This window comes from Agelaius phoeniceus, chromosome 30 (assembly GCF_051311805.1).
Source record: "Agelaius phoeniceus isolate bAgePho1 chromosome 30, bAgePho1.hap1, whole genome shotgun sequence".
Lineage (NCBI taxonomy): Eukaryota > Metazoa > Chordata > Aves > Passeriformes > Icteridae > Agelaius > Agelaius phoeniceus.
In genome coordinates this window covers 3,582,136-3,652,664 of record NC_135294.1, presented here as the reverse complement: position 1 = coordinate 3,652,664, position 70,529 = coordinate 3,582,136, and the positions used below count along the sequence as shown (strand labels likewise).

The window sequence follows — 70,529 nt, the reverse complement described above, 5'->3', positions numbered from 1 at the left end:
AAAGGTCCAGGTGAGGTGAGGATGAGGAGGGAAACGGGAGCAAGCCGGAACACAACCTCGGGTGAAGGGTGTGAGGGTGCTCACAGGGGTCTGAGGATGAAGGAGGAGACAAGGATCTGACTCCATGTTTCAGGAGGTTGATTTATTATTTTATGATATATATTACATTAAAACTATACTAAAAGAATAGAAGAAGGGATTTCATCAGAAGGCTGGCTAAGAATAGAATAGGAAAGAATGATAACAAAGGCTGGTGGCTCGGACTCTCTGTCCGAGCCAGCTGGGCTGTGATTGGCCATTAATTAGAAACAACCACATGAGACCAATCCCAGATGCACCTGTTGCATTCCACAGCAGCAGATAACCATTGGGTACATTTTGTTCCTGAGGCCTCTCAGGAGGAAAAATCCTAAGGAAAGGATTTTCCATGAAAGATGTGTGCGACAGAAGGGAACGAGGGCGAAGAGCCAGGAGCGGGGCTGGGGCCAGGGCGTGTAACTGAGGGAAGGTGGGCGGGGTCAGGGTACAAATTATCCAATGGGGAAGGGAGTCAGGGGTGGAGTTAAGGTGGGGTGACGCAGGATCCACCAATGGGGGAGCAGAGTGGGAGGGGTCTCTCAGGGAAAGCCAATGGAGGAACGGGGAGCACAGAACTTTCTGGAAGTGGGGGACGAGCAGCAGTGGGTTGACAGCAGCGCGTTCACATTAACGAGCAAAGAGCCACGGGAATCGCGCCAGTCTCTCACCCTCACTTAAACACGGGTGTCCTCCCGTGGCGTTCCAGGTCCGTCTTCTCCATGGCCGAAGCCCGCAGTGAATTATTCCCAGCTGTGCCTCCCCGGCTCTGATTCCACAGCCTGGTGCTGATGGAGCTGCTGGTGTTCCAGAGGGGGGAATGTTCCCACCTGGAGACTCGGTGGGAAGGAGGATGAGGGAATATTCCATGGATGAACACGCCATGGAGGCATCCCAGTGGGGATTGATGGGATAAAACTTCCAAGGAATCCCAGAAAAGAGGAGCAGATCCCATGGAGGCATCCTGGTGGGCATTTATGGGATAAAACATCCAAGGGGGCCTGGGAAAGAGGAGCAGGAGGGAATGGTGATCCCATGGAGGCATCCAGTGGGATTGATGGGATAAAACACTTCCTAGGGGGTCTGGAATAGAGGAGCAGATCCCATGGAGGCATCCCAGTGGGCTTTTATGAGATAAAACACATCCAAGGAAATCTGGAAAAGCGGAGCAGGGAATGCTGATCCCATGGAGGCATCCAATGGGGTTTGATGGGATAAAACTTCCAAGGAAACCTGGAAAGATAAGCAGATCCCATGGAGACATCCTGGTGGGATTGATGGGATAAGACACATCCAAGGAAGTCTGGGAATAGAGGAGCAGAGAATTCCGATTCTATGGAGGCATCCGGTGGGGACTGATGGGATAAAACGCATCCAAGGAAATCTGGGAATGAGGAGCAGATCCCATGGAGGCATCCCGGTGGGACTGATGGGATAAAACACATCCAAGGAAATCTGGGAAAAGGGAGCAGGGAATTCTGATCCCATGCAGGCATCCTGGTGGGATTGATGGGATAAAAGGCATCCAAGGAGCTCTGGAAAAGAGGAGCAGATCCCATGGAGGCATCCAGTGGGGATTGATGGGATAAAGGGGGCCTGGGACAGGGATGTGTCACAGGGAATGCTGATCCCCATGGGAATGACCCACCCAGGTTTGGGACAGCGCCGGAATCTTCTCAGTGCCAGCCTGGATGGGCTCCATGAACCTCAGTGTCCCCAAAATCTCACCCCATTCCTGCCTCTTGGGCTGTGCCTCCATCCTCATTCCCAAACCCCAGCAGGGATGCGGGGAAGGGGCTGGAATTCCCTCCCAGGGGAACCTTCGGTGACCCCACCCAACCCCTCCATCCCAGCCCCAAATCCCAGGAAAAATGAGGTCAAGTTTCACCATTTCCCACAGGGAAAAACCCCCGAATCCCAGGAGATGAAACCCAAACCCCCTTCCCAGTGCCCACTTCCCATGGGGAATCCACCTGGAGCCTGTCCCAAAATTCAAAGGAAAAATAAAACCAGCAGCAGGGCTGGCCGGAGGGGAGAGAAGCAGAAAAAAAGAAGCGTGAATAAAAAAAAATCCTTGGATAACCCAAAATCTCCTCCCAGGAGGAGGATTCCAAAGCCATTTTTAATGAACTCCGCGTTCCGCTGGCGCTCGGCGCGGAATTATTGTCCATTAAATAAACACGGGTGATTATTGGGAACGCGTTCCCAGAGCTGCAGGTCACGGCTGCCAGCTGCTCCTGCCACTTGTTCCTGGGAATTTTCTGCTTTGCTCTGCATTTATAGGGAAAAAGAGCTGGGTTGGGGGTGAGGGGGGGGGAACCCATCCCAGAAAACTTTGGGATCGCTCCCTGGGACAGGGGTGGGTGGAAAAGGAGGAGTTTTAGGGGAAAAAATCAGCCCTGATCCCAAAAAACCTCAGGATCTCCCCCTGGAACAGGGGGTTGGGTGGGAAAGGAGCAGTTTTAGGGGAAAAACCATCCCTGATCCCAAAAAAACTCAGGATCTCCCCCTGGAGCAGAGGTTTGGGTGGAAAAGGAGGAGTTTTAGGAGAAAAAATCAGCTCTGATCCCAAAAAACCTCAGGATCTCCCCCTGGAACAGGGGGTTGGGTGGAAAAGGAGCAGTTTTAGGGGAAAAATCATCCCTGATCCCAAAAAACCTCAGGATTTTCCTCTGGAACAGGAGTTGTGTGGACAAGGAGCCAGTTTAGGGGAAAAAACCAGCCCTGATCCCAAAAAAACTCAGGATTTCCCCTGGAACAGAGGTTTGGGTGGGAAAGGAAGAGTTTTAGGGGAAAAAATCAGCCCTGATCCCAAAAAACCTCAGGATTTTCCTCTGGAACAGGAGTTGTGTGGACAAGGAGCCAGTTTAGGGGACAAAACCATCCCTGATCCCAAAAAACCTCAGGATCTCCCCCTGGAGCAGGGGTTTGGGTGGGAAAGGAGGAGTTTTGGGGGAAAAAACCAGCCCTGATCCCAAAAAACCTCAGGATCTCCCCCTAGCACAGGGGGTTGGGTGGGAAAGGAGCAGTTTTAGGAGAAAAAACATCCCTGATCCCAAAAAACCTCAGGATCTCCCCGTGGAACAGGGTCTGGGTGGAAAAAGAGCAGTTTTAGGAGAAAAACCATCCCTGATCCCAAAAAAACCTCAGGATTTTCCTCTGGCACAGGAGCTGGGTGGAAAAGGAGGAGTTTTAGGGAAAAAAAATCAGCCCTGATCCCAGAAAACCTTGGGTTCTCCCCCTAGCACAGGGGGTTGTGTGGACAAGGAGCCAGTTTAGGGGGAAAAACCATCCCTGATCCCAAAAACCTTCAGGATTTTCCCCTGGCACAGGGGGTTGAGCAGAAAAGGAGGAGTTTTAAGCAGAAAACCATCCCTGATCCTGGGAAAACTTCTGAGTTTTTCCCTGGAACAGGGTCTGGGTGGAAAAGGAGCAGTTTTAGGGGAAAAAAACCATCCCTGATCCCAAAAAAAACCTCAGGATCTTTGCTTCCGCAGCGTTTTTCCACGAGCCAGGGAAGGGAGGGATTTTTTTTAAATTTTTTTTTTCTTTCCATAAATTGTAATTGATTTCTTTTTTAATGGAATATTGTAATGGAATATTGTCCAACGTGCACAGACTCCTGGGATAAATTATTCAGCAGCGCATTTTTAAATAATGCAGCCGCTTCCTGCTCGGATTTCCTGCTCCTTAAAAACCTGGGATGGGAGGGAATCTCCACCTCTGGAGTCTCCATCGCTCCATGCTCCGAGTGAAGCTGTTGGGAATTAATTAGGAAGGTGAAAATTCATTAAAATAATTGTCCAAGGCTTGGATTTGCTCCTTGCTCCAAAAGCTGTGGGTGGGAGAGGAGCAATTCCCACTTTTCCAGGGGATGCTGGATCCAAGTGTGGAGGTGGCAAAGAGGGGATGGAAGTGGAGGAAAATCCAGGTGGGATCCAGGAGAGAGGGAAAAACCCCGTGTAGGAATTCCCAAGTCCTGGAATATCATGGTTATTCCCAGTTTCTGTTGGTTATTCCCAATTCCTGTTGGTTATTCACAATTCCTGTTGGTTATTCCATGAGGAGCAGTGGGAAAATTCCAGGCAGGGCCTCGGATGTTCTGGGAATGCTTTACCCGCTATTTCCCTTCCTCAGAACTTCCCAGAATTTCCAAATCCAGCACCAAAATCCCCTCCACAGCTGCCTGGGGGGTGGGGGCGGATTCCCGTCTCATTCCCACATTTTCCAGACCTGGATATTCCCATGATCCACGCCTGCCTCAGTTTCCCTTTCCATGATCAGGGCATTTCCAATGATCCCTGGATCCAGGTGCCACCATTCCTGCATGGAAAAGAGCTCCAGGCTGCTCCAAGTGTGGAGGTGGCAAAGAGGGGATGGAAGTGGAGGAAAATCCAGGCAGGGTCCAGGTGGGATCCATGAGAGAGGGAAAAACCCCGCGTAGTAATTCCCAAGTCCTGGAATATCATGGTTATTCCCAGTTTCTGTTGGTTATTCCCAATTCCTGTTGGTTATTCCATGAGGAGCAATGGGAAAAGGGGGGGACTCTAGGCAGGATCTTGGATGTTCTGGGAATGCTTCACCCGCTATTTCCCTTCCTCAGAACTTCCCAGAATTTCCAAATCCAGCACCAAAATCCCCTCACAGCTGCCTGGGGGGTGGGGGCGGATTCCCGTCTCATTCCCACATTTTCCAGACCTGGATATTCCCATGATCCACGCCTGCCTCAGTTTCCCCTTCCATGACCAGGGCATTTCCAATGATCCTGCATGGAAAAGAGCTCCAGGCTGCTCCAAAGCTTCTCCTGCATCCCAGGAGGATCCCTGTGGAAAAGGCAGCTGTGCATTCCTAGGGAATTTCCTCTGAGCTCCCCAAATCCATGGATTCCATCCCAAATTTTCCCGGTGGGACACTCCAAACTCCAGCACGTCCCAAGCGATGAGTTCTGCTCGTTCTGCCATCTTTCCCTTCCCAAATCCAATTAAATCCCTTTATTGGTTCCCTTTGGACACAGCTCCTGGCACAATTAGGGAATCATTTCCAAGCACAAAACGATTGCCTCGTTCCGTCCTCCCTCTCCAAATTCCACTTTCCCTCTGTTTTTATTGGGATGGATAAGGGAGGAGGAACTCGCCCAAATCCCTGAAAATAAGGGGGGAAAGTCAGCTGGGAGCTCTGGAATGGGGCTGGAGGCTGGGGAAGGGAAGAGTTCCAGCAGGATGTGGGAACGGGGCTGAGATCCCGGACATCCAGGAGCTTCCAGAGCTCCTCTCCTCATCCTGAGGTACAAATCCCTCATTTCCTCAGCTCCCAGGGACACGCCTTGGCTTTGATTCCCTGATTTTAAGCAAATCCCAGTTTTTGGCTCCTTGGATGTTTGTCCATCCCTGATTTTGGCTCCTTTTGGATCCTCTGGATCCGCCCGGGCTGCCCCGATGGATCAGGGATGGCCCAACCAGCTCCTGTTGGATCCCTGACCCTCATTCCCAGTTTGCTCCATCTGGGCACATTCCAGCTGCTTTTCCAGTGGGATTTTTCCTCATTACCACCCCACATCCACCTGGATTCCAGGCTGGACGTGGAATCGATGCCGCCTGTTCCCTCTGACGGATTCCTGAGGCTCCAGGGATTCAATCAAGAGAAGGGACATAAATCACATTAATTAAAGAATTCCCAAACCTTTCCCGCAACCCTCAGGATCCTGCCATGGAGTGGGAATGTGCCCTCAGCGCTCCAAGCACTGCCTGCTGCCTCCCAGAAGCTCCTTGGAATTATTGATTCCCTGGGCCTGGTTTTTATGGATCTCACAGCCCCGGGAGCATCGGAGCGGGGTCGGGGGGGGGTTTAATCAGCAGCTCTTTCCTGGAGCCTGTTTGGGAATTGTGGAATCATGGAATGGGAAGGGATCTTGGAGCCCATCCCTGGAATGGGACACCTTCCCCATCCCAGGATCTCCAACCCAGCCCTGGACACTTCCAGGGATCAGGGATCCCTGGAATCAGCAGCAGGAATCAGGATCCGCTGTGTTTTCCCAGGATCTCCCCCAGCTGTGTGTGTCCTTGGTTATCCAAGATTCCCTCCTCTTGCTCCTTAAATCCTGGAAATTCTGGAATCCTGGGAATCCTGGTATTCTGGAGCATTTTTAGGGATCAGAATCACAAATCAATGGCTGGGTGGGAATTCTTCTTTCTGAGGTGTTTGGAGATACTTTGGAATTTGGAATGTGGGATGTGGGGGTTGGGATGTGGAATATGGGGTTTGGGATGTGGGATGTGGCATGTGGGGTTTGAGATGAGGGGTTTGGGATGTGGGATGTGGGGTTTGGAATGTGAGATGTGGAGTTTAGAATGAGGGATGTGGGATGCAGGATTGGGATGTGAGATGTAGGGTTTGGGATGTGGGGTTTGGGGTTTGGGATGTGGGATGTGGGGTTTGGAGTGTGGGATGTAGGGTTTGGGGTTTGGAATGTGAGATGTAGGGTTTGGGACGTGGGATGTGGGGTTTGGAATGCGGGATGTGGGATGCAGGGCTTGGAATGTGGGATGTGGAGTTTGGAGTGTGGGATGTGGGGTTTGGAATGTGGGGTTTGGAATGAGGGATGTGGGGTTTGGAGTATGGGATGTGGGGTTTGGGATGTGGGATGTGGGGTTTGGGGTTTGGATGTGGGGTTTGGGGTTTGGGGTGTGGGAATGTGGGGTTTGGAATGTAGGATGTGAGGTTTGGGACATGGGATGCGGGCTTTGGAACGCGGGGTTTGGAGTATGGGATGCGGGGTTTGGAATGTGGAATGTGGGATGTGAGGTTTGGAATGAGGGATGTGGGGTTTGGAGTGTGGGGTGCGGGGTCTGGGATGTGGGATGTGGGATGTGAGGTTTGGAATGCGGGGTTTGGAATGTGGGGTTTGGGATGTGGGATGCAGGGTTTGAGATGTGGGATGCGGGATGTGGGGTTTGGAGTGTGGGATGTGGGGTTTTGGGTTTGGAGTGTGGGATGTGGGGTTTGGAACGTGGGGTTTGGAATGTGTGATGTGAGGTTTGGGATGCGGGGTTTGGAATGCAGGGTTTGGAGTATGGGATGTGGGGTGTGGAATGTGGAATGAGGGATGTGGGGTTTGAAGTGTGGGATTCGGGATATGAGGTTTGGAATGTGGGGTTTGGAATGTGGGGTTTGGGACGTGGGGTTTGGGACGTAGGATGTGGGAACATCCCCCTGCCTGGAGCTCCCCCCCAGACACGGCTCTGAATTCCTGCTGGGCTCCTGGAGCTCCGGGCTGGATTTTGGGGATCGTGCTGGGATTATCCCGCTCTGCTCCTCCCTGGAACGCCGTCAGGCCTGGCCGTGTAATGAGCTTGCAAATCCATGGGAAAAAAAAGCTCGGACAAATCCAAGGCTGCTCCAGGATTTCACCAGCAGCTCTGATGGGATGAATCCAAACTCAAAAGAACCTGAGGGAGACCTCTGGAGCCTTGGACACTTCCAGGGATGGGGCAGCCACAACTTGGGATCCTCCTCTCCAAATTTTTCCATTTTTTTAGTGTTTTTTTCCCAAAATTTCTCCCCGCTCACACGTGGGAAGCTCCTCGGGACTGGGAAATCAATGTTGCCTCTGGGATTCTGCACTTCCAACTGGCAGCAACCCCATCCAGGGATTAGCGAGGGATTAGGATGTGGAACAGGACTGATAATTAGTTAATGAGCAGGAGGGATAATGAGAACCAGCAAACTGGGATCATCAGATCCAGATTTTTAGGGGGGAAAACAAAAGATTGGAAAAGTCCTGCTGGCCCCTCATTCCCTATTGTCATCCCCCCCTCCAGAGGCAGATCCTGCCACCATTCCCTGCTCGTTAAACGGGGAAAAATCCCACAAGGACCACGGTGATTCCAATGGGATCCCGTGGGAGGTGGGGAGCAGAGACTGGAGCCTGTGGGATGCAGCTCCAAGGGCATCCCAGGGATTTGTAGGAATCCTGAGGCCAAAATCCAGCATCCTCCAAATTTTGGGACACATACAAGGGTGACAGAGACATCCCAGCTCCTGCTCTGAGGGTGGGAAGGGAAGAATCCTAATCCCAGTGGGAATCCCAATCCCAGTGGAAATCCCAATCCCACGAGGAATCCGGGACAGTGAGGAAAAGCAGGAGGGGAGCAACGCATGTGGGTTCCTGGGAATGGCTCCACAGGATCCAGGAATTCTCCTGGAGACGCTGGGCTGCCTGATTTGGATGGATCTGCCACCAAATCCCCATAAATTGGGATGGATCCACAATTGAATCCCAGCAAATTTGGATGGATCCACCATGGAATCCCAGAGAATTTGGATGGATCTGCCACCGAATCCCCGTAAATTTGGATGGATCCACCATGGAATCCCAGAAAATTTGGATGGATCTGTCACTGAATCCCTGTAAATTTGGATGGATCTGCCACCAAATCCCCGTAAATTTGGATGGATCTGCCATGAAATCCTGGTAAATTTGGATGGATCTGCCATGGAATCCCCGTAAATTTGGATGGATCTGCCACCAAATCCCGGTAAATTTGGATGGATCTGCCATTAAATCCCCATAAATTTGGATGGATCCACCACTGAATCCCAGTGAATTTGGATGGACCCACTACCAAATCCTGGTAAATTCAGATGGATCTGCCACCGAATCCCAGAGAATTTGGATGAATCCACCACTGAATCCCAGTAAATTTGGATGAATCTGTCATGGAATCCCAGAGAATTTGGATGGATCTTCCACGGAATTCCATCAAATGTGGATGGATCTTCCACCCAATCCTGGCACTGCTGGAAGAGGCAGGAGCTGGAAAATTTCCCACTGGAAAACTGCACCTTGCTCGGGGATTCCTGGGGCTCGGAGCCGCCCTGCTCCTCCTGCAGTTCCTCTCCGGAGCAGGAATTCCAGAGCCCAGCAGGAATTCCAGAGCCCAGCAGGAACTCATTACCCACCCAGCAGAGATCCATGGGGTGAGGAGGGTGGAGGGCTGATCCCGCCTGGAACGGAGCACAGCCGAGCATCCACCTTCTCCTGGTGGGAAAAACAATCCCCAGCGCATGGAAATAATCAGGGACAAACACAGAATTCCCACGTTCCAGCTGGATCTGGCTCCAGAAGCACAATTCCCATCCCCAACATCCAGCCCTGGCCATCTGGATCCGATTCTTTTCCTGGAATTTGTCCTCCAACACATCCCAGGATTTATTTTTTTGGCCCCACAAGCTGCTGTTGCTCCCGCTTTCCCTCTGCCCTAACCTTGTTTTTCCAGCTGATTTATGGAATCATCACACCATTGATTTCCTGACAGCTGCCCTGACCTTTAGGATTTTATAAAATCCAGCTTTTTTTCCACGGCTTTTTTTTTCCCCTTCCCTGGGCCTTGGCAGCCCGGCGAAGGTGACGCAGGGAATTATTGTGGATTTTTCCGGCTCCTGGGAAGCGACAGGATCCGTGTGGGAAGGGGCTGGCAGCAGGAACAGCATCCATCACCTTTTCCAAGCGAAGGGCGAGCGACAGGAGGTGGATGGAGCCCTGCTGGGATGCCGGTGATGCAAGAAATTCCCTGGAAAAGCAGCTTGCACATGGAATTAACCACAGCAGCAGAGAGGTTTGATCCCAAAAAAAGGCCTCATCCAGGCTCCGGGATTCTTGCTTTGCTCCCGGTTTTCCTCTCCAGGAGGAATCTCAGGGATTCACAGGGAATTTTGCCCCTGGAAAAGGGAAAGAGGTGGCAGATTGAAGGGAAAGCAGAGCCAAGAAATTCCCTAGAAAAACAGCTTGCACACGGAATTAACAGGGAGGCCAGCAGCCGAGTGGTTTGATCCCAAAAAAAGGCCTCATCCAGGCTCTGGGAATTTTGCTTTGCTCCCACTTTTCCTCTCCAGGAGGAATCTCAGGGATTCACAGGGAATTTTGCCCCTGGAAAAGGGAAAGCAAAGCCAAGAGAAAGGGAATTAAATCAGCTCCGTATGCAAAGGGTTTTTTTTTTTTTTTTTCCCAGAATTAGGATTCCAGTGAAAACACATGGAAACAGCCACAATTCCCAGCCGTGCGGAAAACCACAGCGTGGGAGGAGGAGGAGGAAAAATCCCCCAATGCCACTTTCCCCACTGGTGGCTCAGCAGGAAATCGGGAATGACGCCAATGCCGGGTGATGGGCAGGGAAGGACTGGGGCTTTCCAGCCTCTGGAATCCCGGAATTTCCTGGGAAGCACTGGGGCTTTCCAGCCTCTGGAATCCCGGAATTTCCTGGGATTTCTGGGAGCCTCCAGCACGGCTCTCTGGGGATCCCGGGAGTGGCTCCAGCAGGTTGGAAATCCCTGGAATAAATCATCAGGATGGCACCTCCGAGCAGCGTGAATTTCACGGAGAAAATTAAAATTGCTGCCGAGCTCCCGGCTCTGGGAGCTGCTCCTGACACAATTCCAGCTGGGAAAAAATCCCGGGAAAGGCTTGGGGGAGGCTGGGATTCCTGCCAGACTTCAGCTGTCCCCATGGGAGGGGCCCTGGAGATGTCCCAGTGCCACCAACCCCTCCAAGAAGAGGAGAGCAGTGCCACCAACCCCAGCTTTGGGAGGAGACCGAGGCCTGCAGGTGTCCCCAGTGCCACCAACCCCAGCTTTGGGAGGAGACCGAGGCCTGCAGGTGTCCCCAGAGCCACCAACCCCAACTTTGGGAGGAGACCAATGCCCAGAGGTGTCCCCAGTGCCACCAACTCCTACATGGGGAGGGGACCAATGCCTGGAGGTGTCCCCAGTGCCACCAACCCCTTTGTGGGAGGAGACCAATGCCCAGAGGTGTCCCCAGTGCCACCAACTCCTACATGGGGAGGGGACCAATGCCCAGAGATGTCCCCAGTGCCACCAACCTTTGGGGAAGGCCATGGGCCCAGAGGTGCCCCAGAGCCACCAACCCCTGTGTAGGGAAGGGACAAAGGCCTGGAGATGTCCCCAGTGCCACCAACCCCTCCACAGGGAGGGGACCAGTGCCCAGAGCTGTCCCCAGAGCCACCAACCCCAGCTTTGGGAGGGGACCAAGGCCTGGAGATGTCCCCAGAGCCACCAATCCCCCTAAGGGAGGGGAGACCAGTTCCCAGAGGTGTCCCCGGAGCCACCAACCCTTGGGGAAGGCCGTGGACCCAGAGGTGTCCTCAGTGCCACCAACCCCTCCAAGAAGAGGGGACCAATGCCCAGAGGTGTCCTCAGTGCCACCAACCCCTTTGGGGGAGGGGACCAATGCCCAGAGGTGTCCCCAGTGCCACCAACCCCCCCAGGGAGGAGGGGACCAATGGCCTGAGATGTCCCCAGTGCCACCAACCCTTGGGGAAGGCCACAGGCCCAGAGGCGTCCTCAGAGCCACCATCCCCAGCTTTGGGAGGGAACCAAGGCCTGGAGATGTCCCCAGAGCCACCAACCCCTCTAGGGGAGGGGAGACCAGTACCCAGAGGTGTCCCCAGAGCCACCAACACCCCAGGGAAGAGGGGACCAGCTCCTAGAGATGTCCCCAGTGCCACCAACCCCTCTATGGGGAGGGGACCAATGGCCTGAGATGTCCCCAGTGCCACCAACCCTTGGTGAAGGCTGCAGGCCCAGAGGTGTCCCCAGAGCCACCAGCCCCTGTGTAGGGAGGGGACCAATGCCCAGAGGTGTCCCCAGAGCCACCAACCCCTCTATGGGGAGGGCACCAATGGCTTGAGGTGTCCCCAGTGCCACCAACCCCTTGCATAGGCCACGGGCCCGGCTGCGCTCGCCCTTTGAGCCAACCCCCAAATTCCTTGGCTCACTTCCCCCTCTTCCCCGGCTTTACCCTTTGGATCTCTCCAGGATTTTTGTGGACGAGCCCCTCCCCCTCCCCTGATGAGCAGCGCTAATGACAGCGCTAATTACGGAGCTCCATTAACCCCAGGAGCAGCGCCAGGGCCGCCTCTGACCGCGCCGCTTTTTCCTCTCTCCAAAATCCCTTTCTTATTTTTTTTTTTTCATCCCTGCTCAACAAAACATCCACGAGCGATCCGCAACGCCCCGTGGAGAGCGCGAACCTTCCCGTAATTGCCCGTCCTTCTTCCCGGGGCTCTTAAAAGCTTTTCCGAGGAGGAGAACAGAGGCTCCTTGTCAGCCACGAGCCATTACCCGGCTGAGAGGAGCCGCCCGCCCTCGCCCGCCGCCCCTGGGCGTCGGAAATGTTGGAGAGCTTTGGAAACGTTGGAGAGCTTTGGAAATGTTGGATTTTCTGCTCGTTCCAGAGGCTTTCCTGCCTGGAGAGGCGGCTCTGAGGAGAGGGGATCAGTGCCGCCATCTCTGCGCAGGGAGAGGTGCCCAGAGGTGTCCCCAGTGCCACCATCAGGAGGGGATCAGTGCCCAGAGGTGTCCCCAGTGCCACCAACCCCACTGTGAGAAGGGGGACCAGTGCCCAGAGATGTCCTCACAGTGCCACCAACCCCCTTTGGAGAGGGGACCAATGCCCAGAGATGTCCCCAGTGCCACCAACCCCTCCACGGGGAGGGGACCAGTACCCAGAGGTGTCCCCAGTGTCACCAATCCCACTGTGAGAAGGGGTATCAGTGCCCAGAGATGTCCTCACAGTGCCACCAACCCCCTTTGGAGAGGGGACCAATGCCCAGAGATGTCCCCAGTGCCACCAACCCCTAGATGGGGAGGATCCCAGTGCCCAGAGATGTCCCCAGTGCCACCAACCCCTCCACGAGGAGGGGACCAATACCCAGAGGTGTCCCCAATGTCACCAATCCCACTGTGGGAAGAGGGATCCCAGTCCAGTGCCCAGAGGTGTCCCCAGTGCCACCAACCCCTTCATAAGGAGGGGATCAGTGCTCAGAGATGTCCCCAGTGCCACCAACCCTTTTGGGGAGGGAACCAATGCCCAGAGATGGGACCAATGCCTGGAGATGTCCCCAGTGCCACCAACCCCACTGTGGGAAGGGGAACCAGTGCCCAGAGATGTCCTCAGTGCCACCAACCCCACTGTGAGAAGGGGAACCAGTGCCCAGAGATGTCCTCAGTGCCACCATCGGGAGGGAATCAGTGCCCAGAGATGTCTCCAGTGCCACCAACCCCTTTTGGGGAAGGGACCAATGTGCAGTGATGTCCTCAGTGCCACCAACCCTGCTGTGGGAAGGGGGATCAGTGCCTGGAGGTGTCCACAGTGCCACCAACCCCTCCACGGGGAGGACACCAATTCCCAGAGGTGTCCCCAGTGCCACCAACCCTTTTGGGGAGGGAACCAATGCCCAGAGATGTCTCCAGTGCCACCAACCCCTCTGAGGGAAGGGGGACCAATGCCCAGAGATGTCTCCAGTGCCACCATCGGGAGGGGATCAGTGCCCAGAGATGTCCCCAGTGCCACCAACCCCTCTGAGGGAAGGGGGACCAATGCCCAGAGACGTCCCCAGTGCCACTAAGCCCTTTATGTGAATGGGACCAATGCCCAGAGATGTCCCCAGTGCCACCAACCCCTCCATGGGGTCACATTCCTGACCCCGTGGGAGGCTCGGGGCAGCTCTGGGAGGTCCATGGCGCTGCTGGGGGTGGATTTTAAGGGATCATTTTAGGAATATTCAGCACAGGATTCACACCCAGAAGCCCTCACAGCCACAGCAGGCCCAGGCTGGATTTTCCTGGTGTGGATTCCAAAGGAGCTGGAGCAGCTCCAGGTGGGAATGGTGGCATGGGCTGGCCTGGGGTCAGCGACAGCGCCATCCTGAGCATCCTACAGAGCTGGGAATACCAACCAAAAGGTTTGGGATGCTTCCTTTGGAAACCCTGAGGGGCTTTGGGATACTCCAGGAGCCTCATTTGCAATCACAGCCCGTCCCCACCCGTGGGGTGGAGGGGCTGGAACAGCTTCAATCCAAACCCTTTCCCAACAGCTCCAATCCAAACCCTTTCCCGACAACTTCAATCCAAACCCTTTCCCAATAGCATCAATCCAAACACTTTTCCAATATCAATCCAAACCCTTTCCCAACTCCAATCCAAACCCTTTCCCAACATCTCCAATCCAAACCCTTTCCCAATATCAATCCAAACCCTTTCCCAACAGCTTCAATCCAAACCCTTTCCCAACAGCTCCAATCCAAACCCTTTCCCAACAACTCCAATCCAAACCCTTTCCCAACATCTCCAATCCAAACCCTTTCCCAACAACTCCAATCCAAACCCTTTCCCAACATCTCCAATCCAAACCCTTTCCCAACAGCTTCAATCCAAACCCTTTCCCAACAGCTTCAATCCAAACCCTTTCCCAACAGCTCCAATCCAAACCCTCCTGCAGCAGCTCCTTCCTCGCGTGCCCGAGATCAAACCGCTGCTGACTCAGCGATGCCTCATTAACGATTCGCCGGCAATTAATTCATCTCTTGATGCTGCTGGGTCGCTCCCGGGTGATTCGCATCCCTGGATCAGCGCTGATCGCAGCCCCGCACCCCCAGCCCTGCACTGAGCAGCCAAAATTCTCTGGTTTTTTCCTTGTTTTTTGCTCCAAAAGCCGAGCCTGGAGACCCCCAGGGTCGGAGATGGGGCTGATCCAGCCTGGCACAGCTGGGGCTGCTCAGGTCGGGCACCATGAGGTGAAGGAATTTGGGATTTTCCCTCTGGAGCAGCTCCTGGGGGCAGGTGGAGGCGCTGAACAGGAAAAGCGTTGCGTTCTCCCTGGAAAATGGGAATTGGATGATGAAGGCTCCGGAGCTCCTCTGGCAGCCCCTTGGGGAGGCCTCTCCAGGCAGGAAAACCTCTGGAATGAGCTCTGGGGTGGGAAATCTGCACAGGGCAGCCCCAAAAAGCACGAGGGTGGGATTCGGAGAGACCCCAACCAAAGGCAGTGAAAGCCCCAAAGTTTCACTGTCTGGGCCCAAAAAATCAGAATTGTGGGAGCAGGGGAACAAGGAAACAAAAAGTCGGAGCAGTCAGCAGGGGGAAACTGAGGCATGGAATAATTCTGTGTAGAAATACACATTCTGAAAGCTCAAATGGGGTAAAAATTGATCCCACCAGAGCAGTTCCAGCCCCTGTTCCCTGCTGGGATATTCGGCCTGTGGCAGATCCAGTTGGGGTCTGGAAAACTCTGACAAAAAGAAAAAACTCTGACAAAATCTGGATTTGGGGCCGGAAAGGCCTGGACAAGGTCCCTTTGTCCCCACCGCTGTCCCCGGAGGAGCTGGCAGTGAATCCAGGTCCTTTCTGATTCCGGCAGAGGAATTTTCTCTCGGCCTGGAATTGTCTCCAGTTCCCGGCCTGATGCTTCCCAAAGGGGTTTGGAGGGAAGGGAATTCCAGGGTGGGATGGGACAGGCACGGGAACTCGGGAAGGGAAGGGAAGGGAAGGGAAGGGAAGGGAAGGGAAGGGAAGGGAAGGGAAGGGAAGGGAAGGGAAGGGAAGGGAAGGGAAGGGAAGGGAAAAACACAGGAAATGTGCCCCAAGGGATGCTCCAAACCCAACATTCCCTGTCCCCATGGATGGTCCAAACCCAACATTCCCAGTTCCAAAGATGTTCCAACCCCAACATTCCCAGATCCAAAGATGCTCCAACCCCAACATTCCCTGCTCCAAGAGGTTCTCCAACCCCAACATTCCCAGCTCCCAGGGATGCTCCAACCCCGACCTCCCCCTTTGGATGCTCCAGCCCCATTCCCCACCCCTCAATTCCCAGCAGGATCCTCTTTGCAGGGTCAAGCACCTTCCCTGCAGCCTTTTCCCTGTTTTTTGGGGGGTTTGGGATGGGAATTTCACTTCGCAAGAGCCTCAAGCTCTCCCCTCCTTCTTTCCCCGCCATCCACCCCCAATTTTCCATATTTTTGTGCCCTTCCTTTGTTCCACCTCCTCCTTTCACACTTCTCCCACTTTCTCCTCCAAATGTCACTGCAGGAGAAGAAAAAGTTGGGCCGAGAACCCAAAAGACTCAAAAGCAGCAGGAAAAAAAAAACCCATCCAGGATTATTTTTAACAGGAATGGGAACAATTCCCACCCTAATGATTAGGGTTGGATTTTTCTCCCTAGCAGGAACAGCTCCTGGGATAAGGGAGGGGAGCAAAACCAGCAAGGAAAGGGCAGATTTTCCCCAGATTTTAATTGGATTTTTCTGCAAGGATCCAGCAGCTCCTCGTGTTCTTCTGGAGTGGTGGCACTTCCCATTTTTCCTGGGAATTTTGCTTAGGGCTGGGAGAGCCCCCAGCAGAGGAAGATTTGGGGCTCCGCGGTGGAGGATGAGGGAGTTGGGATCATTCCCAGATTTCCCCAGGGTCAGGCGGCCCCAATCAGATCCCATCCATCCCAGATCCCTCTGGAAGGCCTCAGTCATCCCTGGATGAAAAGGAGCGGGATGAGGACAGTGGGATCTTCTCTGTGTGCTGGGAAAATGGGATGGGATGAGCACAACGGGATGGGGATTCAGGATGGGAGAGGCTGGAGGGGCCCCAGGTCCCCAAAAAAACCACACCGTGCCTTTCCATGGAAGTTACAGGCTGGAAATACATTCCCAATACCTGGAGATCCTCAGGAACGGTAAACAGGAGCTGATAAACCAGGATAGCACATTCCCAGTGCCTGGAGATCATCAGGAATGTTAAACAGGAGCTGCTAAACCGGGATAACACATTCCCAGTGCCTGGAGATCACCAGGAAAGTTAAACAGGAGCTGCTAAACCGGGATAACACATTCCCAATGCCTGGAAATCACCAGGAAAGTTAAACAGGAGCTGATAAACCAGGATAACACATTCCCAATGCCTGGAGATCACCAGGAACGTTAAACAGGAGCTGATAAACCAGGATAACACATTCCCAGTGCCTGGAGATCACCAGGAATGTTAAACAGGAGCTGATAAACCAGGAACACATTCCCAGTGCCTGGAGATCCTCAGGAACATTAAACAGGAGCTGCTAAACTGGGATAACACATTCCCAATGCCTGGAGATCACCAGGAATGTTAAACAGGAGCTGCTAAACCAGGATAGGACATTCGCAATGCCTGGAGATCCTCAGGAATGTTCCACTAAACCAGGATAACACATTCCCAATGCCTGGAGATCACCAGGAACGCTAAACAGGAGCTGCTAAACAGGGATAACACATTCCCAATGCCTGGAGATCACCAGGGATATTCCACTAAACTGGGATAACACATTCCCAATGCCTGGAGATCACCACTAAACTGGGATAACACATTCCCAGTGCCTGGAGATCACCAGGGATGTTCCACCAAACCGGGATAACACATTCCCAGTGCCTGGAGATCCTTGGGAATGTTCAACAGGAGCTGCTGAACCGGGATAACACATTCCCAGTGCCTGGAGATGATCAGGGACATTTCACTAAACTGGGATAACACATTCTTGGTGCCTGGAGATCACCAGGGATGTTCCATAAACTGGGATAACACATTCCAAATGCCTGGAGATGACCAGGGGTGTTCCACCTAACTGGGATAACACATTCCACTGCCTGGAGATCACCAGGGGTGTTCCACCAAACACATTTCCAATTCCCGGAGATCATCAGGAATGTTCCACTAAACCAGGATAACACATTCCCAATGCCTGGAGATCACCACTAAACTGGGATAACACATTCCCAGTGCCTGGAGATGATCAGGGATGTTCCATTAAGTGGGATAACGCATTCCCAGTGCCTGGAGATCACCAGGGATGTTCCACCAAACCGGGATAACACATTCTTGGTGCCAGGAGATCACCAAGGATGTTCCATAAACTGGGATAACACATTCCCAGTGCCTGGAGATGACCAGGAATGTTCCACTAAACTGGAATAACACATTCCCAGTGCCTGGAGATGACCAGGAATGTTCCACTTAACCAGGATAACACATTCCCAGTGCCTGGAGATGACCAGGGGTGTTCCACCAAACCAGGATAACACATTCCCAGTGCCTGGAGATAACCAGGAATGTTCCACTAAACTGGAATAACACATTCCCAGTGCCTGGAATGTTAAACCTGAGCCCCCAAACCGGGATAACCAAGGGTTCAACACCCAAGGATCCCAAATCCAGGCGCATCCCTCCCTTCCCATCCCCGCTCCCCCGTCCTGACCTCCCTGCTCCTGCTTCTCCCGCGGCTCAGCACTTTTTCCATGTGAAATAAATGTTATTTTCTCCCCGGCCGGAGCCCAATTCATCTTCCTGTCAGGGGGAATCACGGCGAGAGGGCGAGAGCAGCAGCCAGCGAGTGCTTACACACGGAAAAATGGGATAACACAGCTCCCAGAAATCCTCCCTCCCCTGTTTAATCAGCCTCAAACGCGGCTTGGCAGGGAATTTAACCGGAAAAAAAAATAGAAAATGAAATGGGAAGTGGAAAAAGTGATCCCGGTCCCCTCCCCGGCCCCTTTTGTTCCGGAGAGCCCTGGGAGATTTTTATCTTTCCATAAAGTTTTATTGGAGCTGATGGTGGGAGGGAGATCCAATTAAACTCCCCCTAATCCCGCGCTCAACCCCACGGCCCCGGTGGGAGATTGGGAACGGATCAAGGTGACAAATGAGGGCAGATAAATGGGAGCAGAGCAGGAGGAGGGAGGGAGGGCACGGAAAAAACAGGATTTATTGGGGAAAGTCAGAGCCCCTGGAACTGGGGATTCTGGCTTTCTGCAATGGGAGCTGGGAAAGCTGGAATTCAACACATCCAGGGGTTTTCCTGCTGCCAGGTGGGGCTGGGGATGATCCAGGCGAGATAAAATAATAGAATTAATAGATTCTTAATTATTACCTTTAATAGAATTAAAGTTTCTAAGAGGGTTCACCCCCTCCAAGGAACAGTGTCTCTGCCTGAGCAAACAAATCCAGGGATATGTTTATCCAGCCATGAGAATGGATGCATGGCATTTCCCAATCCAGGAGCCCAGCCCCTCCTCATCCTCCATGGATGATGAGGATCGGGGAATCATGGAATGCTTTGGATTGGGAAGGGACCTAAATCCCAGCCAGTTCTAATCCCAACACTTCCCATTATCCCAAGTTGCTCCAGCCTGACCTTGGACACTTCCAGGGATCTGGGGGAAGCCGCAGCTGCTCTGGGAATTCCAGCCCAGCCCCTCATCACCCTCCCAGCCAGGAATTCCTTCCAGAATCCCATCTCCCTGTGCCCTCTGGCAGTGGGAAGCCATTCCCCGTGTCCTGGCACTCCAGGCTCTCCTTCCCAGCAGATTCCCAGTGTCCAGGGCTGTTCCTGCAGCACCCACAGAGGGATGGGAAAACAACACCCTGGAATGGTTTGGGTCGGAAGGACCTTAAATCCCATCCACGACACCTCCCTCTACTGCAGGTGGCTCCAACCTGGCCCTGGACGCTTCCAGGGATGGAGCAGCCACAGCTTCTCCAGGAATTCCACCCCACTTTGCCTCAGCCCCCAACCCTGCACTCCAACTTTTCCATCAAACCCTGGGAAGAGGCAAAACGAGGTGAATGCCCCCCAAAGCAGCTCGGGGCCGGTTTCCTGGGAACAGCTTCCCTGCAATCCACGTGCTCCCCTCCCGTTCCTCAGAGCAGAACCGAGCCTGGCCTTGAGCAGGAGCTGCTGCTTTTAATTCCCTTCCCACTGAGTCACCCTCCCTTCCCTTCCCTTCCCTCCCCGATCCGAGCGCGGCACTCCAACGCACCGCAGCTATTTTGACACACTGAGCAAATATCAATTAATTCGCCTCACAGAGAGGAGAAAAAAAAAAAAAAAAAACAACAAACCCACAAAACACAGGAAAAAAAAGAAAAAAACCCCAACCCCGAAAAGAAAAGCTTAATTGAAAAAATCCCAGGCCAGATTCGCAGCCCGACGTTTGCCAACACAAGGCGAGGTTTGAAGCTCCGCTGTTCCTCAAGCGCCGCGGATTTTGCAGCTCCCCCGAGGAAAAGCTTTCTCTGGAGGAGCTGCGTGAGTCACCCGAGTCAGAACGGGGGGGAAAAGGGGGAAAAGAGGCACTTCCAGAAGGGTCTCGCCTCCCACTGGCTGGTCTGGGAGAAGGGAGGTCATGGAAGGACCCCAAAGCTGGGATCCATCCCGAGGCTGAGGAAAAAGGACAAGGGCGCGGATTTGGGGATCGGGGATGCTGCAGTTGTTGGGTTCCTCCCCAAACAGCCCCAAAACCCCAAATCTGCCCCAAACCAAGCAGCTTTTGTGGGCCTCCCATCACCTTCTCCTGCATCCCCTGGCAGGAGAATTAATGGGAATAAATTCCCTGGCAGGAATTTAATGGGAATAAACAACCCCCGAATCCTCAGCCCCCGCAGAAGGACGGGATCGAGTCAATCAATGGCTTTGACTCACGGAATTATTTTGCTGTTAAAACGCAATTAACTGACGACTCCTGGCTTTGTTTGGGGGCTTTTCCTCTGCAAGGACGTCACCGGCACCAGGAGGGGACACAAAGGCTCCTGGCCCTCCTGCCAGTTGATTGTTGGAGCAGGAAACGGCACCAGGAATGAAATTCCAGAGTGGTTGGGGTGGGAATGGAGTTAAATCCCATCCTGTTCCACCTTCCATTATCCCAGGTGATTCCAACCTGGCTTGGGACGCTTCCAGGGATGTGGCAGACAGATTTTTTTCTGGGAATCTCCCAAAATCCCCTCTATCCCTTCCCTGGGGCAGTGGGAAGCCATTCCCTTCTTTCTGAGTGCGATTTGCTGCTAACACCCCCCCCTCCCAAAAATAAAAAAAAAATCTGCAGTGGGAAAAGGGGAATAAAAAAATCCCCACACCCCAAAAAATCTGTTCACGCTCTGACACCCCTAATTAGGGCCACCCTTGGAGCAGCACAGGAGGGATTCTGAATTCCAAGGAAAAGGCAGAACGTGCCAGACTCGCCGTATTTTTAGCCACACTTCCCACCCCCTGCTCGCCGCCCTCTGCTCTTCACAGCTGCCCCGAACCGGGAGCGTCAGCGCTTCCCGAGTGAGAACGGGAGCAGGGAAAGGTTATCCAAGCTGTCAGGAAGGGTTTTTTCCCCCCTCCCGGAGACGGGAAAGCAGCGGGGTGTGTTCGGCGTTGGCGCTAACGAGGAGCGGGCCCTGACGCTGAGCGCGGGTGACACCGGGGACGGCCCTTGGTGGCAGCGGATTCCCGCGGTGCCTGAACGGATTATCCCGGGTGTCTGGCACTGGGAAGCCCTGTTGCGTTGGGATTTCAGGGTTTACCTCAGAACCTCGGGTGCCTCCCCTGATAATTCCCTGCCAGGTGTGTCAGTCACCTCTCCTTCCCCTCCCAGCACTGTCTGTCAGTCCTGGCATTCCAGAAGGGCCTCGAGTGATTGGGCAGATCCAAAGGATGCCCTCTACCCCTGGGGGGCCCTGGGCCATCCAGGTGTCCTTTGTCCCTTTGTCCCTCCCCTCCTGTCCCTGCTTGGTGCCTCCCTGCCCCTTCCCTGCCCCTCTCCCCGGGGTTAAAGGAGCAGCAGCCGCGGGCTCAGGGAGTTCTGTGGGAGCTGGTGCTGCATTCAGAGGCCTGAGGGCCAGAGTAAAGCTCTGGATCCAAACCCTCCCTCAGAACCGACTCCTTTCCTTCACCATGGCCTGAAAGCTTCTCCACAGAGGGAAACCTGAGGGGCAGCCCCTGGTATGGGGGGAAGCTCCATCCCAGCAGCACCAGAGCTCCTGCAGGCCTGGACTTGTCTGCAGGGCCCAGCTGCAGCACCCAGGCAGCCCAAAGTGTCTGTGGGGTGAAACACCACACACCCAGGCAGCCCAAAGTGTCTGTGGGGTGAAACACCACACACCCAGGCAGCCCAAAGTGTCTGTGGGGTCAAACACCACAGTTGCTGCTGTTTGGTTCAGCACCAAGGGCCAGACAAGATCAGGCAGGTCCTGTCCTGCTATATTGGTAATTATTCCAATAAAACCCCACTTGGAGAATATTCCAATGGTTTAAGTGTGGCTCCCAGCGTGTTTTGGGGAAGGGAATTCCAAAGGGAAAGGGGTGGGTTTGGGATGTTTCCTCACTGGGTGTTGATGGAACAACTGGGGAGATTTAAATTCCCATTAAATGTTCCTCAATTTCAGGAATTAGTTTTTCCTTTAACCAAAACCCTCCAGAGCTTGGTCTCGGAGCAGGAATTCTCAATTCCATGTCACAATGGCGTCTTGGAATGGTTTGGGTTGGAAAGGACCTTAAATCCCAGCCAGACCCATGGGCAGGGACACCTCCCACCATCCCAGGTGGCTCCAAGCCCAGGGACAGGCTGGACAAGGAATTTGGGGTGTTGGGGGATGAGAAGCTCAGTTTGACCCAGAAATCCAACAGAGTCTTGGGATGAGCAAAGACTTGGAGTTGTTGGAAAAGGGAAAGCTCCAGGGAGAGCTCAGAGTCACTTCCAGGGCCTGAAGGGGCTCCAGGAGAGCTGCAGAGGGACTGGGGACAAGGGATGGAGGGACAGGACACAGGGAATGGCTCCGAACTGGGAAAAGTGAGACTGGGGTGGGATTTTTGGAAGGAATGAGCGTGGGGAGGGGCTGGGATGGAATTCCCAGAGGAGCTGGGGCTGCCCCTGGATCCCTGGCAGTGCCCAAGGCCAGGCTGGGATAACCTGGGACAGTGGGAGCTGTCATGGTGGGACGTGGATGGGATTTATGGTCCCTTCCCACCCAAACCGCTCTGGAATTCCACAACTCCATGATTCTCCCTGAGCTGCTGACATCCAGGCTGCCACTCCTCCTCCCCAAATCCCGATTTTCCAGGCACTGGGAACAACTCCCGGGCACGGTTCCTGCTCCCAGATTTCGTGGGCAGCCGCGACTTCCCGGCTTTTCCCACACAGCAGCAGGTGGTGCCAGGGAGGATCAAGGATAAACAGGGATAAACACGGACACAGGAGCCTCAGGAACTCGCTGGGATCCAGGAGCTCCGGCTCAGGAATGTCACCAAACCCAGCATTTAAACCTGGCCTATCCCATCCAAAATAAACCCCAAAAACCAAATCCAGCATTTAAACCTTTCCTATCCCATCCAGAATTAAATTCAGCACGAAACACAGCATTTAAACCTGTCCTAACCCATCCAAAATAAACCCCAAAAACCAAATCCAGCATTTAATCCTTTCCTATCCCATCCAGAATTAAACCCAGCACCAATCCCAGCATTTAAATCTTTCCTATCCTATCCAGAATTAAACCCAGCTCCAAGCTCAGATTAAAACCCTGCACCATTCTTGCCTTATCCATTCAAAATTAAACCCAGCATCAAACTCAGCATTTAATCCTTTCCTATCCCACCCAGAATTAAACCCAGTACCAAAAGCAGCATTTAAACCTTTCCTGACCCTGCCCCACCCCTCCAAAATGCAGCCCAGGAGCCAAACCTGATATTTAAATTTAGATTACCCCGACTCCCATCTCCAATTATTTTTAATTCCTTTTCCATTTGTGCTACCGGAGACTTTCTCCTTTTGTTGGGAATTAATTTGCTCTAATTTAGGGAAGCGTTTTTGATTGCTTTTGATTAAGTTTAACAAGCAGGGAGGAAAAAAAAAAGAAAAGCTGCAGCTTTAGACATCAAAGCAAACAAATCCTTGGGCTGGGCTTAATTAATAACGGCTGGCACTCCCCGAACAGGGAATTTATCCATTATGGAACAAGAAATTCCGTGTTGGAATCATTAATCCACATGAAAACACGGCCTGGGCAAATCCACGGATTTCTGGGAGGCGAAGGCGGGTGTTGGTTTAAAATCTGGGATTTGGGGTGAGGCTCAGGAGCTCAAAAAATGGGAATTTTCCATTGGAGAGGAGAAAAGCCATGCGTGGTTCCCACTGGAAGGACAAAAATTCCCGTTTTTTTCTCTTCCCTGCGATATCCATGGATCCTCTTTTAATTCCCAGAATAGGGCAAGACAGAATTCCAGGCTCAATCCTGCTCCAGCCAGGAGTGGGAAGCAAAAATCCCAAAAATCCCAGTGCTTCAACGCCTTTTGGGAAAACCTCCCATAAGCCAGGCTGGGAATCCATTCTGGGATGGATCCTAAATCAGGAATTGGACCCTAAAATGGGAAATGGATCCTAAAACAAGAATTGGATCCTAAATCGGGAATTTGGTCCTAAAATGGGAATTGGACCCTAAAATGGGAGTTGGGTCCTAAAATAGGAATTGGATCCTAAAATAGGAATTGGAACCTAAAATGGGAATTGGATCCTGAAATGGGAATTGGAACCTAAAATGGGAACTGGATCCTAAAATGGGAACTGGATCCTAACCCAGCTTCTCCCAGGATAAAGCATGGATGGCTCTGGAAGCTGCTCCTCTTAATTACCCTAATTAGAGGAGAAGCTGCCCCAGATGCTGCTTTTCCATCATTCCCAAGGAAATTTGCGGATTGATCCCTTTGCCATTGGATTTTATGGATGGAGAGAGCGGGAAATGAGCGTCCCTTGGTTCTTTCCCCTAATTTCTCTCCCCTCACCGGTTCGGCAGATGGAAAATCCCTTTCCAACACACCAAGGAATCCTGAAAATCCCTTTCCAACACACCAAGGAATCCTGAAAATCCCTTTCCAAACATTCCAAGGGATCCCGAAAATCCCTCCCAAACATTCCAAGGGATCCTGAAAATTCCCTTCAAACATTCCAAGGAGCCCAGGCACCACAGCCAGGCCTTCCAAAAGGTTTATTCCCAGTTTTCCACCCGGGACAGGGTGTGGGAAAGGGAAACCGTGGATCTCTTCAGGTTTTGGGAGCAGGAGCACGATTTGGGAAGGCAGCTGGGATAATTTGGGATAAATCCCGGGAAATCCGAGGCTGTGGGATGCGGATGGAATTTTTTATTCCACGCAAGGAATTTTCGGTGCTTTTTCATTCAGGGAGTGGGGAGAGAGAATAAGGGGGAAAAGTCGGGAGAGAGGGAATGGGAAGAATGGAAGGGGGAGAGGGGGAAGGAAAGGAGGGGGAAGGAAAAGGAGGGGGAAGGAAAAGGAGGGCGAAGGAAAAGGCGAGGAACAAACAAACAAAAAAAAAAAAAAATTCCCAAATCTACCCGAGCGAAGGCTCCAAAACAAATTAAGGTTGCCACGGCAACCGGGGGTGTGTGGGCAGCTCCGAACGCACGGAATTAAAACCGGCGTCATGTTCAGCGCTTAATTAAACCCCGGCCCGGAGCTGCCTCCCCGGGACGCCGGGAATTCGGGAATTCGGGACACCTCCGCTCTGCCGCGCCGGGAACGGGGCTGGGAATGAATCCCAAATCCCCGGAATGAGCGCCGGGATTGATTCATTGATTCCCAAACGCTCCGAGTTGCGGTCGGTGCTCGACCCCCGCCCCCATCAAGGCACGGGGAGGGGTTGGGAGCAGATCCAGGGGGGAAATTCCAAGTTTTTCCCCCCCTTCCCGCTTGCTATCCATTTGATTTTCTCCAGGAGTGGCCGCGCGGGGTCATCCAGAGGACCCCGGGGCCGCGGGGCTGACGGGGACAGCGGAGCCCTTGTTCCTCCCGGGGCTCCTCGGGGACCATCCAGGGGCTGGAGCATCCTCTGGAAAATGCTGCCTTTATGCCTCGAGCTCTGGGAATGGGGCCGGGAGAATTCCTGGAGCTGGGGAGGATCCAACCCCATTGGCCATCCCCGAGGAAAACAGGGAGCAGGACGCCGTGACCGGTTCAGCACCAGCCTGGGGGAAAATGGGAGCGCTGGGAAGGAATTTTCCGCGCTGCCCCAGGGAAATTGGGATGGTTTTGGGTTGGATTCCAGCGGGATCCATCAGCTTTTCCATGCACGGGTTTGAAATCCGTGCTGGAGCCACCTGTGACTTCCCAGCTCCTGCCTTAATCCTCCTTGACATCCCGGCTGCTGCTGCTGCTTCCATAATGAATATCCAGACAGGGAATTAGGGCCGGGACTCATTTCACCCACCGAGCCTAATTAACGGATGCAAAGATGCAGCGCTGGAGCGGGAGGCAGGGATAATTCCTGAATAATTCCGGAATAATTCAGGAGGACGCGGAAAAGGCTCCACGCGGGCCTTGCCCCGGCCACAACCGCAAAACCTCCCCCTGCAGAGGTTCGGGAGAGCTTTTCCCGGTTTTCCAGCCCTTTTAAAAGGCACCCAAATCCAAGGAATTGGAAGGCAGGGGCTTGGAGCGCCCTGGGATCGTGGGAGGTGTCCCTGCCCCTGGCAGGGGTGGGATGAGAGGAGCTTCAAGGTCTCTCCCAAGCCGGAGCATTCCATGATTCTGCGAATTCCCCTCCTGGAAAAGGCTGCTGGCTGTGCCCCCCACTCCCACGGCAGGGCAACGTCCCAGCTGGCAGGGAATTACTGCTGGCACATCCCAGGATTTGCTGTCTTTAACCCCGTGTGAATCCCGGGAGCTTTTCCTCATTTTCATGGATTTCTTCCCAAGGCCAGAGGTTAAACACAAGAGCTTCCATGGCTGTCATTTATCCTGGTTTGGATCTTGGTTTTGTTTTTTTTCCCCAAGGAGCTTCCAGACAGGCATTTTACTGGAATTTACTGGGATTGAAACCTCCTCTACTGGAAGGTTTGGTCTCTCCTGCAAAGTTTTTGGGAGAATCACGGGATCCTGGAATGCTTTGGGTTGGAAGGGACTTTAGGGATCAGCCAGTTCCAGCTCCGACATCTCTCCCTGCCCCAGATGATCCCAACCTGGCCTTGGGCACTTCCAGGGATCCAAGGGCAGCCAGAGCTCCTCTGGGAATTCCATCCCGGCCAGGAATTCCTTCCTAAAATCCCCTCCATCCCTGCCCTCTGGCAGTGGGAATCCATTCCCTGTGTCCTGTCCCCTCCATCCCTTTCCCAGCTCTCCTGGATCCCCTGGATGAAAACCCAGCAATGTTCCCCCTCCCATCCCAAACAGCTGCAAATCCTCCCATCCCTCTCCCACATTTTCACCCCTTTTCCTTGGATTTTGAGGAGAGAACCCCAAAACACCAAGACAGCCCCAATCCAGCAATGAATGAATCCCAATTTTCCAGAATATTCTTTCCCCCTCGGGTTTGAGGCTCCCTCCTGACGTCTTCCCAGATTTCTCCTCCAAAGATCCGCTATTTTTAAAACCCTCCCTAAAACCCTTTTCCATCTATTTTTTCCTCCCTGCTCCCACTGCTTGGCATTTCCTCCGAGGAGCATGGGGACTTTTTAGCTGCTCCAAAAACCTGGATGCAAAAAAAAAATAAAAAAAAATCCCTCTTGGAATATTTCCTTCAGAAGGGCCCAGATGGGATTTACAGCCCTGGGCACAGGGAGAAGGAATAAAAACACCTGGAGAGGCAAAAATTCCTTAAGGAGGCAAAAATTCCCGTCACGAAATCTGGACGTGGCCAGGAGGAAAAAGCTTGGGAATTCATGTGGAATATTCCAGGAAATGCTTTGCTTTCCGAAGAGGTTAAATGGCCTTTTATTCCCCTTGGAATGGCTGGGAATGGGAGATTCCAGCTGGGGAATAGGGGGAATTCCTCATGGAATTATCCATCGGGATTTGAGGATTTGTAGGAGTTTTGGTGAGGGCACCACAAGATGACCCTGGGGACATAAAATATTCCTTAAAACCCCTCCAGAATTCCAAAGTGTCCCACAAAAACCTCATTTCTCAGCAATTCCTCCTTGGAGCAAACCCTGTGACATTCCCACCCCAGCTGATCCATCCTAAAAACCCCCAAAATGTTCTTTTTCCCCCCCCCCCCAATCCAAAAATTCCAAGGACAGGAGGGCGATGCCAAGCTGGAATTCTGGAGCATTAACTGGGATTTATCCTCTGCTTTATCCCAGGAAGGAAAAGCTCTCCCAGGAAAAGCTCGAGTGGATTTTTTCCCATTATTATTTTGTGCCACATCCTCCCAAAAAAAAATAATTTAAAAAAAAAAAAAAAATTGTGTTTTCAGCACTTTCTCCTATCGGGAAAGTAATTGAGTCCAAATGAAGAGGGAATTATCTCCAGAGTTAATTATCCATCCTGGCAGCCGGGGTTTTACATCCCAGCGTTTTTCAATTCCACACAAAGCACGGGAATTCTCCTCTCCTGTAATTAAAGCGCTGGGAATGTGGTGGAGGCAGCACCAGGGTTTGGGGTGGAGCTGGGGAGATTTTGGGAATCTGAGCGGAGAGGGGATGGGAATGACTCCAAACCTGGGGCACAGAGCAGTGCTGGAATTGCCATTCCCAGAGGGAATGTTGGAATTGCCATTCCCGGAGGGAATATTTGAGCAAAACCCATTCCCAGTGCTGGAACCACCATTCCCAGAGGGAATCCTGGATCAATTCCCCATTCCCAGAGGGAATCCTGGATCAATTCCCCATTCCCAGAGGGAATCCTGGATCAAGACCCCATTCCCAGAGGGAATCCTGGATCAAGACCCCATTCCCAGTGCTGGAACCACCATTCCCAGAGGGAATCCTGGATCAATTCCCCATTCCCAGAGGGAATCCTGGGTCAAGACCCCATTCCCGGAGGAAATCCTGGATCAATTCCCCATTCCCGGAGGAAATCCTGGATCAATTCCCCATTCCCAGTGTTGGAGCCACCATTCCCAGAGGGAATCCTGGAATCACCATTCCTGGAGCAAATCCCCATACCAGTGCTGGAATTCCTGGAGGGAATCCTGGATCAATTCCCCATTCCCAGTGTTGGAATTGCCATTCCCAGAGGGAATCCTGGATCAATTCCCCATTCCCAATGTTGGAACCACCATTCCTGGAGGGAATTCTGGAGCAAAACCCACTTCCAGTGCTGGAATTGCCATTCCTGGAGGGAATCCTGGAACCACCATTCCCAGAGGGAATCCTGGACCAAAACCCCATTCCCAGTGCTGGAACCGCCCATTCCCAGAGGGAGTCCTGGAATCACCATTCCTGGAGAGAATCCTGGAGCAAATCCCCATTCCCAATGTTGGAACCGCCATTCCTGGAGAGAATCCTGGAGCAAATCCCCATTCCCAATGTTGGAACCGCCATTCCTGGAGAGAATCCTGGAGCAAATCCCCATTCCCAATGTTGGAACCACCGTTCCTGGAGAGAATCCTGGAGCAAATCCCCATTCCCAGTACTTCCCAGTAACCCCAGGATCTCCATGGATCACAATTCCCGGGCAGGGAATACTGGGAATGCCCAGTGGTGCTGGATGCAGATGCTTCCCTGACCTTTCCAAGCGGTTCCCACTCCTTCAGGAAAATCCCAGAGCACTCCCAGCTTTCCCAGGGAAACGCCCCCAGCACCAGGAAGAAATCCCTGCTGGATTTTCCAGCCTCTTTCCCAAGGAAACCCAGCAGCACTCAGGGCTCCCAGCCCGCACTGAGAACACCCAGATTTGGGAATCACCCCAAGGAGGGATCCCAGATTTTGCTGTGGAGCTCCCAAATCCCTTTTTTTTTTGGCTGCCCCACACCCGGCTCCAGCTCAGAGCTGCCCCATCCCGGAGAAAAGCAGCCTTGGGATTGCGGCAGGAATTCCAGGAGAGACGGGATTTGTTTATGTTTCCTGTGCCAGCTCCCACATCCCCCCGTTGGATTTTCCATGCTGGAAAAGGGAATGTTCGTCCCTCCCTCCTCTCTCAGGCAGCTCCAGCTCCCAGAAAACAGCTCTGGGATCCTTCCATCCCCATTTTCCACATCCCTGGAACATCCAAGGCCTCGTTGGAACAAGCTGGGATAATGGGAATTGTGCCAGTCCATGGCAGAGGCTGGAACGAGATGATTTTAAACTCCATCCCAGTCTGGAATTCTGTGATTCCACAATTTTACCATCCCCAGGCTCCCAAGATTCCCGAAATCCCTTTTTTCACACGGGCACAGCTGGATGGGAATTGACATTTCCGCTCCCCAAATAAAAATCCGCTGCACCAAATAAAAATCCCAAATAAATAAAAATCTCCAGCCCCTCACTCTTCCTGTGCCCCAAATCCCAACATTTTCAGCACTGCCAGGTTGCCTTGGGAGAAAAAATTTCCAAACCCCATCAAGGGAGGGATGGGAACTCGAAACTTGAAATTCTTGCACATAAAAATTCCCAAAATACCACCAGAAAACGGGAATGTGGCAGCTCCTTGGGAATTTTTTCCTGTTTTTTGTCTCCTGCAGGTTAAAAAAGGCTGGGAATTGCTGAATTCCAACCCAAATCTTGGCATTCCTGCAGCTGAAGGGTTCCCATTTTCCCCCTGCCCCCAGATATGGGGATTTTTATGGAATCTTGGATTTTAGGGCTGTTTCATTCCTTGGTTTGTTCTCCTTGGTTTATTTTGGTTTTTCTTTTTTTCCATTATAGACATCGTTAAAAAAAATAAATTTTCCAAGAATACATTTGGAAGTTGTTGCGGGAATCGGAGGAATTTTAAAAAAAAAATTTAAAAAAAAGAGGGAAAATAAAGGGAAAAATGGGAATTAAAAAGCCACAGCATGGGTAAGGGTTATGTATATGGGAATATCCATATGTTATATGTATATAGGAAATAACATGGAGAGGGAAAACAGGGAATTCTGACCCTGGATGGGTCAAATTCCACTCCCAACCCAAATTCCAAATAAAAAAAAATTAAAAAAAAATTAAAAAAAAAAGAAAATGGAACCTCTTCCCCTGGAATGATTGAAAACATCAGCACAACCTCACACGTTTCACACCAGTTTCTTTTCTCTTCCATTCGGAAACTCTCCGAGGAAAAACCCCAACCAAAATCCCCCCGAAAAACCAACGGGAAGAGCAGCAGGAGTCCCCTCCAGGCGGCTCCCGATGGCGCCTTCATCCTCCACGATGTTCCCCTGCGGAATCCTCGTTGTCCCTGGGGCCACCCCAGTGCAAAGAATCCTGAAATTCACCTTTCCCAGCGCCTTTCTCCGACTTTTTTCCCCTCCCCGGCACCGCTGGCAGCTCCAGACCCCCATTCCAGGCCCATTCCAGGGAGTTTTCCCAGGAGCCGCTCGGGAAAACCAACCCAGAAAAGACCAAAAGAAAAAAAAAAGAAAAAATCCCCCAAAAAAACGGGAAAAAACGAAAAGTAGGAAGAAAACCACCAAAGTTTCCCAGCGTGGCGGAGGCTCCTCCTGCCTCTCCAGAGCTCGGCATTCCCGGGATTTGGGAGCGTTCCAGTCTCCGGCACGAGCGCGGCGGCGGCGGGCACTGGTGGCACTGGTGGCACTGGTGGCACTGGTCCGAGCGTCCCCGTCCCACCGGCCGCTCCTTCCCGCCCCTCTATAGCCCCAGCACTGGGATCAGGATGGGAATGAGGAGCAGGATCCGGCTCTCCCGCTGCCGGCTGCTTCCCGCCTTGGGATCCATGAAAGTCTTCTGGTCCGGCATCACATCCGTGGTCAGCTGGGCCTGGTGAGGAGGGACAGGAGTGGGGTTTTAGGGAAAAGCATCCCAAAGTTGGGAGACACCTCTGGGAGGGCATTCCCAAGATGTTTGCTTTGGGAGAGAATTCCCAGCCTGGGATCGCCCAAGTACCTGGGAGTAGCACAAGCTCTGCTCCTTGGATTGGTTGGGCTTCAGGCCTTGTTCCTGGCAGGAGAAATCGGGAATGGTTAGGGAAGGATTGTGCCCCTGGAGCTGGTTTGGGATCCTGAACTTCCCTCTGGGAATCAGCTTGGAGTGGGTGATGGAGCGCAGGGAGATTTTGGAATGGCTCATCCCATCTCCACAGGGAGCCCAGGGGCTTCCGTGGGTCCTGCCTCACTGCCACTGTGACCCTGCCTGGAGTCCTGGGACATCCCCAGCCACTCCCCAATCCCATTTCCCTGCATTCCCAGCCATTCCCCAATCCCATTCCCCACTCCCATTCCTGGGACATCCCCAGGCATTCCCAAATCCCATTTCTCTGCATTCCCAGCCATTCCCCAGTCCCATTTCCCTGCATTCCTGGAACATCCCTAGCAGCTCCCCAATCCCATTTTTCTCCCATTCCTGGGACATTCCCAACCATTCCCCAATCCCATTTTTTCCCCATTCCTGGAACATCCCCAATCCCATTCCCCAATCCAATTTCCCTGCATCCCTGAGACATCTCCAGCCATTCCCCAATCCCATTTTTCTCCCATTCCTGGGACATCCCCAGCCATTCCCCAATCCCATTTCCCTCCAACTCCTTTTCCGCCCATGGAACAAAACATGGACGCCCAAGCCCAGCGCTTGGGCAGGACAACACGGATTTCCCAGATTTCCCAAAAAACCCTGGAATTCCAGCTCCCAAACAAGGAGAAGTCAGGCTCAGGGAGCCACCTTGGCAGGTGAGGGGTAAGACGGGTGGGGAATCCCATTTCCCACCCCAGACAGTGCCTGGATCCCTCCAAGGGATTCCATCCATCCCCGGATGACTCCAAGCAGGACATTTCCCCAATCCCACGGGATGCGGCCGCTGTCCCACAGCCCCACCAGTGCTCCCAGTTTGCGGCAGGGGCTGGGCCACACCTGGAGGGAGGTGCAGGTGCTGATGACGCTCGTGTCGTAGGCGGTGTTGCTGTCGTTGACGTCGTCCGGCAGCACCGGGCTCTTCTCCGCCTTCGGCGGCGCCGTCACGGCGGGATTGGGAATTTTGGGAGCCAGGTTCACGTCGGTGCCGTTCCCAAACGCTTGGATGGCGTTTCCTGGCGGCGGGAGAGATTTAGGAAGGATGGGAATGACAGGACAAGGGAAAAGGGGCGGGGCGGGGAAGCGCCTTACGGAGACAGGGATTTTCCGTGAAATCCCGCAGGAATTTCTCGCACTCCTCCTCCATATTCCCGCTGCCTTTGCAGGAGCACCAGGGCGAGATGGTGATGCTGGTGGTGCTGGCGTCCACGTAGTTGGGGGTGATGTCAAAGCCTGGCGAGAGGAGGGAATGGAGATGAAATCCCAGTGGGAAAAGCCATTCCCGATCCCGACTCCCGGCACTCACCGATGAGCCCTGCGTAGGAGCCCAGGCACGCCTGGAAGTTGTCCCCAGGACAGTTGGTCAGGGACTGGAAGGTGGCCTGGCAGTTGGTGTGGAAATCGGCCAGCCGGGATCTGCAGAGGAGGAAAAGTGGGGAAACAATGGGATTTTAGCGCCAATTCCATCCCAGAGTGATCCCGCGGCCAGCGGGAATTTTTGAACGGAATAAAAGTGCCCCGTTCCCAACATCCCCACACAGTGGCTGTGGAATTCCAGGGCAATTTGGGCTCTCCATCTGGGTTGTCCAAGCGCTCCCAAGAGGAGACAGGATCCTGGGAATGGCCGTGCTCATCCATGGCCCAGATCCCAATGAACAGCAAAAACACAAGAGGAATGTCCTCGGGAAGGGATGGAATTGGGGTGGTCTGAGGGGCTGCTCCATGGTGGGGATGGGAGGATGGGGAAGGAGGAAGAGCTCGGGATGAATCAGGAATTCCAGGGAAAACCAGGATTCTGCAGTTCTGCCATGGTGAGTGAGGCAAGGAGGAAACTTTCTCCCTCTCCTTCTTCCTGGAAATAAAACTCCCCCACCGTCCTCAGGAAGGGATGGAATTGGGGAGGTCTGAGGGGCTGCTCCACGATGGGGATGGGAGGATGGGGAAGGAGGAAGAGCTCAGGAAGAAGCAGGAATTCCAGGGAAAACCAGGATTCTGAAGCACTGCAATGATGCGTGAGGTGAGGAGAAAACTTTCTCCCCCTCCTTCTTCCTGGATATCAAACTCCCCCACCAGGAGCGTTGTTTCCATGTTTATTTTCCTTCCTTGTGACTCAGCCCATGGAAAACTCCCCACAGAGCAGAGAGGCTCCATCCCACTCCCATTCCCGGGGCAGATCCTCAACTCCTGGAAGAGAGGAGGGAAAAAGGGAATTTTCCTTGCACAAAGCCCAGGAAAGCTTTTCCAGCATTTTTATTTTTTGGGGACGCTCCACCCTCCCTGCAGCCAAACCTCAGCACCAGGGTGGGAATGGCAGAAATCCAAAAACCTGCTCCTTCCCCCAGCTTCTCCGCGGGAGAGGAATAAAACTTTCCGACAGCATTTCCCTCTCTTCCCAAATCCGAGGCGAAGGGACGTCAATTCCCTGCAGGAAGCGCGGCGAGTTCAGCGCGGAGCGCCAGGAAAATTTGTCACCGCTGCTCCCCGGGGCTCCGCTCCCGGCCTGGAGCATCCTCCGAGGCAAATGTTATTCCTTTCATAACCCATGAGGATGCAGCTGGGAAATCCTTCAGGAATATCCAAGCCAGATGTCACTCTTCCCATTGGACACGGCGACTTCGGAAGATGCCGGATGGGATTCGCTGCCAGGAATAAAAGCTCAGCCCCAGCCCGGCGGGTTTTGGCTTTCAAGGGCTCCAAAGGAATGAAAAAAAAAGGGAAAGGAGAAGGAGCCAAGTCCATTTTAGCGGGAACAAGGAGGGATCGGTGCCAAGTCGCTGCTGGCAGCTGGAGGAGGCAGGTGGGGATGGCTTGGAAAAGTTGGGAAGAGCTGGGCTGGCTCTGGATGAGGGATGGAGGAGGATTTTCCTAAGAGTTGCCTCTCCCCCCACAAAAAAAAAAACCAAACCCAAAGGAGTGGAAGAAAAGGGATTTTAAACATTAATTCTGGATACACCCTCAGATCTGCCATCCCAAACCCGCTCCAAGGATGGATTCCCAAGCAGGGGCTTCCAAACTGCTCCTCTTGGATTCCTGAAGGAAAAATGCCAGGAAAGGCAGCCCCAGGATCCTGGGGTTGAACAGGCCCTGCTCCCAAATCCAGGCACTTCCCAAGCACATGGATCCCTGGATCCCCTTAAACATCCTGCATTTAAGGGGCTTTTTCATTCCATACCTTTAAATCCCAGTGCATAAATCCCAAATTTTGGGGGTTCTGTGCACCTGTACATTTATCCCAAGTGCTTGAATCCCAAATTTAAGGGACTCTGTGGGTTCCTACACAAACACCTGGTGCAGATATCCCAAATTTAGGGGACATTTTGTACCTCTACTTTTATCCCAGGTGCATAAATCCCAAATTTAGGGGACTTTTTTGGTACCTGTGCATTTATCCCAGGTACATAAATCCCAAATCTAGGGGATTTTTATTTCTGTGCTCCCGCCCCCAGCACACATAATCCCAAATTTAGGGGACATTTTGTGCCTGTACTTTTATCCCAGGTGCATAAATCCCAAATTTAGGGGATTTTTATTTCTGTCCTCCCGCCCCCAGCGCACATAATCCCAAATTTAGAGGATTTCAATCATCCCTACAGAGCCTACCTGCCTCCAGCTCCTCTCCCATTCCCTGTTTTTCTGCAGGAATCCAGCACCACCAGAACCCCACTGGCTTTGACATAAAAATTTACCAAACACGGAGGTTTTAGGATGGGTTTGGGGGGTTTTTTTAGTGATTTTTTTAAAGCTCTTAATTGAGTGTTAAATACTCCCATCCCCCCCAGCCGCGGCGATAACTCAGCACACATCAAACCCAACAGCATCCTGCTCCTGAATATTTCATGGGAAAGACACCGGGATTCCTCCAGAAGTGGATTTGATTTTTTTTTTTTTTTTAAACAGGCAATTTATGGGGACTGAGGGAATTTAAAATAAAAAAAAAAAAAAAAAAAAAGCTGGGAAAAAAATCTGCTCCCCCTCTCCTGCCCAGCTGGGGATGTTCAGGAAGCTGCGACAACACGGAAAAAACTCGGCGAGACACGAAAATCCCGCTGGGCATCGCCCTCCCAACATTCCCATCCTGCTGGAGAGGGATTCCTTTGAAGCTGGGAGATGCTGAGATGAAAAAAAAAAAATAAAAAATTCCCCTCGAAACGCTCCCAGGTAAATTCAAAGAGTCCCTGGGAGGGGGAGCGGCTGAAGGAAAGAGGGAAGCTGGAATATAAAAGTCAGCTTTTGTGGATGACCCGCTGCCAAATCGAGCGAGGAGTTCACAGGGGAGGGGAAAGAAAGATCAATGGATGGATTTGTTTTATCCAGGAGGAGTCGTCTGGGGAGAGGAGTCACCTGTTCTGGGCCGAGCCGCGGGAGGCTGGAGGGAAAAAGGGAAATTTTTGTTGCAGTTCTGAGGCTCTCGGCCTGAATTCCAGAGGAATTTCCATGTGGAAAGGGGGTCAAGGCTTGGGAAGGGGCTGCCCGTGGGAGGTTTGGAGTCTCCGTGGCTGGAGGTGTCCAGGAAACACCTGGAGGTGTCCAGGGAACACCTCAAGGTGCCCAAGGAACCCTTGGAGGTGTCCAGGGAATACCTGGAGGTGTTCAAGGATGGCCTGGAGATGCTTAAGGAACCCCCAGACAAGTCCACGAATGTCTGGAGGTGCACAAGGAACCCCTGGAGGTGTCCAGGGAATGTCTGGAGATGTCCAGGGAACCCCTGGAGGTATCCAAGGAATGCCTTGAGTTGCCCAAGGAACCCCTGGAAGTGTCCAGGGATGGCCTGGAGGTGCCCAAGGAACCCCTTGAGATACCCAAGGATGACCTGGAGGTGCCCAAGGAACCCCTGGAGGTATCCAAAGAACCGCTGGAGGTGGCCAAGGAACCCCTGGAGGTGCCCAAGGATGACCTGGAGGTATCCAAGGATGACCTGGAGGTATCCAAAGAACCGCTGGAGGTGGCCAAGGAACCCCTCAAGGTGTCCAGGGAATGCCAGGAGGTGCCCAAGGAACCCCTGGAGGTGTCCAAGGAACCCCTTGGAGGTGCCCAAGAAACTCCGGGAGGTGTCCAAGGAACCCCTTGAGATACCTAAGGAACCCCTTGAGGTGCCCAAGGATGAGCAGGAGATGCCCAGGGAACCCTTGGAGATGCCCAAGGAAGCCCTGGAGGTGCCCAAGGAAGCCCTGGAGGTGCCCACAGAGCACCAGGGGGTGCCACTCAGAGCTCTGGGCTGGGGACAAAGTGGGGACCAAAGGTTGGACTCTGCTCCTGGAGGACTCCTCCAGCCTCTGCAATCCCTTGCTCAGGGCTGTGGACGCGGTAGGAAAACCCCAAACCCACAACAAACCCGGGGAGAAACTCCCAAAGCAGAGGAAACCCAGCAAGAGGCAAAGCACGGCAGCTCCTAATTAACAATTTCATTCTCCACGCGTGTTTCGGGCCGCCAAATTTCGATCCGGCGCTGAGATCAGTGACTCAAAGGCCTTTTTTGGGTGGATTTTCTTCCATCCCCGAGCCCTGAAGCTCCCGGGGAAGGGGAGGACGGAGCGCGGGCGCCGTTTGATTTTAATTGCGGGCCTGTTCTGTCCCATTGAGCCGCTAACTGAGCCCAACAGGAGATTGTGTTTACACAAGCAAAGCCCGGCTCAAGACAGACTCGCTGTCACGTTAAGTCAATACTTGGGAAGCCTCTCGAGTTAATTATTCAGCGGGAATTGACTGATTCTCGTGGTGAGAGCCCCGGCGAGCCCGCAGGGAGCCGAGCCCTCCCCAGCCTCTTCCTCCTCATGCGGGGGAACCCCCCCAGTGCTGCCCCTCCACCAGATTTGGGCGTTTTCACGGATTTTCACAGATTTCTCCAAGCTCTCCCAGTTCCTGTTAAATCCAGGGAAAATCTTTGCCTCTGTTCCTCCTTCTTTCCCTGCTCCTTCCTCCCTTGCTCCTTCTTTTCTTTTTCCCCAGCCTCCTCCTCATGTGAGAGACCCCCTGGTGCTGCACCTTGGATTTCCAAACCCGCCAGATTTGGGGATTTTCACAGATTTCCCGCTCACAAAACCAGGTTTGGAGAATTCTCCACGTCCTGTCCCTCGGAACCCGAGCTCTCCCAGCTCCCATTAAATCCTGGAGCAATTTTTCCCTCTTCCATCTTCTTTCCCTGCTCCTCCTCCTCTTCTTCTCCAGCCACCTCCTCGTGTAAGGGACCCCCTTGCTGCTGCCCCTCCACTTCAAAACCCACCAGATTTGGGGATTTTCACACATTTACCAATTTTTGGAGACTTCTCCACGTCCTGTCCCTCAGAACCCGAGCTCTCCCAGCTCCCATTAAATCCTGGAGCAATTTTTCCCTGCTCCTTCTTCTCCTCTTCTTCCCCCACCACCTCCTCACGTGTGAGGGACCCCTGGGTGCTGCCCCTCTGCTTCAAAATCCACCAGATTTGGGGATTTTCACTGATTTTCACTGATTTCTCCAAGCTCTCCCAGCTCCTGTTAAATCCAGGAGAAATTTTTCTCTTCTCCTCTTCTTCCCCAGCTGCCTCCACAGGTGAGGGACCCCCCCCCCAGTGTTGCCCCTTGGCTTTCCAAATCCACCAGATTTGGGGATTTTCAATGATTTCTCAGGTTTGGAGGCTCCTCCACTCCCCTCCAAACCCCTGAGCTCTCCCAGCTCCCATTAAATCCTGGAGCAATTTTTCCCTGCTCCTTCTCCTCTTCTTCCCCCACCACCACCTCACGTGTGAGGGACCCCTGGGTGCTGCCCCACTGCTTCAAAATCCACCAGATTTGGGGATTTTCACTGATTTCTCAGGTTTGGAGGCTCCTCCACTCCCCTCCAAACCTGAGCTCTCCCAGCTCCCATTAAATCCTGGAGCAATTTTTCCCTGTTCCATCTTCTTTCCCTGCTCCTCCTCCTCATGTAAGGGACCCCCTTGCTGCAGCCCCTCCACTTCAAAACCCACCAGATTTGGGGGTTTTCACACATTTCCCAATCTTTGGAGGCTCCTCCACGTCCTATCCCTCAGCACCCGAGCTCTCCCAGCTCCCATTAAATCCCGGAGCAATTTTTTTCCCCTGCTCCTTCTTCTTCCCAGACAGGCTCTCATTACAGGGAGTAATGAGGAGCTGAGCTGCTGTTTATCAAGGGAACATCCATTACGGGCGGCGTCCGTCTGCGCCCGGAGCCGCCGCGTTCCCTTCCCATGTTTGGTGCTCCATCAATCCCCGGCCAGCCTGGATCCCCTCTCCCTCCTTCCCCGGCCCAAACCTGGCCAAAATGCTTGGTGCACAAATGTCCCAAGAGGGGGAGCATCCCTGTGCACCTTGGGTTTAAATACACCAAAAAAAGTGGGGGTAAAATAAAAAAAAAAATCTGGGAAATGACTCAACGTGCCCAGTTTGGAGGCTTCAACCCCAGCCAAAATCCTCTTCACAAACATATCCTGTGAGAGGGAGCATCCCTGACCTTGCCTGGATTTAAACACACCAAAAACAGAGATAAAAATCTGGGAAATGACCCAACATCCCCACTTTGGATGCTGAGGAGCTCCAGGCCAACCTTGGCCAAATTCTCTTCACACAAATGTCCCAAGAGGGGGAACATCCCTGATCCCCCTGGATTTAAACACAACAAAAACAGGGATAAAAAAAATCCGGGAAATGACCCAACATCCCCACTTTGGATGCTCCAACCCCAATCAAAATCCTTGACAAACAAACATCCTGTAAGAGGGAGCATCCCTGACCCCCTCAGCTTTAAACACACCAAAAACAGAGATAAAAATCTGAGAAATGACCCAACATCCCCAGTTTGGATGCTCCAACCCCAGCCAAAATCCTCTTCACACAAATATCCTGTGAGAGGGAGCATCCCTCACCCCCTTGGATTTAAATACACCAAAAACTGGAATAAAAAAATCCTGGAGATGACCCAACATCCCCAGTTTGGATGCTGAGGAGCTCCAGCCCAACCTTGGCCAAATTCTCTTCACACAAATGTCCCAAGAGGGGGAACATCCCTGACCCCTCTGGATTTAAACACAACAAAAACTTAAAACTAAAAACAGGGAAATGATGCAACATCCCCACTTTGGATGCTGCAACCCCAATCAAAATCATTGACACACAAATATCCTGTGAGAGGGAGCATCCCTCACCCCCCTGGATTTAAACACACCAAAAACAGGGATAAAAAAAATCCAGGAAATGACCCAACATCCCCACTCTGGATGCTCCAATCCCAGCCAAAATCCTCTTCACACAAATATCCTGTAAGAGGGAGCATCCCTGATACCCCTTGGCTCAAACACACCAAAAACTGGAATAAAAAATACAGGAAATGACCCAATATCCCCACCTTGGCCAAAATCCTTTGCACACAAATATCCCGAGAGGGGGAGCATCCCTGACCCCCTCGGATTTAAACACACCAAAAATCAGTTAAATGACCCACCCCAGCCAAAATCCTTTGCACACAAATATCCCGTAAGAGGGAACATCCCTGACCCCCCTGGATTTAAACACAACAAAAACAGGGATAAAAAAAATCCAGGAAATGACCCAACATCCCCACTCTGGATGCTCCAATCCCAGCCAAAATCCTCTTCACACAAATATCCTGTGAGAGGGAGTATCCCTCACCCCCTTGGATTTCAACACACCAAAAACTGTGATAAAAATCCTGGAAATGTCCCAACATCCCCAGTTTGGATGCTGAGCAGCTCCAGCCAGTGGAGGCTGGGAATTTCTCCGGCACCGGCACCACTGGAGCGTGTAAGAGCAGATTATTTGTGCTCCCGACTTGCTGATGCAAGATGAAAAATCCAGCGAGCTGCAGCTGCTGAAATCAGCTCTTTTCTCCCCTTGCCTTCCCTTTCCCCTTCGCTGAGGTTTGTGCTTCGCCAAAGGTTTTTGTATTCCGGGAGCTAAAACCTGTCCCTTGCAATCAGCCACAAAAACTCCGGGACTTTGTCAGCTCCTGTGAGCTGGGAAAGATGGGAAAAAGATGGGAAAAAGATGGGGGGAAAGAAAGATGATGGGGAAAAGATGATGGGGAAAAGATGATGGGGAAAAGATGATGGGGAAAAGATGATGGGGAAAAGATGATGGGGAAAAGATGATGGGGAAAAGATGATGGGGAAAAGATGATGGGGAAAAGATGATGGGGAAAAGATGATGGGGAAAAGATGATGGGGAAAAGATGATGGGGAAAAGATGATGGGGAAAAGATGATGGGGAAAAGGGTGATGGGGAAAAGGTGACGGGGGAAAAGGTGACGGGGGAAAAGGTGACGGGGGAAAAGGTGACGGGGGAAAAGGCGACGGGGGAAAAGGCGACGGGGGAAAAGGCGACGGGGGAAAAGGCGACGGGGGAAAAGGCGACGGGGGAAAAGGCGACGGGGGAAAAGGGGGCAAAAATGGGGGGAAAGATGGGGGAAAAGGTGATGGGGGAAAAGGTGATGGGGGAAAAGGTGATGGGGGAAAAGGTGATGGGGGAAAATAGTGACGGGGGAAAGCTTCCCAAGCTGGGAAAAGCATCCCGGAGCTGCACAAATCCCAGCTCAGTTGTTCACAGAGTCCTGGGGCAGCTCCCTTGGGATTTGAGGCCGGGTCAAGGCCTCTGGAATAGATTTGTATGGAGGAAACAAACTGGGATTTCAGCCCAGGACAAACCAGATGCTGTGCTCCAAAGATCCTGTCCCCTCGCCCAGATCTGAGTCCCTGAGGGGACACAAGGAGGGACATCCCGGACCCTCCGTGCCTTCAGAAGGACAACAGGGAAGGGTTAAACCCCTCCTGCATCCAGAACATTCCACATGCAGAGCCATTCCCGGCAGGATGGAGCAGCTGGTGGCTTCCCTGTGACCTCTGTGACCGAGGGGACAGGGCTGGTGTCCAACCCCAGCAGCCCCACACAGCTGGAGAATAGCAAAGAGAGGCAGGAAAAGCTCTGGAAGGGCTGTTTTCCATGCTGGAATATTCATTTTCCCTCTCCTCCAATTATTCTGCTCTTTTTTCGGTGTGGAATTCTTGCCCTACAGGAGCAGCAGCCCCTGGATCAACCTCCATGCAGGAAAAATCCCTCTGGAAAATCCTATCCCGCCAGAAAGGGTTTTCCCTCATTAGGCTTTCAGCCAGGAGGGTCAATTAATTACCCTGGCAGGTTAATTGCTCTGGCAGGAGAATTATCTCATCTCCTGTCGCCTCCAGCTCTGGGAGCACTTGGGATCTGCTCTGGCTCCAGACACTCACCAGGCCCCTGTCGGATCGGGATGAGCATCGGGCTGGGATGTCGGATCAAGAAACTCATGGAAAATGGGAAACCCCATGGCCCGGCCTTGTCCTGCAGGATCAGGAGCAGTTTGGCTGGACAAACTCATGGAAAATGGGAAACCCCATGGCCCTGCCTTGTCCTGCAGGATCAGGAGCAGTTTTGGCTGGATAAACTCATGGAAAATGGGAAACCACATGGAACTGCCTTATCCTCTGGGATCAGGGGACATGGGGGAGTTTTGGATGGATAAACTTGTGGACAATTGGAAGTCCCACAGCCCTGCCTTGTCCTCCAGGATCAGGAGTTGTTTTGACTGGATAAACTCTTGGATAATTGGAAACCCCATGGCCCTGCCTTGTCCTCCAGGAGCAGGAAGAGTTTTGGGTAGATAAACTCAGGAGGAGTTTGGGATGTATAAACTCGTGGACAATTGGAAACCCCCTGGCCCTGCCTTGTCCTCCAGGATCAGGAGGAGTTTTGGCTGGATAAACTCATGGAAAATGGGAAATCCCATGGCCCTGCCTTCCTTGTCCTCTGTGATCAGGGGACATGGAGGAGTTTTGGACGGATTAATCCCTGGATAATGGGAAATCCCATGGCCCTGCCTTGTCCTCCAGGATGGGGAGGAGTTTTGGGTGGGTGAACTCGTGGAAAATTGGAAATCTCATGGCCCCACCTTGTCCTCCAGGATGGGGAGGAGTTTTGGATGGATAAATTCCTGGATGATTGGAAATCCCTTGGCACAGCCCAGCCCTGCCTTGTCCTCCAGGATCAGGAGGAGTTTGGCTGGATAAACTCATGGAAAATGGGAAACCCCATGGCCCTGCCTTGCTCCCCGGGGTGAGGGCACACAGGGGTTTCGTGTCCCATTCCCAGCTGGAGATGCCGGAGGGGAGTGGATGGGATGGGATTTTCTCCTGAAAACCCAGATCCAAGGAATGCATCCCTGCCCCATCCCAAGGAAAAAAATCCCCGAGGTCCCAGCAAAACTCTACAGCAAAACCAACACAAATAAACCCCAGATCTGGGCATTTTCCAGAGCAAGAGCCCCCATCCCGGCTCTCCCATGCTTCTCCCAAAAAACCTTGGTGCAACAAACCCTCCCAGCAGCTGCTGCCCCTTCCCCCTTTCCCTCCTGGTGTGGGGATTTCATTCCATGCAGGAATTAAAGCTCTGCAGCCCCCCCAGCTCTCCCAGCCCCGTTATCCCTCTCGGAGCGCGGATCTGTCGGCAGCATCCGCCTCGGAGCGCGCTGATGGAGAGGAGCTGCCATTCCCGGGTATCTTTTATTCATGGCCACCGGCTCCTTGGATTACTTTTTGATAAAAAGCCACATTCCCACATTTCAAACATCTCTGCTCGCAGCCTGGGGAAGGCCCGGAGCTCGCATTTATTTCCCTGCTGAGCGCTGGGAAGCTCCATCACCTTGACGGGAGAAGATCCCGCTCCTGGCGGGAGCCATCGGGAAGCGGACCCGGCTCCCGAGGGGGACAGGAGGGGTCGTGCCCGGTGACAAACGGGTGACAGAAGGAGCAGGAGCCTCGGTGCCCAGCTCTGCGCTGCCAAGGGGGAAACAGCGGGAATTCGGCAGCCGGGGGAGGTTTTGGGGGATACAGTTCCATCCCTGGGGTCTGTCCTCCGGGTGTCCCCAGGGCATTGTCCCAGTGCCACTCCCAGAGCCAAACAGGGGGGAAAACAGAGCCCGGGAGGTGACACTGATACTGGGGGGGTGACACTGATACTGGGGGTGACACTGATGGCCGGGAAGGTGCCACCAGTGCTAGGGAGGTGACACTGATGGCCAGGTGGTGACACCAATGCCAGGAGGGTGACACTGATGACTGGAAAGATGACACCAGTGCTAGGAAGGTGACACCGATGGCCAGGGGGTGACACCAATGCCAGGGAGGTGACACTAATGACCAAACGGTGACACCAATCCCAGGGAGGTGACACAGATGGCCGGAAAGGTGACACCAATGCCAGGGAGGTGACACTGATGGCTGGAAAGATGACACCAGTGCCAGGAGGATGACACTGATGGCCAGGGGGTGACACCAATGCCAGGAAGGTGCCACCAGTGCCAGGAGGGTCACACCGATGGCTGGGTAACAGTGACACTAATGCCAGGAGAGTGACACTGATGGCCGGGGGCTGACACTGATGACCAGGAAGGTCACACCAATGCCAGGGAGGTGACACTGATGGCTGGAAAGATGACACCAATGCCAGGAGGATGACACTGATGGCCAGGGGCTGACACTGATGACCAGGAAGGTGACACCAATGCTAGGGGGTGACACTGATGCCAGGAGGGTGACACTGATGACCAGGGCAATGACACCAATGCCAGAAGGGTGACACCAATGCTAAGAGGGTGACACCAATGCCAGGAAGGTGACACTGATGACCAGGGCTATGACACCAATGCCAGGAGGGTGACACTGGTGGCTGGGTGGTGACACCAATGCTAGGGAGGTGACACCAATGCCAAGGGGTGACACTGATTACTGGAGGCTGACACCAGTGCCAGGGGGGTGACACAGATGACCAGGCAATGACACCAACGCCAAGGAGGTGACACTGATGGCTGGGCGGTGACACCAGTCCCAGGGAGGTGACACAGATGACCAGGCAATGACACCAACACCAAGGAGGTGACACTGATGGCTGGGTAGTGACACCAGCCCCAGGGAGGTGACACCACACCCGTCCCACACCCCAAGACCCCCGTGGCGCGCCCTTTACCTGCACAGGTGATCCGCCCGGCAGGCGCCGCGCAGGTCCAGGCAGTTGGGCTTCTCCTTGTCCTCGTAGGAGCAGGAGGGGACGATGGTCTGGCGGCGGCGCTCGGCGCACGCCGGGTCCTTGCAGGAGCAGAAGAGCAGGCGGAAGGTGAACTCGCCGGGCACGCGGTCGAAGAACTGGCGCAGGGCCTTGTGGCACTTGCGGCGGTTGCAGGGCTCGGTGGCCGACAGCTCCCGGCTGCAGGTGGAGATGTAGCCCGAGCGCAGGCGCTTGCAGTTGTCGTTGAGGTTGCAGGCCTTGGCCGCGTCCAGGCAGTGGTTGCTCTTGGAGGTGGTGGCCGGGTCCATTCCTGCCCAGGGAAGAGGATATTTGGGGTCAGGGAGGTGGGGAGGGATGGATGGATGGATGGATGGATGGATGGATGGATGGATGGATGGACGGATGGATGGCGTAAAGCTGGGGAAGTGGAGTGTGGGAAGGTGGGATTGAGGAGGGGGAATTGGCCTTGACCCCAGGAGATGCCCTCAAGGCTGGGGAGATGCCATCAAAACCAGCCTTAAACTGGGCTTGGGAGATGCCCTCAAAGCTGTGGAGATGCCTTCAAAAACAGCCTTAAACTAGGCTTGGGAGATGCCCTCAAAGCTGGGGAAATGTCCTCAAAAATGCCCTTAAGCTTGGATTGGGAGATGCTCTCAAAGCTGTGGAGATGCCCTCAAAACCAGCCTTAAACTGGGCTTGGGAGATGCCCTCAAACCTGGGATGGGAAGAAGCCCTGAAATCTGTGAATAAGCCCTCAAACCTGAGATAGGAAATATCGCTGAGCCTAGGATGAGGAGAATTTCTCAAAACTGAGGAGATGTCCTCAAATCTGGGATGAAGAAATGCTGTTGACCTGGGATGGGGAGGAACCTTCAAAGCTGGAGAGATGTCTTCAAAACCTGGGGCAGGGAAAAGCCCTCAGACCCAGAGAGATGGCCTCAAAACCTGGGGTGATGCCCTCAGACCCAGGAAGATGGCCTCAAAACCTGGGAGACGCCCTCAAACCTGGGGTGATGCCCTCAAAACCCTGGGGAGATGTTCTCAAAACCTGGGAGATGCCCTCAAAACCCAGGATGAAGAAACAGCATTGACCTGGGATGGGGAGGAAGCTTCAAAGCTGAAGAGATGTCCTCAAAACTGGGGCAGGGAAAAGCCCTCAAACGTGGGGAGATCCTCAAAACCACAGAGGTGCCCTCAAACCCAGGGAGAGGCCCTCAAACCCTGAGGAGATGCCCTCAAACACGGGGAGATGGCCTCAAACACGGGGAGATGGCCTCAAACACGGGGAGATGGCCTCAAACACGGGGAGATGGCCTCAAACACGGGGAGATGGCCTCAAACCCTGAAGAGATGCCCTCAAACCATGAGGAGATGGCCTCAAAACCCAGGGAGATGCCCTCAAAACTGCAGAGAGATGCCCTCAAACCATAGGGAGATGGCCTCAAAACCCAGAGAGATGCCCTCAAACCATAGGGAGATGCCCTCAAACCATAGGGAGATGCCCTCAAAAGCAGGATGGGGAAAGTCCCTCAACCTGGGGAAGATGTGACAGGCGTCGTGTCACCCCCGTGGCATCGGTGTCACCTCCCAGCATCTCCACCCCATCCCATCCCTGGGCTGACCCCATCCCATCCCAGGCACAATCTGGGGGATCAACACCCCCCAAACCAGGGCCCCTCTGGGCAGAATCCAGGCCGTGAATTTGCAACGTTTCTGTCCTATCGTCAATTCTTCAAAGAATGGTTATTAATTATTAATTAATTAATGATTATTCAACTCCAAAAGTGGAGTAATCAACCCAGCTCCAGTGTGGCTCCCACAGCCCCTCCTGGGGCTCCCCAAAAGTGGGACAGCTCCAGACAGGGATGAAAGGGACGAGAGGATCAATCCCGTATCTATCTGGGAATCCCATCCTGGGAATCCCATCCTGCATCCAGCCTGGGAATGCCATCCCAGGAATCGCATCCCAGGGATCTCATCCTGCATCCATCCTGGGAATGTCATCCCATGTCCATCCCAGGAGTCCCATCCAAAATCCATCCTGGGAACAGCACCCTGAATCCATCCTGGGAATCCCATCCTGGGAATCCCATCTAAAACCCATCCTAGGAATCCTATCCAGAATCCATCCTGGGAATCCCATCCCAGGAATCCCCTCCCATATCCATCCCAGGAATCCCATCCTGGGAATCCCATCCTGCCTCCAACCTGGGAATGCCATCCAAAATCCATCCTGGGAACGGCACCCTGAATCCATCCTGGGAATCCCATCCCGGGAATCCCATCTAGAACCCATCCTGGGAATCCCATCCTGCATCCAACCTGGGAATCCCATCCTGGGAATCCCATCCTGCATCCAACCTGGGAATCCCATCCTGGGAATCGCATCCCAGGGATCTCATCCTGCATCCATCCTGGGAATCCCATCCCATGTCCATCCCAGGAGTCCCATCCAAAATCCATCCTGGGAACAGCACCCTGAATCCATCCTGGGAATCCCATCCTGGGAATCCCATCCTGGGAATCCCATCCAGAATCCATCCTGGGAATCTCATCCTGGGAATGTCACCCTGAATCCATCCTGGCAATCCCATCCTTCATCCATCCTGGGAATGCCACTCTGAATCCATCCTGGCAATCCCATCCCAGGAATCTCCTCCCATATCCATCCCAGGAATCCCATCCTGGGAATCTCAACCTGCACCCATCCTAGGAATCCGATCCCAAATCCATCCTGAGAGTCCCATCCTAGGAATCCCATCCCGCCTCCATCCTGGCAATCCCACCCCACATCCTTCCTAGGAATCCCATCCTGAATCCATCCTGAGAGTTCCACCCCAGGAATCCCATCCTGCAAATCCCATCCCACAAATCCCATCCCTCAGGAGAGGACGGATGAGGCCAAGCCCCAGCTTGGGAACAAATGCTGAATTTTCCTTTCTTTTTTTTTTTTTTGCTGGGAATGATGGATCACCCTCCACAGCCCAGGTGCCGCTTCTGAATTCTCCTCATCCCTCATTCCCTTCCCTCCACATCCCAGCCAAATCCATGGATTCTCCTCCATCGCCTCCCAGCTTCTGCTGGCACCAAGGAAAGCTCCTAACTGGCCTAATTGGAGGGTGCTGCTAATTAACAGGGCAGGGGATGGACACATCAAGGGGAAAAACGGGATTGGAGAGGTGGGGCAAAGGAGGATTTAGGTGGGGAAAAGGTGGATTTATTTGGGGAAAAGGTGGATTTAGGTGGGAAAAAAGGGATTGAAGAGGTGGGGAAAAGGTGGATTTAGGGGGGAAAAGGGGATTGAAGATGCGGGGGAAAAGTGGATTTAGGTGGGAAAAGGGGATTGAAGAGGTGGGGAAAGGGGGATTGAAGAGGAGGGGAAAAGAAGGATTTAGGTGGGGAAAAGGTGGATTTGGGTGGGGAAAAAGGAATTGAAGAGGTGGGGGAAAAGGGGATTTTAGATGGGAAAAAGGGGATTGAAGAGGAGGGGAAAAGGAGGATTAAGGTGGGGAAAATGGGATTGAAGAGGTGGGGAAAAAACGGGGGATTGAAAAGGTGGGGAAAAAAGGGGGATTGAAGAGGTGGGGAAAAAAGGATTTATGTGGGAAAAGGGGATTGAAGAGGTGGGAAAAGGGGATTGAAGAGGTGGGAAAAGGGGGATTGAAGAGGTGGGAAAAGGGGATTGAAGAGGTGGGAAAAGGGGGATTGAAGAGGTGGGGGAAAGGAGGATTTAAAAGATGGGGGACAGCGGGGTCTCTTCACTCCCCTGGTTTTGGGGGATGCATGGAGCCCTGGAGGGGCGAGCAGCGGATTCCCGGCACGAAGCCGGGTGTCGGGGATCCGTGGGAAGCGGCAGCCGATTGTCTCCTCCTCGGGAGCTTCGCTCCTGCCCTGCCCGAGACCTGCGGGGACCCGGCTGCATCTTAATGGAGCCGCGGCTTTGGAAGCGCCGCGCTCCTGTGGGGGAGCTCATTAATAAAGCACGAGCATGAAAATTTCATGAGCAGAGACGGAAGCGGGGCCCGAGGAGCTGGGGACGGGGGCTGGGGCCACCAGCTGTCCCCTCTGCGCGTCCCCACGGCCGCTGGGCACAGGGGACGAGGATGAGGAGGATGAGGAGGAGGAAGATGGGGCAGCGCTGCCGAGGATGGGGGGGGGTTTGGGTGTGGAGAATTCCCAGCTGGAGCCTCTCCCGTCTTCCACGGGCTGTGATTTCCTCGGGATCCAGCAGGGACGAGCATCCCGGTCTTCCCTGCCCAGAGCGGGGGTCCCGCAGCGTGGGGAGGGGGCTCCGCGGGCGCTGCGCGCTCTTTACGCGCGGGTTACGCGCAGGTTACACAGCCCCTGCTCCCAATTATCCCTGCGGGCAATTAACAGCTCCTGCTCCAGGAACGGCTCCAAGAACGCGCTCGCTTCAGCGCTCGCCGATGGCCCCGGAGGTCCCGGGGAGGGGACAGGGACACAGGGACGGGGTGGCAGCGGCAGCGAGGCCGCCCCGGCGCTCACAGCCCCGTTCCCCACCTTCCCCCATCCCCAAAATCTCCCCTCGCGGCTTTTCCTGCGCCTCCCGCATAATTCGGTGTCTAATCCCCGCTCCAGACTTCCAGCTGGAAAGGTTCCGGATTTTGCAGCTCCAAGGGTTTTTCTGACGTCAATGCAATCCCAAAAAAGGCGGGAGAGGGTGGCAGCGTCACCCCAAAAACCCGCGCCGAGCTCCCGGGGAGAATCCACCTGGGAAGGGCCGGGAAATTCCCCCCGGGGGCTGCAGGGGACAGCGGGGACAGCGGCGGGGTCACAGCCCCGCTCGGGGATGGCCCCGGGGAGGGGACAGGGACACAGGGACGGGGTGGCAGCGGCAGCGAGGCCGCCCCGGCGCTCACAGCCCCGTTCCCCACCTTCCCCCATTCCCAAAGTCTCCCCTCGCGGCTTCTCCTGCGCCTCCCGGATAATTCGGTGCCTAATCCCCGCTCCAGACTCGCTGCTTTTCAGATTTCCGGCTCTGGGTTCTTTTACTGTGACACAATCCCCCAGAAACACCTAAAAAAACCCTAAAAGCATGTTCTCAGCTTGGGTTCTTTTGTTCTTACAAAACCCCCTAAAAACCTAAATAAAAACCCCTAAAAACCTGTTCTCAACTCGGGGTTCTTTTATTGTGTCAAAATCTCCTAAAAAAAACCTAAAAAACCCTAAAAATTCTCGGCTCTGGATTCTTTTATTGTTACAGATTTCGCAGCTCCCAAGTTTTTTCTGACACCAAATTAATCCCAAAAAGGCCGGCCCGGGGAGTGGCAGCGTCACCCCAAAAACCTCAGGGGTGCTCCAAGGGGTTCCAGGGGACACAGGAATGTCCTAAGGGATACAAGGGTGCTCCAAAGGGACACAGGGATGTTCCAAGGGGGTCCAGAGGACACAGGAATGTCCTGAGGGACACAGGGATGGTCCAAAGGGACACAGGAATGCTCCAAGGGGTTCCAGGGGACACAGGAATGTTCTGAGGGACACAGGGATGCTCCAAGGGGTTCCAAAGGGCCCAGGGGTGCTCCAAGGGACACAGGAATGTTCTGAGGGACACAGGGATGCTCCAAAGGGACCCAGGGATGTTCCAAGGGGTTCCAGGGGACACAGGAATGTTCTGAGGGGCACGGGGATGCTCCAAAGGGCTCAGAGATGCTCCAAGAGACCCAGGGATGCTCCAGGGGTTTCCAAGGGACACAGGGATGCTCCAAAGGGACACAGGGATGCTCCAAGGGTCTCAGCATCCCTCTCCCATCCTGAGGGTCCCAAATCCTGCGGAACACCAGGAATTCCATGGGGAATTCCATGGGAGGAGCTGCACCCCCCTGGGGCCAGGGCTGGCTTTGTGCCTCCCCCAGTGCTGGGGACGGCACAGATCCAGGGAATCCCGGGAATTCCACATTTTCCAGCCATATTTTATAGAAACCCAAACTGGAATGAACTCTTGGGGAGACCCTGCAACGAACAAACACCAGGAATTGGTTTGGGATGACCCTAGAATGAACAAACACCAGGATCTGGTTTGGGATGACCCTAGAATGAACAAACACCAGGATCTGGTTTGGAGAGACCCTAGAATGAACAAACACCAGGATCTGATTCGGGATGACCCTAGAATGAACAAACACCAGGATCTGATTCGGGATGACCCTGGAATAAACAAACACCAGGATTTGGTTTGGAGAGACCCTAGAATGAATAAACACCAGGATCTGGTTTGGGATGACCCTAGAATGAATAAACACCAGGATCTGGTTTGGGAAGACCCTCCAATAAATAAATACTGGAAGCAAAGAGCTAAAACCCTACATCCCAGCCTGGGATGATCTGAAACAGAGAGAACCCACCCCAAAAATGCGTCAGAGTGATGCACAGGACCCCAAATTTGGGGGGAAGAGAAGGGGAGGAGAGGCTGGAGGAGCAAAGGAGGAGGGAGGTGAGGGATGGAGGATTTCCCTGGCTGGGAGCAGCTCTGTGCTCAAGGCAGGAGATAAAACACGGAGCTTTTATTACCTGAGAAAATTGAAGCGAGTCTGAATATATCAGAGAGACGAGAGGTGACCGGCTCGTACGGGGAGGCTTCATAAAACTCCTCTCCTTTGGCAGGGGGGAAAAAAGGGAGAGAAAAAAAGCAAATTATTAAAGCTTGTGGTGAATAATCTCAGCCAGTCCCAGAAACAGACACCGCCCTGGTTTGGGGAGGGAAAAGGAAAAAAGGGTTCCAGGCACTGGGATTAAAGGGAAAAGGGGGTTTGGGAGAGGTTCTGGGAATTTTGGATGTGGTGGTGGCCAATCCCAAAGGATTCCAGAATTGGGGGGAATTGGGGTTGGGATATTCCAGGGACTGAGTTCAAGGCTGGAAGTTTTGGGGTCCCCACTCAACTCTGGGTTCTTTTGTTGTTACAAATTCCCCTAAAAATGCCTACAAACCCCTAAAAACCTAAAAAACCCTAAAAACCTGTTCTCAGTTCTGGGTTCTTGCTACAAAATTCCCTAAAAATACCTAAAACCCTAAAAAACCCTAAAAAACGTGTTCTCAACTCTGGGTTCTTCTATTGTGACAAAATACCCTAAAAACACCTAAAAAACCCTAAAAACCTGTTCTCAACTCTGGGTTCTTTTATTGTGACAAAATACCCTAAAAACACCTAAAAAACCCTAAAAACCTGTTCTCAACTCTGGGTTCTTCTATTGTGACAAAATCCCCTAAAAACGGAATTCAGGAATCCCCTGCGTGGAAATCCCAGCGGGGAGCAAAGCAGGAGGGTTTGCTCTGGGCCCGGTGACATTCCCGGGAAATTTGGGAGGGAAATCCCAAAATTTGGGAGAGAAAGACCCCACTGGGATGCTGGGCTGGGTTCTCCCTGTCCCGAGTGCGATGGGATTTGGGGACAGCACCCCAAGGGCAGCTCTGGCTCCTCCTGATCCTCACCAGGAATGGGAACAGGATCCAAACCCCTCTCCAGGCCATTCCCAGGAAATCTGGGGGGGGAAATTTGGGAGGGAAATTTGGGAGGGAAATTTGGGATGTCCCTGCTCCCCATGGGCTCTCACTGCTGCTCCCAGGGTGATCGGATTTGGGGACAACACCCCAAGGGCGGCTCCTGATCCTCACCAGGAACGGGATCAGGATCCAAACCCTGCTCCTTGGCCCCATTCCCAGGCGATTTTGGAGGGAAATTTGGGAGTGAAATGGGATCTCCCTGCTCCCCGTGGGCTCCCAGCGCTGCTCTGGGGATTGACGGGATTTGGGGACAACTGATTTGGGATTTGGGGACAACTGATTTGGGATTTGGGGACAACTGATCCTCCCCAGGAACGGGATCAGGATCCAAATCCTGCTCCTTGGCCCCATTCCCAGGCGATTTTGGAGGGAAATTTGGGAGTGAAATGGGATCTCCCTGCTCCCCGTGGGCTCCCAGCGCTGCTCTGGGGACTGATGGCATTTGGGGACAGCTGAGTTGGGATTTGGGCTCCTCCTGATCCTGCCAGGGACCGGGATCGGGACCCAAACCCCGCTCCCGGCCGTTCCCTCTCCCCTCCCCGCCTCTCCCGCTCGAACCCAGCGCGAGCTCCGTCGCTGCCATCAATAATTAAACACCCGCTTGACTCCTGCTGCTCGCCGGGGAAATTACCGAGCATTAACGGGGCGCTGGACCTGCCTGCAGCCGCAATTAACCCCCGGAAAGGAGGCTGGAGCCTCCCTAATGGCAGGGAGAGCTCGGGGGGGAGGAGGGGAACCCCGAAATCCCCGCTAAAAGGCACAAATTTGCGTTTGAGCGCCACAAAGGATCGCCACGAAGCTTCCCCTCCCTCCCTCAACCTCGGTTTAATCGCTGCTCTTCCCTCCTCCTCCTCCTCCAGGTGCAGTTGCCTTCCCAATTCCCTCATTCGCTCCCAAAAAAACCCCGGGAAGCTGCTCAATGAGGGCAGTTAATGAGAGGGAAAAAACAATTAGGGCCTAATTCCTGCTCTGGGCCGGGCTTTGGGGCTCTGATTCCTGCACTGACCCAGATTTGGAGGGAATTTCACCCAGGGGGGCCCTGGGCTCAGGTACGGCTCCCCTGCATCCTCTGGAAGAGTTTTCCCAACCTCTGGAACAGATTTTCCCACCCTCTAGAACAGATTTTCCCAGTTTTCCCACCCTCTGGATGAGTTTTTTCAGTTTTCCCACCCTCTGGAACAGATTTTCCCACCCTCTGGATGAGTTTTCCCAGTTTTCCCAACCTCTGGAACAGATTTTCCCAGTTTTCCCACCCTCTGGATGAGTTTTCCCAGTTTTCCCACCTTCTGGATGAGTTTCCCCACATCCTCAGGCACAACTCCTCCATCCTCAGCTCCAGCTTCCCCACCCTCAGCCACACCTTTCCCACAGGATTCCAGAATTCCTGGCCTGATTTGGGCTGGAAAAGGCCTTAAAAATCTCATCCCAGCCCCCCTGCCACGGGCAGGGAGCTCTGCCAGCAGCCCAGGGGATTTTGGCACGAGCACAGGTGGGTCTGGGGGCTCGGTGCTGGGGCTCCAGGGTGTCCATCTGGATTCCCTGGAGTTTTAATCTGAATTTCTTGGGATTTTCACCTGAATTTCCTGGGGCGCCCATTTTTCCTCCCTGGGCTCCACGTCTGTTCTATCTGGAGATAGCAACCCCCTCCCCATCCCCATCACCCCAAGACGCTCCTTTGGGGTCTCCTCCACCCCAAAACTCTCCTTTGGGGTCTCCCCATCACCCCAAGACGCTCCTTTGGGGTCTCCTTTAGGGTCTCCCCATCATCCCACACTGATCCATTGGGGTCTCCCTCTCCCCATCACCCCAAGAGGCTCCTTTGGGGTCTCCCCAGGGCGCTCCTTTAGGGACTCCCCATCACTCCCCAGGGTGCTCCTTTGGGGTCCCCCCCTGCCCATCACCCCAAGATGCTCCTCTGGCCTCTCTCCCACCCCAAATCTCTCCTTTGGGGTCTCCCCGTCACCCCACGCTGATCCATTGGGCTCTCCCCATCCCCATCACCCCAAAATGCTCCTTTGGGGTCTCCCCATCCCCATCACCCCAAAATGCTCCTTTGGGGTCTCCCCATCCCCATCACCCCGGGGTGATCCATTGGAGTCTCCCTATCAGCCCTAGGGTGATCCATTGGGCTCTCCCCATCCCCATCACCCCAAAATGTTCCTTTAGGGTCTCCCCATCACCCCATGCTGATCCATTGGGGTCTCCCCATCCCCTCAAAACTCTCCTTTTGGATCTCCCCCACCCCAAAACTCTCCTTTGAGGTCTCCCCATCCCCATCACCCCATGCTGATCCATTGAGGTCTCCCTCACCCCAAAACATTTCTTTTTTGGATCTCCCCAACCGCAAAACGCTCCTTTGGGATCTCCCCATCACCCCCAGGGTGTTCCTTTAGGGTCTCCCACACCCCAAAATGCTCTTTTGGGGTCTCCCCATCCCCACCACCCTGGGTGCTCCTTTGGGGTCTCCCCAGGCCTGTCCTTTGGGGTCTCCCCATTTCTGTCACCCCAGGGTGCTCCTTTAGGGTCTCCCCATCATCCCACACTGATCCATTGGGGTCTCCCCACTCCCCCCACCCCAAAATGCTCCTTTGGGGTCTCCTCCACCCCAAAACGCTCCTTTAGGGTCTCCCTATCACCCCAGGGTGCTCCTTTAGGGTCTCCTCCACCCCAAAATGCTCCTTTAGGGTCTCCCCATCCTCATCATCCCATGCTGATCCATTGGGGTCTCCATCACCCCAAAACACTTCTTTGGGATCTCCCCACCACCCCAAAACACTCATTTGGGATCTCCCCACCACCCCAAAACACTCATTTGGGATCTCCCCATCACCCCAAAACACTTCTTTGGGATCTCCCCACCCCAAAACATTCATTTGGGATCTCCTCATCCCCATCACCCCAAAACTCTCCTTTGGGATCTCCCCATCACAGGGCACTCCTTTGGGATCTCCCCATCACCCCAAGATGCTCCTTTGGGATCTCCCCATCCCCATCACCCCAAAACTCTCCTTTGGGATCTCCCCATCCCCATCACCCCAAAACGCTCCTTTGGGGTCTCCCCATCACAGGGCACTCCTTTAGGGTCTCCCACACCCCAAAACTCTCCTTTGGGGTCTCCCCATCCCCATCACCCCACGCTGATCCATTGAGGTCTCCCTCACCCCAAAACGCTCCTTTGGGATCTCCACATCACCCCCAGGGTGTTCCTTTAGGGTCTCCCACACCCCAAAATGCTCCTTTGGGATCTCCCCATCCCCATCACCCCAAAACTCTCCTTTGGGATCTCCCCATCACCCCACGCTGATCCATCGGGCTCTCCCCATTTCCCCCCACCCCAAACCCCTCCTTCATGCCCCCCGTACCTTCTGCCAGCCCCAGGTGGATGCTCCAGTAGATCTGCAGGCACTGCAGCTCCTTCTTCATGCCCCTCTTGCAGCGGCAGCGCTCCAGGGGGCTCTCCTGCAGCACGCCCAGGGCCAGCTGGCACTCGCGGTTGGCCAGCAGCGTGTTCCTGTCGCGCCCGGCCAGGCACTGCCGCAGGGTGCGGTACCGGGAGCTGCAGCCCGGGTCCGCCACGCACAGCTCCGTGGCTCGAACGCAGTCCACGGGCACCGCCGGGGGCGGCCCGGCCAGCGAGCGCAGCATCTCGTCTGGGACGGGGAGGGAGCGAGAGGAGGGCACGGTGAGCATTGACATGAAGGAGCGCCCCAGATAGGGTAGATGGGGAAAATCTCAAGAAATTCAGGTGAAAAGCCCCAGGAAATTCAGGTGAAAATCCCCAGGAAATTCAGGTGAAAACATCAAGAAATTCAGGTTAGAATCTCCGGGAAATTCAGGTTAGAATCTCCAGGAAATTCAGGTTAGAATCTCCGGGAAATTCAGGTGAAAGCACCCAGGTGAGCACCTCAGATAGGGCAGATGGAGGCCCCAGGAGGGAAAATGGGCAGGGAATTCAGATTAAAAACCCAGGGAAATTCAGGTTAGAACCCCCAGGTTTGATCTGGGGGGTTTTAATCCGGCCCAGCTCCGTGGCTCTCACACAGTCCATGGGCACAGGGGGCGGCCCAGCCAGCGAGCGCAGCATCTCATGTGGGACGGGGAGGGAGCGAGAGGAGGGCACGGTTAGGGAGGAAGGTGAGCGTTGACATGGAGTGCCCCAGATAGGGTAGATGGGGAAAATCTCAAGAAATTCAGGTGAAAAGCCCAGGAAATTCAGGTGAAAATCCCCAGGAAATTCAGGTGAAAATCCCCAGGAAATTCAGGTGAAAATCTCCGGGAAATTCAGGTGAAAATCTCCGGGAAATTCAGGTTAGAATCTCCGGGAAATTCAGGTTAGAATCTCCGGGAAATTCAGGTTAGAATCTCCGGGAAATTCAGGTGAGAATCCCCGGGAAATTCAGGTGAAAATCCCCGGGAAATTCAGGTGAAAATCCCCGGGAAGTTCAGGTTAGAATCCCCGGGAAGTTCAGGTGAAAATCCCCAGGAAGTTCAGGTGAAAATCCCTGGGAAGTTCAGGTGAAAATCCCCGGGAAATTCAGGTGAAAATCCCCGGGAAATTCAGGTGAAAATCCCCGGGAAGTTCAGGTGAAAATCCCCGGGAAGTTCAGGTGAAAATCCCCGGGAAGTTCAGGTGAAAATCCCCGGGAAGTTCAGGTGAAAATCCCCGGGAAGTTCAAATTCAAACACCCAGGTGAGCACCCCAGATAGGGCAGATGGAGGCCCCAGGAGGGAAAATGGGCAGGGAATTCAGATTAAAAACCCAGGGAAATTCAGGTTAGAACCCCCAGGAAGTTCAGATTAAAACGCCCAGGTTTGATCTGGGGGGTTTTAATCCGGCCCAGCTCCGTGGCTCGAACGCAGTCCACGGGCACCACCGGGGGCGGCCCGGCCAGTGAGTGCAGCATCTCGTCTGGGACGGGGAGGGAGCGAGAGGAGGGCACGGTGAGCATTGACATGAAGGAGTGCCCCAGATAGGGTAGATGGGGAAAATCTCAATTTTCCTGAATTTTCCCAGGAAATTCAGAGAAAACATCAAGAAATTGAGGTGAAAATCCCCAGGAAATTCAGGTGAAAATCTCCAGGAAATTCAGGTGAAAACATCAAGAAATTCAGGTGAGAATCTCCGGGAAATTCAGGTTAGAATCCCCGAGAAATTCAGGTGAAAATCCCCGGGAAATTCAGGTGAAAATCCCCGGGAAATTCAGGTGAAAATCCCCGGGAAATTCAGGCGAAAATCCCCGGGAAATTCAGGCGAAAATCCCCGGGAAATTCAGGTGAAAATCCCCGGGAAGTTCAAATTCAAACACCCACGTGAGCACCCCAGATAGGGCAGATGGAGGCCCCAGGAGGGAAAATGGGCAGGGAATTCAGATTAAAAACCCAGGGAAATTCAGGTTAAACGCCCAGATGAAAATCCCAGGAAATTCAGACTAAAACCCCAGGGAATTCAGATTAAAACCCCAGATGAAAATCCCAGGAATTTCAGGTTAAAACCCCAGGGAATTTCAGATTAAAACACCAGGAAAGGAAAGGGGAGGAAATGAAAGGGGGGAAAGGAAAGGGATTCCTGTCTGGGAGGGTCTGGGATGGAATTCCCAGAGGAGCTGTGGCTGCCTCGTCCCTGGAAGTGCTCGAGGCCGCCTTGGGATGGTGGGAGGTGCCCTTGCCCATGGCAGGGGCTGGAATGAGACCCCACAATCCCGGGAGGATTTGGGTTGGAGGAGACCTTAAAACCAGCACGGGCAGGGAGCCGCCTCCAGCCTGTCCTGGAGCAATTCCAGGGATGTCCCTGCTCGCCCCCAGCCGAGATTCCCAAAAAATGGGAAACTGGGAAAAACTGGTGGGGGTGGGAAGGTGCAGGGTTAACCCCGCACCTCGGCTGGGGGATCTGATGTTCCCTGCTCCATCCCTGTTCCATCCCTGTTCCCTGCTCCATCCAAAGGGATCGATGGCCCCGATCCGTTCCCGGAGTTCTCCGGAGCCACGGGAGCAGCGGCTCCATCCCGAGCCCGATTCCCGATCCTGCCTTTGGCTGTTCCCAGCCCCGTCACGGGATTTTTAGGGCATCTGACTCACGGATTTTGGAGCCTTGGCAGGGCCGCGGGGCTCCAAAATCCTGTCCTGCAGCACTTCCAGGGAAGTGGAATCTCCACAGCCGAGACTCCCCGGTGGGGTGGGAAGGTGCAGGGTTAACCCCGCACCTCAGCCGGGGGATCTGATGTTCCCTGCTCCATCCAAAGGGATCGATGGCCCCGATCCGATACCCGGGAAGCAGCGGCTCCATCCCGATTCCCGATCCTGCCTTTGGCTGCTCATCGTTCCCATCCCCGTCACGGGATTTTTAGGGCATCTGACTCATGGATTTTGGAACCTTGGCAGGGCCGCGGGGCAGCTGCGGCTCCCAACAGGCGCTTCCCCCTCGGGTGGCACCGGGCCAGCCCGGCCGGCTCCTGTCGCTGTCGCTGTCCCCGCTCGGACCCTGCCCCCGCATTCCCACCGCTCCCCCGCCATCCCCAGCATTTCCGCGTCTGCTTTTCCCCCTGGAAATAAAATATTGCTGCTAAATCCGGCCCAGGCACAGCCTGGCTTGTCCCCTCTCGGCGCAGTTGGGGACAGGCGGCGCTGGTCCCCCCACGTCCCCAGGGTGTGGGGACAGGACCCGCTGTCACTGCCGGCCCCTCCTTCACCCCACAGCTCCCAGGGAAAGCCCTGGAGCGGGGAAAAATGGGAATGACAGGACCTGGAGGGGACCCTGAGCCGCTCCGGGGGCGATGGGGAGGGGACCCCTCTCTGTGCCCGCCCGGCCGGCTCCTGTCCCTGTCCCCGTTCGGACCCTGCCCCGCATTCCCACAGCTCCCCCGCCTCGGAGCAGGGAAAAATGGGAATGGCAGGACCTGGAGGGGACCCTGGGCCCCTCTCTGTGCCCGCCCTGGTGCCCCCCGAGGGCGGTGGGCACGGGGGACCCCTCGTCCCTGTCCCCTCCCGCCTGGCACCGCTGGCAGCCCCTTCCCAGCCCGGGTCTGGCAGGGGGACAGTGACACCTACAGGAACGCGACAGGGGCCACCCGTGTGTCCCCCCCAGCGGGCGGGGCGGCTCCCCTGCCACCCCCGGGGCTGGGCACGGGGGCCGCCCTCGGGAGCAGCTGGCGCCGGAGCGGGCACCGGAGCGGGTCCCGGACACCGGAAAGGGTCCCTGGGCACCGGAGTGGGTCCCCAGCACCAGAGTGGGCACCGGAGAGGGTCCCTGGCACCAGAAAGGGTTCCTGGGCACTGGAGCAGGCACCGGAGTGGGTCCCGGGCACCAGAAAGGGTCCCTGGGCACCAGAAAGGGTCCCTGGGCACCAGAGTGGGCACCGGAGCGGGTCCCTGGCACTGGAGCTGGCCCCTGGCACTGGAGCAGGCACCGAAGTGGATCCCTGGCTCTGGAGCGGGCACTGGAGCAGGTCCCTGGCTCTGCAGTGGGTCCCTGGCTCTGGAGCGGGCACCAGAGTAGGTCCCTGGCACTGGAGCAGGTCCCCGGGCACTGGAGCGGGCACTGGAGCGGGTCCCTGGCCCTGGAGCGGGTCCCTGGGCAGCTCTGAGCACCTCAGGGGCCTCTGAGGAGGGACAGGAGCAGGGTGGGCAGTGCCCAGGCGGGGACAGCTCCGCTGGCTGTGGTCACTCCAAGGAGCAGATCCCACAGATCCCACAGGTCCCACAGATCCCACAGGTCCCACAGGTCCCGGTGTCCGGCCGATGTCCCCAGACGGGCCCCGCTGGGTTCTGGCAGGTCTGGAGGGTGCCCAGGAGCCCCCACAGCCACGTTAGATCCAGGCTGGAGCAGCAGATCCCCCTTGGGAAGGCAGGCCAGGCCAGGCCAGGCAGGATTGTATTCCACACAGGATCCATGGAGGGACCAGAGGAGAAACGGGACCCCAAACGCTGATCCCGGGGCTGGGAGTGCCAGACCCTCACCATGGGCCATGGGTGATGCCTTCGGGTGGTGCCTTGGGACTCTGCCCCTTCACACACCAGGAAATCCCATCCTGAAGCACCCAAAAAAATGAGAAACTGGGAAAAACTGCTCCTGCTGCAGCCATGGCCACCGGGAAACCACTCCAGGGCATTGGAGACATTCCAGAGATCCACCGGGCACGGAGAGCTGGCCCGGAATTCCATGGAGAGCCATTCCAGAGCTCCACTGGCTGTGCAGAGCTGTTCCAGAGCTCCATCAGGCACGGAGACTATTCCAGAATTCCATGGAGAGCCTTTCCAGAGCTCCACGGGGTGTGGAAAGCCATCCCACAGCTCCACCGGGTCTGGAGATTCATCCCTCAGCTCCACCGGGTCTGGAGAGCCATTCCAGAATTCCATGGCCATGGAGAGCCATCCCAGAGCTCCACCAGGCATGGAGAGCTATTCCACAGATCCACTGGGCGTGAAGAGCCATTCCTGAGCTCTGCTGGGCTTGGAGAACCCATCCAGAGCTCCACTGGGTGTGAAAAGCCATTCCAGAGCTCTGCTGGGTGTGGAGAACCATTCCAGAGCTCTGTTGGGCGTGGAGAACCATTCCAGAGCTCTGCTGGGCGTGGAGAACCATTCCAGAGCTCTGCTGGGCGTGGAGAACCATTCCAGAGCTCTGCTGGGCGTGGAGAACCATTCCAGAGCTCTGCTGGGCGTGGAGAACCATTCCAGAGCTCTGCTGGGCGTGGGGAACCATTCCAGAGCTGCAGTGGGTGTGGAGAACCGTTCCAGAGCTCCTCTGGATGTGGAGAACTGTTCCAGAGCTCTGCTGGGCGTGGAGAACCATTCCAGAGCTCCACCACGTTCCAACCTCTCCCAGCTCCAACTCACACTTCTCCAGAAGCCTCTCCCCAAAAATCCTCTCCTCCAGCCACGTTCCTGTCCCCCACGGACAGGGCAGGGCCACATCCTCGCCCTGGCACCACCTGGAACATCCTCGGGTGCCCTCCCGGTGCCAGCTGGGCCGGGTTGGGAGCCCCACAAGAAATCCACCCTGGGGAGCAGCAGGGATGAGCTGTGTGGGCGAGCTGGCCCAAATCCTCCTGGGTTTTGCCATTTTTCCCACTTTTCCCCCGCAGTTTTGCAGGGAACGGGGTCCTGCCGGCCCCTCGGTGGCACCGCCGGAGCCGGGAGTGGGAAGGGCGGGCTCAGCCCTTTGTGCTGCCCCCAAATCCCGCAGGATTGGGGCTTTTCCCAGCCTGGCCACTTCCCCTGGAGCCCCCGGCTCCTCATTCCCACCGGGCAGTTTGTGTGGAGGGGGAAGCTGAGGACGGGGATGATTTTCTATCCCCAATAAAAATTAACCCTTCCCGACAGAGCCGCCCTCCCCGAACTCCCGGCGCTGAAACATCTGCAGAGAATTCCCGGCTAATCCCCGGCAGGCTCGGGGGTGCCGGAGCACAGCGAGGATTTGCACAAGGCGCTGGCCTCTTTTCCTGCCGCTTCTCCCGGCTCCAGCAGCCTCTTCCCGAGCTCTAATCCATGTTCTCCTGCTCTGCTGCTGCCGGAGACCTCCGGACACTCGGCAGCTTTAGAGGGAAATGTTTCTCCTGGCGGGGATCACGCCGGAACACGCAGATTCCCAGCCAGGACCAGCCAGGGATTTTCTGGCTTCCCGGGAATGATCCCGGCTGGGAAGAGCTGGATGTTCCCTGCTCCAGGATCCTCAGAGCGAGGCCACGCCGTGGAAAGAACCTTGGCCACCCTATCCCTGGGTCTGGGGGTGCAGGGTCCCTGCTCGGGGTCCCCAGAACCTCGGGGACACCCAGCAATGGGGGTGCAGGGTCCTGCTCTGATGCCAACCCCACAGAATGATCCCGGCTGGGAAGAGCTGGATGTTCCCTGCTCCAGGATCCTCAGAGCGAGGCCACGCCGTGGTCACCCCATCCCTGGATCTGGGGGTGCAGGGTCCCTGCTCGGGGTCACCCAGGGATGTGGGGGGGACACCCAGCAATGGGGGTGCAGGGTCCTGCTCTGATGCCAACCCCGCTGTGAGGGCGGGTGGGCCCTGGTTCGGATGCCTGAGGTCAGGCACCCCTGTCCCCCCGGAGGTCCCTGTGCCCCAAATTTCCCCCCGAGCCATCCAGCTGTGCCCACACACGTCCAGCTGTGCCCCCGGCCAGGCTGGAGCACTCTTCCCCCGCTCTGCACGGGGCTGTCCCCACTCGTGTCCCCACCCCAGTGCCCCTTTCTCTGTGTCTGAGGGCTCCACCCGAGCTCCCCGACCCCGGCAGGGCTCCCCCAGCCCAGGGCTCGGTGCCCCCTCCCCAAAGGTTTGGGGGGCGCCCGTCCATCGCTGGGAGCCGGGCAGAGCCCGAGCCCCCCGTTCCACCGGGAGCCCCCCGGGACGAGGCTGTGCCAACCTTCAAGTCTCCCCCAGCGGCCTCCAGCCCCTCGTGCCTGTCCCTGCCGCTCGTCCCTTGTCCCCTGTGCCTGTCCCCGAGCCCAGGATGGCTCCGCAAAGTTCTCCGGGCGCTGCAGCGAGCGGGGATCGCATCCCCGGCAGCCGCGGGGCTGCGGGAACCGGGAGCGGCGCCGGGAGCGCGGCACGCCCGAGCCGCGGAGGGCGAACCCCCAGCATTGCCCGTTTCTTTTCCTTTTCGCCCCAAACCCAGCGCGGTCTGCGGGTGCTCCCCTTGCCAGCGGCGGCTGCCGGGGATCGGGAGCGTTCTCCGGGCACAAAGCTCCGAGCCGAGCCCGCGGCTCCGGCTCGATCCGGGCGCGGGGACGGCGATTTCCCCAGGCAGGAACCGGAGCCACCGAGCTCAACTTTGCCCGCCGAGTGCCCACAGCGCCTTCCCAAGCTCTGGAATGATCGGGGCGAGGATGGAGGGCAGCGGGAGGGGGAGATCTCCCCCGAAAGGCAAATCCCGCTTTGCCAAGGGGAGCGGGGATGGGAGGCGGGCAGGGCTGCGCTGCTGGGTGATCCTGCCCGCTCCGGCCCCGAGGGGGCGGCTGGGCTGGTGTCCCCCGTGTCCCCCGAAGCCCCCCGAGCCCCCCTCCCCGTTTCAAGTTGACGGGGAATAGGGGATGAAGTTGAACCCCCCTCTCTCTCTCTCTCTCTCTCTGCCGCAGCGGCGGTGCCAGCTCGGAGGGGCTCGCCCCCCGCCCCAGCCCCGCAGCCCCTCGCCCAGGGAGGGGGGGACGCGCCACCTCGGCCGGGCGACAGCCGCCACCCCGCCCCCGGCACCCCCGCCGGGGCCACTCACCTACGAAGAGGACGATGCAGAAGGCGTTTGCCAAGATCATGGTAGGAAATCCACGCGCTCCTCCACGTGTGCGAAAAAATTATGTTAAAAAAAAATCAGGCACCAAAAAAAAAAAAAAAAAAAAAAAAAAAAAAAAAAAAAAGAGGGGGGGAGGGGGGGGAGGAAAAAAAAATTGAATAATTCCCAAGGCGGTCAGGTAGATCCCAAATCCGAAGCGGAGGGAAGGAAGGGGGGGTTGCTCCGCCCGGCCGGAGCCGGGTCCTCAGCCGCTCGCCGCCTCCCGCATCCCCGCCGGGCTCCGCTGCGCGCTCCGGGCTCCGCCGGGCTCCCGCCGGCTTCTGCCGAGCTCCGGCTGCCGGGGAGGGGGCGCGGCGAGGGGCGGCTGCGCTCCGCCGAGCCCCGGCGAAGGGGCAGAGCCGGCGGGGCCGCCGTCCCCTCCCCGCCCCTCCGCCGGGGCCGCCCTTCCGCCCGGGGCGGGGGTCGGGGGGGCTCGGTGCGGACCTGTGCTCGTTATCCTCCATGCCCGTGTCCCCATCCATCCATCCGTCCGTCCATCCGTCCATCCATCCATCCGTCCGTCCGTCCGTCCTGGCTGGGATGCACCTGCCCGGCCCCTCCGCGGCTCCCGCGCTGCCGCAGAGCCCAAGGCGAGACCCCCCCCGCCCCCCCCAAATTCCAGCCCCGGGCCCCCCGTGCTGCTCCCGCCGAGGGGGGGAGAGGAGGGGACACCGGGGGCTGCAGGGACAAAGTGCCACATCCATGGGCGGGTGACAGCCGTGGGGGTGGCAGGGACAAGGTGCCACATCCCTGGGGGGGTGACAGCCACTGGGGTGGCAGGGGGACAATGGGACAAGGTGCCACATCCCTGGGCGGGTGACAACAGTGGGAATGGGAGAGGGACACCAGGGGGCTGCAGGGACAAGGTGCCACATCTCAGAGTGGGTGACAACCGTGGGGTGGCAGGGGGACACTGGGACAAGGTGCCACATCCCGGGATGGGTGACAGTGGGACACCAGGGGGCTGCAGGGACAGGGTGCCACATCCATGGGGGGGTGACAGCCGTGGGGGTGGCAGGGACAAGGTGCTGCATCCCTGGGGGGGTGACAACAGTGGGGTGGCAGGGGGACAATGGGACAAGGTGCCACATCCCCGGGTGGGTGACAGTGGGACACCAGGGGGCTGCAGGGACAGGGTGCCACATCTCAGAGTGGGTGACAGCCGTGGGGGTGGCAGGGACAAGGTGCCACATCCCTGGGGGGGTGACAGCCGTGAGAGTGGCAGGGGGACACTGGAACAAGGTGCCACATCCCGGGATGGGTGACAGCCATGGGGGCTGCAGGGACAACGTGCCACATCCATGGGTGGGTGAGAACTGTGGGGATGGGAAATGGGGACACCCTGGGGGTGGCAGAGGGACGCTGGGACAAGGTGCCACATCCCGGGATGGGTGACAGCCATGGGGGTGACAGCGGGACACCAGGGCGCTGCAGGGACAAGGTGCCACATCCATGGAGGGGTGACAGCCATGGGAGTGGCAGGGGGACACTGGGACAAGGTGCCACATCCCCGGGTGGGTGACTGTGGGACACCAGGGGGCTGCAGGGACAAGGTGCCACATCCCTGGATGTGGTGATGGGTGACAGCCGTGGGGGTGGCAGAGGGGGACAAGGGGACAAAGTGCCACCCGGTGCCAGGGGGACCCCACCCAAAAGGGGCACCCAGCCGCAGCTGGGCCCTCCCCACTGCGGGGTTTTTGGGGGTCACACCCACACAGGTTCCAGGGAACCCCAAATTCCCAGTGCCTGAACCCTCTGCCCCACACTGGGAGTGGGACTGGGGTCACCACCTCCTGCAGGGCCATGGTGCAGCCTTCCTCATCCTCCTCATCCTCACCCCCCAGCCCCAACAGGGTGCTGGAACCCCTCACCCCTCTCTCTGCCCCTGCTTTGGGGTCAGGACCCCCCAAGCCCGAGGGATGTGGAGCCCATAGTGGGAAGCAGGAATGAGGAGGAGGAGGAGGATGCTCCACTGGGATCACCCCGATGAAGGCCCTGGGGAGCAGGAGGGGAGGGGGCTCCCGGTGCTGGGGGTGTCCCCGTTCCCCAGCAGTGACCAGGACATTTCCACTTGGCCAGGATTTCCCAAAATCCATTCCCGGGACACAGATCCCGCTGCTCTCCCTCCCCTTCCCGCTCTGATGGGATCCCAGCGGTGGGAGCCGCTTCAGGCCATGGCCAGGCCCCTCTGCCTCTTCCTCAGGAGAGCAAATTCCTGCTCCTTCCCTGCCTGGATCCCTGGAAAAATCCAGCCTGGATCCCTGGAAAAATCCAGCCTGGAAAATTCCTGGAAAAATCCCACCTGGATAATTCCTGCTTGGATCTCTGGATAAATCCTGCCTGGACAAATCCCACCTGGATCCCTGGGTAACTCCTGTCTGGATCCCTGGAAAAATCCCACCTGGATAATTCCTGCCTGGATCTCTGGATAAATACCACCTGGATAATTCCTGCCTGGATTCCTGGATAAATCCTGCCTGGATAAATCCTGCCTGGATCCCTGGGTAATGCTCTCCTGGATAAATCCTGCCTGGATAATTCCTGGATAAATCCCGCCTGAAACCCTGGGTAAATCCCACCTGGTTAATTCATGTCTGGATAATTTCTGCCTGGATCCCTGGATAAATCCCACCTGGATCCCTGGGTAAATCCCACCTGGTTAATTCATGTCTGGATAATTCCTGCCTGGATAAATCCCACCTGGATCCCTGGGTAACACCCTCCTGAATAATTCCTGCCTGGATCCCTGGAAAAATCCTACATGGATCCCTGGAAAAATCTGGTTAATTCCTGTCTGAACCCCTGGAAAAATCCCACCTGGATAAATCCCAGCTGGATCCCTGGATAAATTCCACCTGGTTAATTCATGTCTGGATAATTCCTGCCTCGATCCCTGCATAAATCCCACCTGGATCCCTGGGTAACACCCTCCTGAATAATTCCTGCCTGGATCCCTGGCTAAATCCTGTCTGGATCCCTGGAAAAATCCTACATGGATCCCTGGAAAAATCCCTGCATAAATCCTGCCTGGATCGTCAGATAATTCATGTCTGGATAATTCCTGCCTCGATCCCTGCATAAATCCCACCTGGATAATTCCTGCCTGGATCCCTGTATAAATCCCACCTGGATCCCTGGAAAATTCATGTCTGGATAAATCCCACCTGGATCCCTGGATAATTCCTGCCTGGATAACCCCTGGTTAATTCATGTCTGCATAGATCCCACCTGGATCTCTGAATAATTCCTGCCTGGATCCCTCAGTAAATCCCACCTGGATCCCTGGATAACTCATGTCTGGATAATTCCTGCCTGGATAACCCTTGGTTAATTCATGTCTGGATAAATCCCACCTGAATGCCTGCATAAATCCCACCTGGATCCCTGAATAATTCCTGCCTGGATCCCTCGGTAAACCCCACCTGGATCCCTGGAAAATTCATGTCTGGATAATTCCCATCTGGATCCCTGGATAATGGCTGCCTGGATAAATCCCACTTGGATCCCTGGAAAATTCATGTCTGGATAATTCCTGCCTCGATCCCTGGATAATTCCCATCTTTGTTCCCTCGGCGCCAGGGAAAGGATTCCCAGAGCAGGATCCTCTCTCCCTCTCCATCCCAGGCTCGGGGCTGTGCCAGAGGGGGCTCGGTCCCACCGAGGTGACCCCGCAGGGTTTTTGTCCCCGCAGCTGCTCCAGCAGGGCAGCCGCAGCTCCACCCGGCCTTTCCCGGGTTTTATTCCCTCAGCCCCCGCCCCAGAGCCTGCCGGGGGTGGGATCCAGCGGGAAACGCCCCCTCTAATTACCTGAGCACGTTAATTAGCTCGGGGTGGGATCGCGGTCATGGATCCCGTGGGGTTAATCCCGGAGTGTTCCCCGTCCAGGAACCGGCAGCTCCCTGGCCTCTCATTTGGGGGAGCCAGCCCGAATTTATTCCATTAATTTAAAATTAAATTTCTTTATTCCAGCCCATTTTGCAGCCTGGGAGCTCCTCAAACCGGGGGCAGCACCCGCGGTTCATGGTCCCTCCTCACGGCGGGTTCTGGGGGCAGGGGAGGTTGGATTCTCCAGAGGCAGGGGACACGCAGGGGACACGCAGGGGACACGCAGGGGACAGTCCCTGCTCAGCCGTCCCTGCACAAAGGGGGCTCTGTCTGGAGCTGCCCGTCCTGCTCAGAAGGAAAAGGAGGCTCGGAGGGGTTAGGGTGGGATGCAGATCCGGGTTTTGGGATCGCAGGAGACCGGCAAGGCCTCACCGTGGTGGAGGAGAGGAACGAGCACCGACGGAAATATTCAGGCTTGGAAGGGGAGGAAAAAAATAAAACCCTACCAAAAAAAAACAAAACTACGAAAACACAAGAAACTCCACAACTTTATTGCCAGCCTTTGAGGGGTGATAAGGTCAATCAGCAAAGCCGATTACAGGCAGCCAGCTCCCAGTGCTCCCAGTGCTCCCAGTGCTCCCAGTGCCGAAGCGGCACAGCCAGGGCTGGCTGCTCTCCCCCACTTCCAGAGGATCCCGATGAAGTCCCTGGGGACGGAGAGCCCTCCCTGGCTTTGTTCCCTTTCGGGGGTTGATCGATGGCACCGGCGGATCCCTCCCGTCCCTCCCTCCCTCCCTTTAAGCCCCATTAACATGGGTGGGATTTGCTCACCCTCCCGACTGCGGGCTTTAATTCCGCCGAGCGTTATCACATTAATGGGAGCCGAGGTTGTTACCGTGATGGATTCGGCATTAGCGGTGTAATCCCTGGGGACACAGCCGCTCTCCCGCCCGCTCCTCATCCTAAAAACGCCGGGAGGAGCCCCAGCAGCTCGGCCGCGGGCACACCTGGGTGACGAGAGGGGACATCCGCACCTGGATGCTGCTTCCCCTCCTGCCGAGCCCTGGCTCTGCTCTCAAATGCCCCGTGTCGGGCTCCTGCAGCAGCCTGAGCCCCAAAATTGGGGTTTTTTAACTCCCCTCGGAGTTTTTAGGGTGTCAGGGATGGCTGGAAGGGGGGGCCTCACCTCTGCTCCTCTGCTCCCGAATCCCAGTGATGGAACAGGAGTAGGGCATCACCTCCCTGAGCCCGGTTTGAGGCTGGCAATTCCCAGATCGGGGCTTTCCCCTCCGGGCTGTGCACCAAACCGAGCCCCTCCGATTAAATCCTCCGGCTCCCAAACTCTGGAATCCCACCCACCACAGACCCCCAGCTCGCTGTGCTTGGAAGGGACCCTAAAGCCACCCAGTGCCACCTCCCACCATCCCAGCTTGCTCCAAGCCCGGCCTGGAATTCATTTCCTGCCCTTGCCGATGTGACTCTTGATATTTTTTATTCTTTTTCACTCGGGGCAAGGTTTTCCCCCAGCCCCGGCAGCGCGGCGGGGTCACTGCGGGCACAAGGACACCCTCGGGGACATTCCCTGTCCCTCCCCTTTGCCAGAGCTCCTCCCGCTGCTGGGAGAGCCCCGCATCCTCATCCTCATCCTCATCCTCATCCTCACCCTCGCTCCGCTCCCGGAGCCGCGGGGCCCAGCCCAGCCCTCAGCTCGCCCTTCCCGCAGGGAATTCCTCGGGAATGGCGTTCCCAGGGCGGCTGCTGACAGTGGCCACGGGCCACGGGAGTCCTTGGAGCACCCCGACACTGATGGACCCCGACAGCTCCACGCAAAGCTCAGGCTATTTTTGCCCTCGCTGCTGTTTCTGAACTGATTTCGCCTCTTTAACCTCTGCCGGGCAATGCAAGCCCTTCCCGGCTGCTCCCTGACGGCTCGGGAGCCACGGTGAGAAATGCCACCCGCTCCTGGCGCCGAGCTTTGGGAGCTCACGGTGACCTGCACATGGCAGGTGGCCCCAGCTGGGGACAGAGCCAGCGCCACCACAGGTGCCACAGCCACCCCCGGCTGTCACCGGATTTTTGGGACCTGCACACGGCAGAGCCACCACGCTGGTGGCATCCCAGTGCCACCATGGATGCAGCAGGCACCCCCTCCTGTCAGTGAATTTTTGGGAGTTTGAGGTGACCTGCACGTGGCAGGTGGCCCCAGTTGGGGACAGACCCAGTGCCACCATGGATGCTGCAGCCACCCCCTCCTGTCACTGAATTTTTGGGAGTTCACAGTGACCTGCACGTGGCAGATGGGCTTGTTTGGGGACAGACTCAGTGCCACCATAGATGCCACAGCCACCCCCTGCTCTCAGTGAATTTTTGGGAGTTTGAGGTGACCTGCACACGGCAGAGCCACCACGCTGGTGGCCCCACTGGGGACACAGGCAGTGCCACCAGGGATGCAGCAGCCACCCCCTCCTGTCACCAAATTTTTGGGCATTCACAGTGACCTGCACATGGCAGGTGGCCCTGGGAAGGGACAGACCCAGTGCCACCATGGATGCTGCAGCCACCCCCTCCTGTCACCAAATTTTTGGGAGCTCTCCATGACCTGTGTGTGGCAGAGCCACCACTGGTGGCATTTTCTGGGAATTCCATCCCACCACCCTCATAGGGGAGGATTTCTAATGCCTCGTTCCCGTTTTTCATGGCATGGGGATCCTCTCCTGTCCCCCCAAGGAATGAGGAGTCATCCACCCCGGCCTGCTCTGCTGATACACAGGAATCCAGTGTTTTTCCAGACGTTTCCCAGCCCTGCTGTTCCCCTGGAGCCGTGGAGGCTCGGGAAGCACCAGCCAAGGACGCCACGTCCAGGCCAGCGCTGCTGCAATTACTCATTTACCATCCTGGGAGTGCCTGGAAATCTCATTCCCGGGAATGGGGGGCGGGAGCAGCCGCCCGGCCCGGCCCCAGCTCTCAGCCAAACTCGATTTGCTGCATTCCCTGGCCGGGAGTGCGTGAGGAGGGAGCCGGCCCCGCTCCGGCTGCTCCCGCGGCGCTCCCGAGCCTCTGCAAGGGCCGCTTCTCCCTGGGCTGGGTGCCCTGCCCTGGGCCCTCATCCCATGGGAACAATTCCCTTTGTCACCATCCCTGTGCCCTTCATCCCATGGGAACAATTCCCTGTGCCCTCATCCCATGGGAACAATTCCCTGTGCCTCCATCTCTGTGCCCTTCATCCAATGGGAACAATTCCCTGTGCCCTCATCCCATGGGAACAATTCCCTTTGTCACCATCCCTGTGCCCTTCATCC

The 70,529-nt window shown here is 55.3% G+C and overlaps 1 protein-coding gene across 1 annotated transcript; it reads right to left on the bottom strand.

The window, feature by feature from the left end:
• Positions 1 to 30,626: 30,626 nt before the first annotated feature.
• On the bottom strand, positions 30,627 to 63,476 carry GFRA2 (GDNF family receptor alpha 2). Its single transcript, XM_077191678.1, has 9 exons — positions 63,349 to 63,476; positions 55,501 to 55,788; positions 51,148 to 51,231; positions 44,581 to 44,929; positions 32,888 to 32,997; positions 32,674 to 32,814; positions 32,422 to 32,597; positions 31,462 to 31,515; positions 30,627 to 31,335 (listed from the first exon to the last, which is right to left on the bottom strand). The coding sequence occupies exons 1-9, from the start codon at positions 63,386 to 63,388 to the stop codon at positions 31,207 to 31,209; spliced, it is 1,371 nt and encodes a 456-aa protein (XP_077047793.1). The 5' UTR covers positions 63,389 to 63,476; the 3' UTR covers positions 30,627 to 31,206.
• Positions 63,477 to 70,529: the final 7,053 nt, after the last annotated feature.

Bases quoted from the DNA above. Each gene is read 5' to 3' on its own strand.
- GFRA2 (XM_077191678.1), bottom strand. From the start codon at position 63,388: ATGATCTTGGCAAACGCCTTCTGCATCGTCCTCTTCGTAG. The intron at 55,789-63,348 runs GTGAGTGGCCCC...TCCCCGTCCCAG, and splicing joins CTGCATCGTCCTCTTCGTAG to ACGAGATGCTGCGCTCGCTG. The intron at 32,815-32,887 runs GTGAGTGCCGGG...TCCTCTCGCCAG, and splicing joins CTCCTACGCAGGGCTCATCG to GCTTTGACATCACCCCCAAC.